This window comes from Dromiciops gliroides, chromosome 1, assembly GCF_019393635.1.
Source record: "Dromiciops gliroides isolate mDroGli1 chromosome 1, mDroGli1.pri, whole genome shotgun sequence".
Classification (NCBI taxonomy): Eukaryota; Metazoa; Chordata; class Mammalia; order Microbiotheria; family Microbiotheriidae; genus Dromiciops; species Dromiciops gliroides.
The window spans coordinates 479,434,220-479,506,308 of NC_057861.1; the positions used below are offsets into that span (position 1 = coordinate 479,434,220).

Genomic DNA, 72,089 nt, shown 5'->3' on the forward strand with positions numbered 1-72,089 from the left:
AAATAGCAAAAGAAAGGCTCCTACCAAACTCCTTCCAGGATACAAAAACATTCTTGATACCTAAAGCAGAGAATGAAAACAATAGACCAATATTCCCAATGAATACAATATTAGCAAAGAGTCAATAGCAACATATAAAGATAATACATGATCACGGTGGGATTTATAACAGGAATGAAGAGTTGGTTCCCTATTAGGAGATTTATAAATAAAAAAGACCACATTAATAACAAAAATAATAAAAATCAAAAATGTTTTTCAACAAAATATGACTTCCATTTCTCTTAAAAACACTAAAAAGCATAGGAATAACAGGATTTTTACTTAATACAATAAATAGTATTGATCTAAAATGAAGGTGAAAGATTATATTCACTAAAGAAATGCTTAGAAGCCTTTCCAGTGTAACCAGGGATAAAGCATTATCACCACTATTATTTGATATGTTGCTTTTAAAAATGCTAGCTATAGCAATAAGATGAGTAAAAGTAAATTGCAGGATTAAGCATAGGCAAATAAGAAGCAAAATTATCATTTTTAATGGTTTACCTAGAGAATTCTAGAGATTCAACTAAAAGTAATTGAAACAGTAACTTTAACAAAGTTGCAGTATTGAAAATAAAACCAGAGAAAATCATAAAACCCTTCTGTATTTTACTAACAAAATCTAGCAAGAAGACATAGAGAAAATTCTATTCAAAATAACTACAGAATATACAAAATACTTGGAAGTCCTCCAAACCATGAGCAACGAATATATATACAATTTTTGTCTATTTTTATTTTTGTAAATAGTGTTTCACAATAGTGCTCATTTAATTACTGTTGTTGGGCCAATACAATATAATAAAAATGATATATCATTATTACATAAACACATTTAAAGTTTCATTAGCATACTACTAAACCTACCAAAAAGTTATTTTACAGAGCTAGGGAAAAAATGCTATCAAAACTTATCTGCAGAAACAAAAGATTAAGACTCTCAAGAAAAATCATGAAGTAAAAAAAAAAAAAGTGGCAAAGAAGGCGACTCAGCACCAACTAATATATAAACACCAACTAAAGGAGGATTCAAACTCAGGTCTCATGCCTGAGCTGAGCTGACAAGCTCAGCACGCTATCTACTTGGTCATGCTCTTCCCCCTCCCCCAAAACTGATGTAAAGCATTAATATTCTCTTGGCAATCACTGAATATTCACAAAACCAAGGAAGGGCTTCCAGTGCACTGGAGGAGACCCTCTATGACATATTTACAGAAATCCCTGACTATTCCTAATTCCAGTTGCTAGTGCACTCACCCTTTCTCAAATTATCTTGTGTTATACTCACCTGTGTCCCTTCAGAATATAACCCCCTTGAAGGAAGATACTGTTTTGTTTTGTTTTGTTTTTTCTTTGTTATCTCTCCCAGCAACTAGTTCAGGGCCCCATGTGTAGTAGGTATTTGACAAATGTGCTGAACTGAAGACCAAAATAAAAAACATCAGATAAAAATGCAAGGAGATGGGGGTGGCTAGGTGATGCAGTGGATAAACACTGGCCTTGGATTCAGGAGAACATGAGTTCAAATCCGGCCTCAGACACTTGACAATTACTAGCTGTGTGACCCTGGGCAAGGAGATGTTGTATTCTGCATTAATGGAAGGCTTACCCACACCAAAGAGATCACGTATGTATCAAGGTAACCTTTAAAGTTAACACTAACAGTTTATCCTTCTAGTCCAATGAAATATACTTTCTTTGAAGGTATGTTGTTCACATACAGACATCTACACAGACCTAGCAAGACCAAATATATTGGTATCTCCAGAGATCTAAAGAAGTTTCCCCATTGCTCCAGCCCCAGCCAGTTGCTTCAAAGGACTGCTTGATGTAAAAGCTCCACAGTGCAAAGCCCCAGAAAATTCTTAAGAGACACTGCTAATTACCATTGCCAAATGCATAACCTTGTTTTGGGAACAAATTCTGCAGATGAGGTACACAGCAAAAAGATTCCATTGCATAACTCTAATGTCTCAAGTCTGAAATATGACAAAGTCACAAGAAAAGCAGCAATGAAACAAACTACAGAAACCTGTTTGGACTGGCTATTTGCCCATCGAATTATGTCAAGGTCTATAATAAGCCCTTGAAAAAGACAAGAAAATTCCTATTTGCTGAAACCAATTGAACATATTCAAGAGGCTTCTGAATAAGGCTTATCAAAAAATTCTTACATCTAGGAAAAAAACTTTATCAGCTAAATTCGTGTTTAAATTTAAACTGGTGATATCAAGTATATATCAAAGTCTACTATGTTAAAGTGGACACATTGGGAAGAATCTATAGGGAATAAAAATTATACTGTATTGATATGGAATAAAGGCCACTTCCAATATAGGATAAGTATATATTTGTATACACACATATATATGTATATGTGATATTTTTTAAAAGGAATAAAAAATATATAGGTATACACTAAAATTGAAACACTCAGGTTTCCTACAAGACTGTCTTGGGGAAAAATTGCAGGATATGTTTGGACTATTATAATAGTAGTTTAAATTATTAATAAGGCATGAGGTAGGAGTCTCTTACCCACACAGGAAGAAATTGAACTTGAGGTTCTGATATTTCATTCAAAACAATTAAGTCAAAAGTTAACCAAGATCTCTTAACATAATAGGTGTTTATTTGTATATCTGTAATGTATATTTGGTGCCCTTCATACACAACTTAAGAGGGAGGAAACAAGAAAACACACATTAGAGTGGTAGTGGGGGGGTTAAAACCACTAAACCCCAAATTATTATCATTTGGGTAAAAAAAATCAAAATTGTTATAAGATATATTGGAAGCATAATCACCTACATTTACTGAAAGGTCAAAAAACTTTAGATAACTCAAGTTTATCTTTATTTGTGGCAGGTAATCATCTTTCCCTTCCAAAAGAACAAGAGTGGGCCACCTAAAAGAAATGAGTAATTAGTTTGATTAGTTGATTTTTTAAACCTAAGTGTTGGATGTACTGATCCCACTTTTTCAATGCATTAATCAGTTTTACTGAATTTTTTTCTTCTCCTTTTTCTTTTCTTTATTTCTTTTTAATTTTTTTCTATGGGATGATTCTCTGGAGAGGGGAGAGGGTCAGGGATATGAAGAAAATTATGATTATATAACATAATTTTCATCATAGCAGACATAAGGTGTAGACAGAGGCCAGAACTGAAGGTCTAGACAACCTAGAAGTCAACGTTCTCTAAGTCAATAAGCCACAGAACAAAATGGATATTAAACTATATTTGCAAAGCTCACAAATACTGGTCTTGGGAGCCTCTAGGGCACAGAATACCCTAGAATAAAAGGATAGAAATTTAAAAGCAAAATATTGGGATCCAATCAATGCCTGTTTTATGTTGTAAAATTGCCATAAATATTTTTAATATAATTCCATATTTAAAAGTTTGGAAGGCAAGCATGCCCTGAATTTAAATCCAAGCATGGCCACCAACTATGTGACATTGAACAAATCTGAGACACAAAGTTCTTACACCTAGACCTGCATGGATCCTAGATATCATCTCCTTCAATTCCCTCATTTTACACGTGAGGAAACTGAAATTTAGCGAGGCTAAGTGACTTGTTCAATATCGTCCAGGCAGTAAGGAAGCTGATGCAGGTAAACTTTGGCCCAAGTCCTTTGGCTCCACATGTAACAAACATCCTTTTCACTGCACCAAGAAGCAGCCTACTTTCAATTCATTTACCCTCTCTAAGCCTCAGTTTTTTCAGCTTTAGTGTTGCACTGCTTCCATCACAAAGCTGAGAGGAAAGCAATTTGTAAATGTAAAATATTATCTGTTGCAGTATAGAATTATGACATTGTAGTCTTTTATCAAGTTAGCTCAGAGGGTTATTAGAGATAGCAATGGCCCCTAAAACATTACTTTTGTGTACATTACCCACATTAACCAGGATCTCTAAACCTAAAGCAATAAATCACTTGATGAAGTGCTTTAAAACCTTGCTAAAGCTATAGGCCAGAGTACACAGAGAGCTCTGCTCTGCATAGGAAAAGTACAAAATCTAATGGTGAGAAACCTAGAGCAAAGAAAACAAACCCTGCAAACCTTCTCTTCTCCTTATACCATCTCTTTAATTTATTTTGAAATTAATAAAAGACAAAGAAGTTTTTTCTGAAATATTTGCTTAGTGGACCCAACATATCTGGCTATTACTGAATGGTTCCTTAAGTTGACCACCTAGTACCAAAAATCTTTACTACTGTACACCAAAAGGTAATCTCCTATATCCAAGAATAGGAAAGAAATCTATCTGGTTTAGGTACCAGAATTGATAGAATGGCCTCCCAGTACAAACTTCTCCACTCCCATGACTGAAATCTTTACTCAATCTTACCACTGAAACTGTTCTCTCCAAAGTTATCAACCATCTCTTAATTGCTAAGTCCAATGGTCATTTCTTAATCTTCATTCTACCTAACATACTCGCATTTTTAAACAATATTAACCACTTGTTTTTTATTAAAATGAATTGAGAATTTTCTAGCCTTTGAATGATCATTTTTAAGTCCTCTTTGAAAATAGCTATACGTTTAATCTATTCTAGCTTCTATTCCTGCTGATAAATGGAAATTCATTTTTCTGAGTGGTTCCAATTCAAAGAAGCCTTCATTTTCAAACACTATCAATCAATCAATTAATAGCACTCATTAATCAAGATACTTATTACATATCTGTTCTGTGCCAGGTACCACACTAGGTGCTAGAGATAGAAAGACAAAAATGCCCTGATGGAGTTTACATTCTATTGAAGAGGATAATATGCACAAAAATAAACATATAAAATATATCTTTCACAATATTTGTATTCCCTTTTCTTGGCCTTTCATATCATTACCATGACTGCTAAGGGTGTTTGTTTTATAATTTTTCCATTCCAAGATACAATTTCTAAATTCCTAAAGTCACATAAAAATTTCAAATATGCCCACCATCTTTTGTTTTCTTTTTTGCAGGGCAATGGGGGTTAAGTGACTTGCCCAGGGTCAAACAGATAGTAAGTGTCAAGTGTCTGAGGCCGGATTTGGACTCAGGTCCTCTTGAATCCAGGGCCGATGCTTTATCCACTGTGCCACCTAGCTACCCCAACTTACTATCTTTTCTGAATTCAAAAGTGGAGGAAACACCTTTTGGATCCTATTTCCTTAATCTTATTTATAGTGTGACTTGATATTGTTTGTATCTGTTTCTCTCTAGTACATCTTTAGACTAAATAGTATGCAGACTGATCAGGTGTGGCATAAAATAGAGACATGATGGCCAAATCATGCATCCTATTATGATGGAGATATAGCACAAGAGTCCAAGTTAAAGAGAGTCCTTATAGATGGTGAAGCACTCCAGATGCTCCTGACTATGAATGACACCATTCCAGTTGCATCAAACCCTAGAACACTGCAGAGCCGACTGGACAAGATCAAAAACCACTCAAGATCATCCATACGAGAAGAAAAACCAAGTGGATGACAATTACTGATTATCCAGATATATACCCACCAACAGAAGAAAAAAAGGAGAGGGGGGAGGAGGAGGAGAGACAGTGGTGGCAGAGGGAGAGGAGGGGAAGTTTCATAGCTAGGCGGCACAATGGATAGGCCAGTGCCAGGCCTGGGGTCAGGAAGATCTGAGTTCAAATGCAGCCTCAGGTACTTTCTAGTTGTGTGACTCTGAGCAAGTCATTTAACCTTTGTCTTTCTCAGTTTCCTCATATATAAAATGGGGATAATAACATCACCTCCTTCCCAGTGTGGTTGTAAGGACAAAATAGGAGATTTGTAAAGCACTTTGTAAACCTTAGAGCTATATATGTGCTAACCATTAATACTACTAAACAACCAACCTTGGGGCAGCTAGGTGGCACAGTGGAAAAGCAACAACCCTGGATTCAGGAGTACCTGAGTTCAAATCCAACCTCAAACACTTGACACTTACTAGCTGTGTGACCCTGGGCAGGTCACTTAACCCTCTTTGCCCTGCAAAACAAAACAAAACAAAACAGAACAAAACAACCAACCTTCACTTCATAAATCCAATTAGTCACCAAGACTTGATTCTACCTTAACAACTCTCAGATACCCTCCCCATCTCTCCACTCACATGGCTGTCAAACCAGTTCAGACTCTCCTCACCACATACCTGCTCCACCACAATAGCTTCTGAATTCTTATCCCCGACTACAAACTTTCCTCCCCAATCCATTCTCCACCTAGTTGTGAAATTTATATTCCTAAAGCATAGGTCTGCCTGTGTCACTCATCTGTTTCCTCAACACCAGATCATGCTTGACCTTCATATCCCACCCAGCCTCCATCCACACAAATCACATCCCATCTGCTTGCTACCTTGTCGATATTCTACCTGCCCCACTTTTTAACATTCCTTCCCTGGCCACCACTCCTTGACGTTATATGTTGTCTTCCCCTATAAGAACATAAGTGCCTGATATCACCAGCACTTGGCAGAGTGCCTGGAATATAGTATAAATAATGTCTTTCATGAATGAAAGAATGAGGTCCAGAGCTCAATATAAGGAGAACAGACTAGGTTGCTTTGGAAAATGGCAAAGCTCCTTTAATGACTGCATGGATGTGTTACGGTCTGTATCACTGGAAGAAATGACAACAACCAAGAGACCACAGATCTATATGAGTATTTGGGGATGCAAAGACAAGCAACATAAGATGGAAAAGAAAGGAGAGAAAGAGGGAGTGGGTGGGAGGTCATTTGTCCTGCTTTAATCTGAGAATATAAAATGGCATTTGAATGTTGTCTGTGAATACAAAGCTCTAATCCAAACTTTTTAGTTTGACCAGTTTTATATTCCTTATGCTAAGATCATGGACCACAAAAACAAATTTAAACAAAACGTTGAAAATATACCAATGCTAAAGAGAACAAAACTACAGAGAAAATAAGACTCACAAGTATGAGAAAGTGACAGAAATCTAATTATTCCAATTTTTAGCTCTAAAGGGCAAAACATTTCCCTCAATACAATTCTTCAATTATCTGAAGGGAATTTTTTTTCAAACAATACAAGTTTACTTTATCTACAAGTTATACACCATGTAAAAAAATTCCTTTTCCTGACATCCCAATAAATGTCAGAAAAAAGATTTAAAGTATAGCTCTTCCTAATATGTATATAAAATATTTGTAATATATATACATATATGTGTGTAATATACATGTATATAAATATATAAGCATACATATACAAGGTGGGCCAAAAGTCATGAATATTTAATAACTCCTTTATTTTTTGTTTTTAATTTACAATATCATAGCATCATAGACAGTATATATAGGAAATGAATTTGTTACTTGTGAAAAATCAAATTTTATAAATGGTGAAAAATAAAAAAATAATTTTCAAAAAATTATTAAAACATCAGACCTCTGTGACTTTAGGCCCACTCTGTGTGTATGCGTATGTGTGTGTGTGTGTGTGTATAGGTGTAAAGAAATCCTCACAATTAACCCCTTTTCCCCATGAATCACCAGTTTAAGTTCTGATTTTTCTTCATGTGACTGAAGTCTTGCAGCTTTTCTATATAGCTCTTTGCTATATACATCACAGTGAGTCCCATCACAGAAACAAGTAGGGACTGACATAATGTCTGAACGATGTTGATTTGCCCTTCCTTCTACCAATATCATTGTATTAATCCTCTCCAAGTTCAATCCTTTTGTTAAGCCTGGGGTCATCTCCCTCTTCTTTAGCCAAGTTTCCTAGCTGGCTGCTTTCAAGAATTGGAGAAAGCAGAGTTTGAAGTGACCTCAGAGGCCATAGAGAACAACTCATAGGCCACATTACCTAGGTACATAATCCTAAAATTAAGAGCTACTTTAGAGATTTTTAACATTATAATAAAATATGCACTACTGACAGAGCCAGGAAAAACTCAACATGATTTGACTGATTATGTTTAAATTTATGATTTTAATATATCTTAACTATTTCAAAAAGTGTACTAAGGTATTGAGACCACTTAAAAGTAATTATTTAATTTCTCCCAATTACATAATAAAAAATTTTTAATATTTTTGAAAAATTTTGATTTTGAAATTCTGTCCCTCCCTCCCCTTTCCCCTCCTGAAATGATAAGCAATCTGATAAGTTATATATGTGTAATCATACAAAATATTTCCATAATATTTCCATATTATTCATTTTGTACAAGATGGAAGGAAGGAAGGAAGGAAGGAAGGAAGGAAGGAAGGAAGGAAGGAAGGAAGGAAGGAAGGAAGGAAGGAAGGAAGGAAGGAAGGAAGGAAGGAAGGAAGGAAGGAAGAGAATGAGAAAGAGAGCGAGAGAGCAAGCAAGCTTCAGTCTGTATTCAGACTATCAGTTCTTTCTCTGGAGGCAGATAGCACATTTCATCATGAGTCCTTCGGGATTGCCTTGGATCATTGTATTGCTGAGAATAGCTAAGTCATTCAGATTTCCTTGTCATGCAATATTGCTGTTATTGTGTACAAAATTCTGGTTCTGCTCACTTCATTTTTCATCAGTTCATGTAAGTCTTTCCAGGTTTTTTCTGAAATCATCCTGCTTGTTATTTCTTATAGTACAATAATATTCCATCACAATCATATACCACAACTTGTTCAGCCATTCTCCAAAAGATGGGCATCCCCTTGATTTCCAATTCTTAACTACCACAAAAAGAGCTGCTATAAATATTTTTGTGTAAGTAGATTGAGGCCAATTTTTAAAATTTTAACCCAATGTCATCTTGATGTTTAAATTTACATATTGGTTCAAGGTGTGCAGAATTTTGAAATATTTTAATATTTCATCTAATCTCACTGTTAGGTGTTATTATTATCCCCATTTGCAGATGAGGAAACTGAGTTAAAGAAGTTAAGTGACTTGTCCACAGCTAGCTTGGGTCTGAGAAAGGACTGGAACTCAGGTCTTCTTGACAAGTCCAGCACACTCTATCCCCAGACCACCTAGCTTTCTATAGTAAGTTGGGCAGGATATGATCACAAGGAAAATAAGCTTGCCACCTCTCTTTAGATTTCACACAGAGTACCTATTATTTAACTTTCATTTCCCTCATCTACAACAACCATTTCTTCCCCTAAAGTCCTGTAACATTTACTTTCCTAGCAACATTCATATACTATTACATATTATTGTTTATCTTTTAATATACACTCCTTATCATAATTATTTTTGTAAGCTCTTTAAAGACAGGGAATGTGTCATGTATGTTTGTATACTTACTTAGTACTTAAAATAATGCCTTAGACTGATTAAACTCTCAATAACCTTTGATAAGGAGGCTTCTGGCATAACTGATTAACCCTGTATTTGCCACTTGAATACAAGAAGATTGTATGACTGCCTACTACTATCACTTTTTGTTTGTTTTTCGTGGGGCTATGGGGGTTAAGTGACTTGCCCAGGGTCACACAGCTAGTAGGTATCAAGTATTCCTGAATCCAGGGCCAGTGCTTTATCCACTGCGCCACCTAGCTGCCCCCACTACTATCACTTTTAAAGCTGTCTCACAGCTAAACCTGGCATTGGCACAAATTTTTCATGCCATTTTTTTTTAGTGAGGCAATTGGGGTTAAGTGACTTGCCCAGGGTCACACAGCTAGTAAGTGTTAAGTGTCTGAAGCCGGATTTGAACTCAGGTACTCCTGACTCCAGGGCCGGTGCTCTATCCACTATGCCACCTAGCTGCCCCCATGCCATATTTTAATTGCTTGCAGTTCAACTGATCTAACACACCAAAAATCCAACTTAGACCTATTCAGATAAGCAAACTTTAGAGTTTCTTTATCTTCTTTTTATAAGGCTGCCCAAAAATTGACTGGTCCACCTCAGGAAGCAACAAGTTCCTCTAAGGAAGATCTTCCAAGGCTGGACTTATCCATATGATGTAGGGAGTGCACATTTACGTAGCACTTACCATGTGCCAAGAACTGTGCTAGATGTTTTACAAATATTATCTCATTTGAGCCTCACAACAACCTGTGAGGCAAATATAGAGTTGGACTGGATGACCTCTGAGCCTTCTTGCAACTAAGTTTCTATGATTTCCTTATTGAAGGACAAGACCAGTTAAGTGGACTCAAAGCCTTCCCCCAAAATGTTCCCATGTGCAAGTTTTTCATTAAAGCTTGGCGCAGGGTTCTCTTACTAGTAAATCAGGTCCAAAGTCAGAATCATTGATGCAACTTCTGTTTTTTTCCCCTCATTGGCACTCTGAAGTTATCCTATCACTCAGCTCTAACTTAAAACACCAGATTGCTGCTAACATTTCTATAAAGGCAACTGTATCAAAGGCCTTTCTTCCAGAAAAAATACTGATAGCTTGAAATTCTTCCCTTGATTTTCTGAGTTCCTTTTAGTTACAGTAGTTGCTGCTGATCTTCTGATTCATTAGTTTCCTTTTCAAATATACAAGTTTTATTCTATGTGCTCCATGATCAAATGAACTTCAAAGTTAATCTTAGAGTCAGGTGGGCCAAAGGTCAGGAGATCGGGTTTAAGGCTTTTCTTCTGAAAGCATTAAATTATACTTCACTGTCATTTGCCCATTTGCCCATTAAACATGCATTTAATGTCTGGTATCTATCCAGGACAGAGAAACATCCTAGGATCTCCTACCACTCGATTACAAATGAAGTCCAATCTCCTTTGACAATTTTTTCCTGGGAAGTTTTCTAGTTGGAACAAAAATTCTTTATTTTTTCTCTATTAAAAGAACATTAGGGTGGCGCAGTAGATAAAGCACCGGCCCTGGATTCAGGAGGACCTGAGTTCAAATCAGGCCTCAGACACTTGACACTTACTAGCTGTGTGACCCTGGGCAAGTCACTTAACCCTCATTGCCCCACAAAAGGAAAAAAAAAAAAGAACATTAGATATAAAACTTCAGAGCTTCATTAGGTGTTGACAACCTCCAGTTCTGCCTTTATGATTAAGTATATTACATTTCTCAAACACTATTCATCATTGATTTTTTTTTGTCAATGTCAACTTGTTTTCTTTGAAAAATGTTTTACTTAATACTTCTTCTGCTCATCTATACTATAGGAACTATAAGCAATATACATCCCTACCTTTTCTGCATAGCAACCAATTTACATAGTAGCATTATATTTTTATATTTTCCCCATTATAGCCTCATGTGTCATCTGAAGACATATCACTTTGGTCACATGGGCATTTCTCCCCACCTTGAAATCTCCCTTAACAAGTCTTAACACTGGTCATATTATAATAAAAGCTTTGTAAGATATCAAATCTATTATACATATGATTTACTTATGAGTTAGAAAATATGCATGTGAATTATTTCTCTTCTCAAGATCCCAAGAAATATCCTTTCTTTAATAGGCCAACTTTTATGTAAAGGTTAACTTGTTTTCTACAAAGTTCCCAGGAGCACTCAAATTAAAACTCCAACCAGCTGCCCCAGTATCCACATGTTTGGAAATGGCTCAAAATATTAAAATCTAGCAGAGGCATCTCAGACAGGATGACATTGTGAAAACAACAATGGGTTTGGAGCAAGTGTAAATCTTGTCTCTCCTACTTGCTCATACAATCTTTTGCAGATCACTTACCCTCTCTTGACCTCTGTTTCACCTATAAGAGTGATTTGGACTAGATGAGGTAACTTCCAACCTTAAATCCTATAAGAAAGGCCAGGAATGTAAGTTTAGCTAATGAGGAACAGCCCTCTAGTTAATACAGATCTATAGAAACAAAAAGGCCAGCTAACTCAAGGAAGAAAGATCAGGCAATTATCACAAATCTAGGGAGATAGGGTTTAGAATCCAGGAGGTCAGAGTCAGTAAGTAAAAGACCAGAGAACATGGCCAAAACCTGATCCTTGGCTTTTTGTCTTCTGTTCTATTTTATGTTATCTTCTGATCATGTGCAGCCCTGGATGTGCAGGGTTTGACAGCAGCCTGGGGAGCAGAAGTCAAGAGATGAAATATGTTCCTAATTGGGGCAAGGGAAGAGATGCCCTAATTATCTCTGGCACATTCTTCCACGATATTCCACAATGTTCAGGACGATATCATAGAGATAGGTAATGTGATAGGGTCTGCATCTATAACTTCATTGGCATAAGGAATTCCCATGTGAGGAAACTCCACCTGCCAGTTGTAATTTATGATATGAAAGAACGGTTTAAGAAACCAAGAGATTAAGTAACTTGACCTAACATTATATAGCAGTCTTCCTGGCTTCCAAGATAGCTCAAGATTCACTTGAGACCAATGAAAAGGATGACTGGGTCAAAAAATAAAAATAAAAGCAATGGGGAAAAAATTAAAGGAAACATAACAGTAAGAAAAAGAGAAAGTTGGGAGATAGTTATGTTACTCTTAAAAAATGAAGGGTGATTTAATTGACTAGCTCAGAATTTCTAATTCTGTTTTTATAAACCAAAAGTAGAATTTCTAGATCAGATAATATGGTATGTATAACATTTCCTATACTACTACCTTTTTTTGGTTTTTCCCCTGAACTTTCAAATATAGACCTCTAAAGAGCATTACAAAATGTAAAATGGATTATTTTGATTACATTAAATTAAAAAGGGTCTGCACAAACAGAACCAGTACAACAAGAATTAGAAGGAAAGCAGAAAACTGGAGGAAAAATTTTGCAGCAAGCATCTCTGACAAAGGCCTCATTACTAAACTATTTAAAGAACTGAGTCAAATTTCAAGAATACAAGTCATTCCTCCATTGATAAATGATCAAGAGATATAAAGAGGCAGTTTTCAGACAAAGTAATCAAAGCTATCCATAATCATATTTTAAAATGCTCTTAATCACTATTGATTAGAGAAATACAAATTAAAACAATTTTGAGGTACCACTTTATACCTATCAGATAGGCTAATATGATAAAAAATGACATTGATAAATGTTGGCGGGGATGAGGGAAAACTAGGACACTAATATATTGTTGGTAGTTATAAACTGATCCAACCATTGTGGACAACAATATGGAAATGTACCCAAAGGGCCATAAAACTGTGTATACCCTTTGATTCATCAATACCACTACTAGGTGTATATTCCAGAGAAATTTTTAAAAAGGGGGGGGGGGGTGGGAAGAAACTATTTATACAAAAAAAACCCAAAACTTTACCAGCTCTTTTTGTGGTAGCTAAGAATTGGAAATTGAAGGGGATACCCATCACTTAGGGAATGGCTGGACAAGTTGTGGTTATATGATTGTAATGGAATATTATTGTGCTTTAAGAAATGATAAAGCAGGTTGACTTCAGAAAAACCTTGAAAGACTTACATGAACTGATGCAAAGTGAAGTGAGCAGAATCAGGAGAACATTGTACACAGTAACATTAATATTGTACAATGAAGAATTGTGAATGACTTCACTATTCTCAGCAATACAATGATCTAAGACAATCCCAAACAACTCATGATGGAAAATGCTATCCACATCCAGAGAAACTAATGTTGTCTGAGTACTTACTGAAGCATCTCTCTCTGTCTCTCTCTCTCTCTCCCTCCCTCAAGTCTTATTGTACAAAATCACCAATATGGAAATGTTTTACATGTATAACCTACATGAAATTGCATATCATCTCAGGGAGGGTGGATAGTAGGGAGAGATAGAATTTAGAATTCAAACCTTAAAAGAATAAAAATGTTAAAAATTGTTTTTATGTTTACCTAGGTAAATTTTTTTAATTATTAAAAATAAAGGGGGCAGCTAGGTGGCACAGTTGGATAGAGCACTGTCCCTGGATTCAGGAGGACCTGAGTTCAAATCCGGCCTCAGACACTTAACACTTACTAGCTGTGTGACCCTGGGCAAGTCATTTAACCCCAATTGCCTCACCAAAAATAAATAAATAAAATAAAATAAAATAAAGGTCTCTAGAATTCAAGGCCAAAAGGAATTTATTTTGTTATTCAAGTTGTTTTATCCTTTGATTATGCTAACTTTTTGTGTGTACAGTTATAATTCTGTTGTAGAGTAGTTCTCAAACTTTTGGCTCTCAGGACACTTTTACATTCTTAAAAATTACTGACGACTCACTAAAGAGTTTTGTTTATATGGGTTATATCTACTGATATTAACTGCATTAGAAAATAAAACATCTTAGTATTACTATAACAGTACTTTTGACCTTGAAGATCCCTTTCCCAAAACGTCTTGGGGACCACATTTTAAGTAACAATGGGGGCAGCTAGATGGTGCAGTAGATAAAGTACCAGTCCTGGATTCAGGAATACCTGAGTTCAAATCCAGCCTCAGACACTTGACACTTACTAGCTGTGTGACCCTAGGCAAGTCACTTAATCCCCATTGTCCCGCCAAAAAAAAAAGAAAGAAAGAAAGAAAAAAGAAACAATGGTAGAGAGAATTTTTGGTAAGTAAACTACATACCTCTCAGTACAATGGCAGCAATATTTCAGAGTGTTGTCTGGGACTCTGAGAAGTTAAATGACCTTCTTGAGGTTACAAAACTAGCATGTGCCAAAAGTAGTACTAGAACCTAGATCCCCCTGACTACAAGACTCATGCTCTATCCGCTGTGTCCCAATGCCTTTGCCTTCCAGGAAAGGTCCCCATTATCATTATTATTCATTATATATAACTATAAGGAATACATTAAAACATCTGGAAAGTATCACAAGAATACTAACTACACAGGCATAGAGATTCTGATTTTAGGTTTAGAAGAAATCAGACAAACATGTAATTCAGGGAACTCAGCAATTTGTGGACATCATGATACACACACACACATACCAAATTATATACATATATGTATATGTGCATATATATATTTAGTAAAATATAATTATAGATTGTAATAAGGCAAATAGGGGGAAGTGTAGGTACCAATAGGCTTAACAGCAATGAGGATTTGTTTTGTAATAGGTGTAATGTATATTGAAAATATAACAGGTATCAATTTTTTTAAACAGGCATCAAAAATGAGAATTTCTTTGTGATATAATCTCTATTTCTGACAACCCACATTTAAAATACTACACAACAATGCATATATTTGCATCATCCCTTTATTTCATAACCAGAAACAATACAGTTCCATAGGGTAAGTCATCAATAAATAATGGTTGTTTAATCATTAAACATAAAACCCCACCTCTCTTTGGCATCTGACAGTATTCTATTTCTTGTCAAACTAATGACTGTATAGATATATAGTTTATCTTGGAGATTATTCTTTAATGCAGTAAGTTTAAAAAGGTGCAATTTACTTGAAAATGTACAAAAGCTGAAAAATATTTCCAGCAAAACAACTGATCAAATCAGCAGGATGTAGGCAAACTATTCCAAGGCTCTTTACTGTAGCTTACTACAGTGGAGGTATAATAAAAATGAGTGAAAAACATTCCTAATGTTTTTTATCACATGCTCGGGCTCCCGAGCTTTCTATCCAGTCTGGTTAAAGAACAGCTGCAATTTGCACCAGGAATGGCCAATTCATCAATTAAAAGATGTCCCTATTTCATAAATAAGGTTCCTAACCCTGAAATCATTCACTAGCCTTCCAAAATAAAATATTAAATGCTGCCAGAAATGCCACTTCAGTGATAAATTGCACCTTTAAGAGACTGCCCCCCCAAAAAAGAAACAGGAACTTTTACAAAAAGGTTAAGTTACATACATTTTCAAAATATATTCAAGCCCAGTTCGAATAGTATTCGTTATTAATGTTTGGACATTATTTCTTCAGCCACAAATTGAACCAGTGCATTTGACATAAATTGTTAGCTAATCCAGGATTAACCCATTAAGACTGCAGAAGCATTTTATGCCTTCAAACTAATCTTAGAAGCTAGGTTTTCAATAAAAATGTTCTGTGCTATGCACAGCTAAAACTGAAATGATTTAATGCCATGCTGAAAGATATCACTTCAATATTAATTTAAATATTCAGTAATAGAAATTATGACTTCATTTCTAAAAGTTTCACTCACTGAAGATTCAGATGCAGTCAGTATTATAACTATAATCCACAATCAAAAACAAAAAAACCCAAACCAGATTCTCATGATGTTTCAGGTGAATTTCAATTCAGAATTTTTAAGTTAAAAGAACTATTCAACTTATGAAACCTCATACCGTAAACTTCCTGGAGAAGTCTACCCTCATAAATGGTAAAATAAATATTTTGTATCTCAAATTTAATTTTATTAAGATATACTTTAAAGAAATATTTTACAACAGTAGGGAAGATCAATAAATTTCCAAGAGGAAATTTTAAAAAATTGTTCAATAACATTACTGAATCAAGTGAACAGAGATTTTCTTGTCCATCTGAAATGTTATTTTTTTCCAGTGCAAAATCAGTTATAAAACATTTAAACTGAATTTTTAAAAATAAAAAGTGGTCCAATACAGCAATATTCAGTTCTCAAATTTCAAAAACATATCATTACCATACATATATATCTATATATCATAGTAAAATACAGAAAGAAATTAACAAGTAATTGAGTACTTATCTGATATAAATTTCCAGTATGTCATACCAAGTCAGCAACAACTAGGCAGATCCCATTTCCAAGCTGCATGTCAAATCATCATAAAGACTTTATATTTATCTATTGAAGTCTCTTTTTGCTACCTAAATAGTTATCCAAAGTAACGCCTACCAATTAAAGTCACTCTGATTTTCCTGGAGATCGTTTATTCTGAATAACTCTTCCCCAAAATACCTGTAATTTTGCTTCCATATTGAACATTTTATTCAAATTTTGTTGTTATCATTGTTGTCGTTCCAAGAACACTTAGCTGATATGACCTCCTATGATGTTGGAGATTCATTTCTACAGTACAAGAATGGATTTTTGCAGCCAAGTGAAACCAACCCAGAATTGGTTTACCCTCCCCCTAAGACTTGTAATTCATGTGTTGTTCCTAGCAAACATACGGTCCCCTCGGAGGGTCAGATGTTGAAGTTGATACTGCAGCACTTCAGTGTCAGCAGGTTCCTTGATGTTCATTTTATCTAGATTGAGGTAGTCCAGTGATTTTGAATGAGCCCTTTTACCTTTGAGAAGACAGAGAGGTAAAGGACCATGAAGAGCCTTGTAAGGTTCATAAGGTATAGCCTTAGTGCACTTATCTCCTGAGCTGGGCATTCGTCTTCGCCTCCTTCCATTAACAGCAGGGATTTCATATGGCTGGTAGTACCTACTCCTGGTTTTGTATAAACGAGAAGAACGTGCGAGTCCTGTTTCAAGCTGTTTGGAGCGCAAGGTAGGCACGGATTCCCCCTTATTCTCTTCACCTCCTGAGCACTTTTGGGCTAACTTTAAGAGCTCCTCACCAGTTGTGAAGCCAACCAAGTAGTTAGAATCCATATGAAGGATCTGATAACCTGAAACGGTCCGTCTCATTGGTGAGCAGGGAGTGCTAGAGCAGCGAGGCTTTTCTGTTTCGGCTCTTCCTGGGGAACTCACTTCTGACACAGGTAAAGGAAGGGTAGATAGGGTAGTTCTGGAGTCTCCATTAATGTCTACTTCCATTTTAAGTACCAGCCTGCACACCCCTATAAATAAAACAGACACAGATTAGAAAAATAGAGCATGTGAAATTTTTAGCTAAGCTGGATCATTCTGGGAGGCTTAGGAAGCCTGAAATAACACTCAACAGAAATGGTCAATATTCTTCTGACAGATTCCATCTTTCATTTCATAAAACATCTCAAAGCAGCTATAAAATTGCTACTACATTTCTGCCTTCAAGAACTTATCAGTCAAGTGAAACTAAGGTCTGAAATGCTTCCAAAATATTTAGTTCTGAAGCACAACAAAAAAGGAAATATGCCTCTTTAAGAATTCACAGAAGCAGAGTTCTCAGTGTAGCATTCAACATTCAGCAAATTATTAGCAATAATAGCTAACATTTATCTAGCACTTACTACTACTACTACTAGCTAACATTTATATAAAACTATGTGCCAGGGCAGCTAGGTGGCGCAGTAGATAAAGCACTGGCCCTGGATTCAGGAGGACCTAAGTTCAAATCCATCCCCAGACACTTGACACAAACTAGCTGTGTGACCCTAGGGACGTCACTAAACCCTCACTGCCCCACAGAAACAACAACAACAACAACAAAAAACTTATGTGCCAGACACTGTGCTAAATGCTTTTGATCCTCACAACAACCTTAAGAAGTAGGTGCTATTATTATCCTCATTTTACAGATGAGCATACTGAGGCAAACAGAGGTGATGTGATTTGTCCAGGATCACATAGCTTGTAAGTGGGGTTGAATTTGAACTCTGGTCTTCCACACTCTAGGCCTGATGCTCTATTCACTGCAACACCTAACTGCTCTAAATTAAAACGTAACAAAACAAAATTTCAGTAAGGTATCAAACTGTATTCCTTGAAAACATATCATTTTATATTCTGAAGAACCTTATTTTTTAAAAAATATTTTATGGGTGCCTTGTCCTAGCATTACAGTCATTTCTGGAGGTAAAAATCTCTCTCTCTCTCTCTTTCTCTAAACAACACCACCACATCCTACAACATATACAACATTCTGCCCAAAAAGTGACCCCCTCTGCTTTGTAAAGAATTCATTGTTATTTGAGGTTTTTATGGCCCCATCTTTTGGCTAGAATTAAAAAAAAACCTCAGCACAGGCACAAGCCTGGGGCTCCACAAACTGCACAGTGCTCCACCCACTGGTTGTAGCCATTGCCATGGCGCTGGCACCTCACAACATCACCACTCACCGACACCTGCATGGGCCTGGCAAAATTACAATGATTGGAAGTCTAGTGAGGGCAGTCATGTGACTGTCAGAGCGGCCAGCCTGGGGTCTGCTGGGAAGAAGGGAGGTTTTCTGCCATTCTAGCTTGAAGCTGGAAGGCGACAGGACACTGCTGTGTATTCTCAGCCGATTCCTGGGCGGTAGTGTTGTTCAGGTCATATAATTTCCCTTTTCCCCATTTTATTTCCTTTCCCTTGATCCTACTGATCCTGTATGTGTTTTTTTTAAGTTCGTTCTTGTTAAATAAATCTGCTCTGTTTTGAGGGAGACTGCCGGTCTCCTTCCTTGCCCCAATATTGCGGCGAGCTGCCTAGATAACATTCCCCAATTAAAAATTGGTCCCTACAGTTTTGTCATAAGGAGAAAGCAATGTTATTTGATTACGTTCTCCTAAACCATCACTGGATTTTTAATTACTTAGAATTTATTTTTCTTTTTATGCATCTGTTTAAAATACAGATCCAGCTATTGACATCAACCATCATTTCCAGTTAATTATTTATTTGGCAAGAATAACCCATCCGTGTCCAAAAAGGATCTGAGGCAGATAATTTCTAGCTGTGCTTTTAAGGAGAAAAATAATTACCATCAATTTACTCTTTAAATTTAGTTCTACAACACTTAACTCCTTTCCCAAACCACAGACATACATAAATCTACAAAAGCCCTTTTTCTATATAACCAATGATTTATGCAAATAAAACCAGTATTTATCTTGCAGCTTTTTGCAAGGAACTGATTGTCACTACACATAATAAATGTGTTCTTGAAAGGCTTAAGTTCCATTTAGTCCAGGGCTTCTCAAACTTTTTCCTTTCAAGACCCTGTTGTGCCTGAGAAATTTTCATGTGACCCCCAAGTTTATATGTATATAAAAGAGGTATTCATGTTTTACTGTTGCCAAACTTTTCGCGACCCCCCTACATTTAGCCACATGACTCCATATGGGGTCACAACCCACAGTTTAAGAAGCTTTGATATAGAAGATGGTGCTTGAGCTATGAGATGGAAATAAGAAGGGAGGGGATTACAGGCATATGGGAAGGCTAATGTTTTCATTTTCATTTTCATTTTGCACAGGAATCAGAAATCAAGTGTGTGGGATAGAGAAGGTCAGTTTGCTTGGTTCAAAGAGTGCTGAAGGGGGAGTGATATCCAATGTGCCTAGAAAGACATAGACCTTTAAAAGGTAAACAGGAACTTATATTTTATCCTAGAGGAGTTTGCTGAGTAGGGAAAGCACAGGGTCAGATCTAAGCTTAAGGAAAATTTCTTAAGCATCCTTAAGTGTAGTATGGACTGGAGCAATGAGATACCTGAGGCAGGGTGAAAATTAGGGGACTGTTACAATAATCTACATAAGAGATGATAAAGACCTGAACCAAAGTGGTAGCTCTGTGAGTGGAGAGGGAAAAGTCAAATGTGAGGAATGAAGCAAATATAAAAATAGCAAGATCAGGCAACGGACTGGATATGTGGGAGTGAGGGAAAAGAGTTCAGGTTATTGCTAAGATTACAAATTTGAGACCAGAGAGACTACAGTATCTTCAACAGAAATAGGGAGGCTTTGAAGAGGAAGGTTTATATATGTTGAATTCAAGATGGAACTTGAAATGGGTAATAAGCAACTGGTGATGTAAGCTCAGAGGGGAGAATGGGCCTGAAGACAGACAGACAAACAGAAATGGGAGTCATCTGTGGAAAGATTATAGTTAAACTCATTATGGCTGATGGGATTACCAAGGAAAAGATTATATAGAGAGAAGAGGGTCCAGTACAAACCTTGGGAAACACTCAAACAATTTGCAGTGTGAGATGGATGAACCAGCAAATGAGACCAAGAAGGAACAACCAGACAAGTAGAAGAACCACCAAAAAAAAAAAAAAAACAGAAAAGAAAGAATATCCTGGGGAGTTTTAGTACAAGTATAAGTCAACAGAGCAACATGACATCCCCGCCCCCACCCAAAAAAGCAAATGCAATTAATTCTCCATTAAAATAAGTAGCATGCCCACAATGGGAAAGGTCATTATCCCACTCCATAAGCCTTAGTCAGAATTCATAGGGAGTGTTAGGTTCAACTGGGTACCACGTTTTAAGAACATGGATGTGATCCAGAAGATGAGAACTGAGATGGAGTCTGAGGGAGCTAAGAGACCATGCCATATAAAGACTGGTTGGGGAATGAAGACTGCTTAACTGGAGAAGAGAAGCTTTAGAGGGAACACGGGAGGTATCTTCAACTATTTGAAAGTGTCACATGGAAGGTGGATTAGGTTTATCACACTTGGCACCAGACCAACAATGGGTAGAAGCTGCAGAAACAAGGATTCTGATTTAATAAAAGGAATCTTCAAAACAATGCTTAAAAACAAAACAGGTTGCTAGGAAAGTTATGGTCCCTACTCACCCCACCTCCCCAAGGAGTTTTTAAGTTAATATTGAATGACAGTCCTATTCAAGTATGAGTTTGACTATAAAGACAATCTGTTCAGGGCTAAATAGCCCCAATCGGTAAGCTTCTATTGTAGAACCAAGAACTTACAAGCAAAGAAGGCAAGTCAGGCCACAAGACTTACAGGGCATTAAATGACAGTTCTTATGTGACAAGTAATTCAGAGTCCAACTGATTAAGATACATTCCCTTAAAATTAAATCTAGTTTTAACCTTTCAAAACTTCCTCAAATAACTTTTTTAAGAACTGGGGCATAGACATAAAATAAAAGCAAATTTTAACTCAACTAGACATTTTTCATACCCATAACCAAATCTCAAGTTGAACTATTTTACCATATTATTTATATACTTGCATATTTTAGTATCCATTTTTAAAGTTCTAAATGAGACTGAGAAGAAAAGTAAAATTTCAAAATGAGTAGTTTTTGAGTAATGGCTCCTGAGTTAGGTGGTGAGAGATAATGAAGTATAAAATATAGTTTGTGCTTTGAAGGAAGTAAAAATCTAGTTGAGGAAACAAAACAAATACATGAGAAGTTAAATGAAAATAGAAAACTTAAATAACAGTTCGTAACAACAATAGATGTCACAAAGCAGTATACGATTAACTGCAAATTGAATGGTATAAACAATGAGTGTTTGGGAGCTCAGAGGAGGAAGAGATCATTTCAGGATGATGTGGGAGTTTATGGAGAAAAGCATTATGGAGGAAAAGATTTTAAACTGGATCTTTAAGAATGATGACTTATATCAGCTAGGTGTAAAGCGGAGAGAGCACTTGGGGCAAAGGCACTGCAAAAATACAGAAGTAGAAAAACAAGGAATATTGGGGGAAAATGAGTCAAATAGTTTGACTGAAATGTAGGAAGAGTAAAAGGAAATTATATTGAAAAGCTAAGCCAGGACATGAATATGAAGACCCTTGAATGCCAGGTTAAGGAATCCAGCCTTTATCTTACTGTCATGGGGAACCCCTAAGGGTTTTATGGACAGGAAAGAGACCTGATAAGAGTATTTTAAAATTAGAGAAAGTTTAACCTGATTGGAATATACAGTCTAGATTTGTGGAAAAGATAATATAAGCAGGGAACCCAATTAAGAAGCTACTAGAATTATCCTAATAGCACAGTACCCACTGTAATTATAGAGGAAGTAGAAAAAGCACAAAAGAGAAAACAGGAAAAGCAGTCAGAGTGAGGAACTGGTATACAAGATAACTGAAGAAGAAAAAGCTATCAAAGGTTTGGGGAGAAATAAGGTACTTATGGTCGAGAACAGAAAAAAAAATTCTATAGGACTTGGTAACTGAAATGAGAGAAGAGAGAAAAAGTCAAAGATGACTCCATTGTTTTGAGTCAATTACACCTAAGGACATTCAAATGGAAATACCCAGCTGGCACTGACTTGTTTGTGCCTCTCTCCAAGGGAGAAGAATAGATGTCACACAATGGATCTGAGACATGATGCATGAAGTCAGAATCCTTGTGCTTGCTTTCTCTCCAATAGTTTCTCTGTGAAACCAATTGACACCACTGTACTTACTCTGGTGCAGTATGGTAGGCAATTGCCAACAGGCTTGGCTTCCAAACTTCTCAATGACACAAATACTCATCTACTTAATACCAATGTATTTCTGATGATGGTATGTAGCTACATGTTAGAGAGCACAACAGATTCTGAAGAATTAGAAATGAGTGCTACCATGAGGAAATCATCTGATTAGCTTTTTTTTTTTTTGTGAGGCAATTGGGGTTAAGTGACTTGCCCAGGGTCACACAGCTAAGTGTCATGTGTCTGAGGCTGGATTTGAACTCAGGTCCTCCTGATTCCACGGCCGGTGTTCTATGCACTGCGCCACCTAGCTGCCCCCTGATTAGCTTTTAAAGCACCTCCTAACCTAGATACAACCTATATTTTGAGCTTCACAGGACATGACTTCCCTCCAGCACCTTGCATGCGATCCAACCAAACTGTTCTTCACTCTGTTGTTCCTCATACACTGTGCCTTTTGCACTAGTTATTCCTCATGACTGGAATATACCCCTTCCTGAAGCTCAAATATCACCTTCTACATGAAGACTTTTCTGCTCCCTGAAGTGTCCTCCACTTTATATTTATTCTGTATATAATCAGATATGCCCTTATTGTCTTGCCCGTTAGAATAGGGGGTTCCTTGGGAGTGATGCTTGCTCTAATAGTTTGGTGTTGTGATTGTTCACAAAACAGCTGATTTGGGGATCTTGAAGGCTCTGCCAGGATGGCACAAGCTATAGGCAAGTTCCACCATACCAGAAAGGCTTTGAGTGTGGTCTCAGAAACAGACCAAGTCTATTTTCCAATGATCAACTTAGCTAACTAAAGAAAGGTACATCCCTCCCCACTAGGCTGGACAGATTATGAATTTTTTTGGCCAAAGCAACCATAAAACAAAGACAAACTTTATATGGGCTTCAATCCTGCATGCCCCACCCCCCTTCCACTTCTTCAAGAGCAAGAAAGGAAACAGAAGGCACTAAGAATCACACTTTTAGATCATCAATAAACTTCAATTTAATTACTTGCATTTTGAATGTGAGATCCTTGTCCACTAACCAATGAATGAACATATGGCTTGAGAGAGCTAAAATCGCATCAATCTTGTCAACCTATAGCAATTCCCGCTATAAATGTAAGAAGATAAAAGGAAATTGCAGTTAAATGGAAAGATGATCGTGAAGAGGCAAAGAAAAGAGCTGATGGAATGGATTTTATCATATACCCAAAGGTAACAAAAAACAAGTAGTAGGGAGAGACTTGGTCATCACATATAGTAATAAGAAAGAAGGGTGTTTGCAAAAAAACCAAAACCAAAACCAAAAAAACCCCACAAAAAAAAACAGAAAAACACCAGGAAAATAATTGCAGCTCACGCATCTACATTAGTTGCAAAAGATGATGTAGTGGAAAAAGTCACAAAGAACTTGATGAGACTCTCCAAACTGAATCAACACTGATACTTAGTGACTGATGCAAAAGTAAGGAAAAGGTAATGATAGGGAGAAACATATGGGAAAGCATGGTTCAGGAAAAAAGGCAAAAAAGAGGCCAAAGTCTTATAGATTACACAGAATACTCACACCTTTCATATTAGCATGAACACTTTCTTCAAAAAAAGAATTAATAGTTTCTAGATATGATCATCAAATTTAACAGACAGAAAAAGACATGCTATTGGTACAGGAGTTATATCGTTACTGGTCTCTGCATAGTCAGAATACTGACTTATCAGACCTAACATAAGAAGTAGTAAGATACAAAAATGAATAATAACAATAAAAATATGATGTATAAAACAACTTAACCCTGAACTATTTAAACAAGTAATTGACATTCAAAAATGATAAATGGACAACAGAATGAAATGACATCAACAATGACTGTAATAATTTTATACAGATATTTAGCCAGTGTAAATAAATTGCTACAGCAGAGACGAAAACAGGTGAGAAAGAACATTAGTCAGCAAACATCAGACATACTTGCCAAAACAAGAGAGGCAGCTGCCAATGGCAACACTAGGTTACAATATAAACTTATTTGTATAATCTTACAGAAAAATGATGGACATTTATAAGCAGAATTGTTTTGTAAATCAGAAAGAAGCAAAGGAGAATGAGATTAATTTAAAGAAGTCTTGGCAAGATATCTAAAGGGCACTTAAGGATAAAAATGGAGACAGGGCAACACACAAGAAAAACAGAAAAGAACTGTAAAGATTGTTGTAACTGCTTTCTCCATCAAGAGCAGTGAAAGCACCACACTGGAACTCTAATAGCACAATACTCACTGTATTTATAGAGGAAGTAGAAAAAGCACAAAAGAGAAAACAGGAAAAGCAGTCAGAGTGAGGAACTGATATACAAGATAACTAGAGAAGGGAAAGCTATCAAAGGTTTGGGGAGAAAAAAATCTCACACCTTATTAATACAGAAGAAAGGTGACCAAGGGAACATCAATAACTACCAACCTATATGCCTACAAACCCATCCATACAAAATCTTTATATGAATCATTTACAGCAGTTGAGAATAGTCTTTAAAGTTGGCTTTCATAATTTTCAACAATGGATCACATCTTTACCATCTCACAATTAATTGAAAGATAATCATTCAAGATTCCTTGAAAGAGATAACAAAAATAACCCTTTTTTACAACCCTTGGATCGAAATCAGACAAGGCATATATCAGGGAGAGGTATGCTCATCAAAGAAACTAAAGAGGGATTCCCTTTTGATGCTGAAGTCTTACAGAGGATCCAGTCTGTGGATAACATTGTGCCAAGTGCAGCAAATCCCAGACCACTGCCTGGCCTCTTGGAAGTAATCTTTAATCCATCAAGGAATTCATCATCTACAAAGGAAAGATCTAGTAGATGAGGAATATCGATTTCCCAGATTACAATATGCATTTCTATGTACAACCCAGAAGAGTGGATTCATCGGTATCATGTGCATGGAAAATACAGTAAAATTATATAACAAGATGGTATAAGGGTTGAACAAAAAGAGGAAAGCAAGCTATACTAACCTTCAAGAAGGTCCTTTAATTATTCTAGTTTTCCCATGAAAGCAAGTATACACAAATGCTTTATTTTTGCATGATTTTAGACAGGAAAAAAAAAAGCCTTCTGTTAAAACAAAGAATCTGTCTCCCTCTTTATGCTCTTTTTTTTTTTTTTGTATGTACCAACAATGGCTCCTGATTCATCACTGACCTTAAATTCCTATGTCTGATCTGATCTGTGTCCATCTCCACGATTTTGACACAAAGTCATAAGTTCATGAAGCACCACGCTAAAAGTCCTCCTACCACCAGCCTGAGCCTGGACTAATAAGGAAGGTCCTTTGGTAGATCCAGAGTCAATGACCGCTAATTTTGATCTCTAACCTCAGGAACCTCAGGAAATTCTCTCCTACATATAAGATCAAAGACTCATCTTTAGACTACTAGCTGCTGTGAATTTTGGAGATGTAAGTCCCAACTATTAAGTAGAACAGTAGGGATCAATAATAGGTACTAAGCCAGAGATACCTAGAAGAACAGGAGTGAATGTGACCTAAAGTGGAAGTGCTCTAAGGTCTCTTAGTAGCTGTGCTCCTGACCATTTAAGACCAAGATAATTTTAATGCACCCTAAAATTTCGTCCAAATAAATATGCTTTAATAACATATAATTTATGTTTGAGTTTTCATATAGCAAGTAGGTAGTACAGTGGATAATTTATAGTCAGGAAGACCTGAATTCACATCTTGTCTCAGATACTTACTAGCTGTCAGTTTGTGTTTCTCCACCTGTAAAATGTGGATTATATTAACACCCACCTCGGTGAGATAATATATGTAAAGTTCTTTGCAAACCTTAAAATTCTATATAAATGCTAGTTGTCGTTGTCATCTTCATCATCATCACTTAGCTTTCTTGTGTGGCCATCAACTTACTACAAAAGTCGTCTAATAATAGAATATCTGCCACTAAGAAGATAAGAAGATTAATAATAAGCTCTACTTGTAGATACCAACTCAAAGACTTGCCTAAAGCTTTAACTACAATATTTTGAGTGTTATTAAAAATGGGGTACTACCAGGATCTAGGAAAAGCACTCTACATCTCATTAATTTATATCAAATAAAGATAAAAACTCAAGCTGGTGACAAGACAAAGAAAAAGAGCTCCTTATCCATTTTTTCAAGCCCTAAATTCTGCTGTCATTTCTAGATGTAAGTGTGATACATTATTCTTGAAGAATTTAATACATTAAATTATTAGAGCATAACCCTACCATCACCCCACCTCCTCACCTCCACAAAACAGGAGAGAGTCTATCTAAACTGGAAAAGTGAATTCCATTTTTCAACAGATTTTAATATAGTTTCATCCAAAAAAGCAAATTTCATGTCTGACCCATATTTAAAAAGTCAAGGCAGAGGAACATTGGGAGAAATTAAAGCTATGATAAACAAAATAATTTTTAAAATGTATAGTCCCATGGAGTCTGAATGCAGCTTGAAACATACTACTTTCACTTTTGTTGTTACTTTTTTGTTACTGTTCTTGTTTATCCTTTCTTGCTTTTTGCCCTTTTTTTGATTCTTCTCTTACAACATGACTAATGTGGAAATATGTTTAACATGATTGTAATGTATAACCTATATCAAATTGCTTGCTGTCCTTGGGAAGGGAGAGGGAAGGGAGGGTGGGAGAAAAATCTGGAACTCAAAAATTATCTTTACATGTAAATGGAAAAATAATAAAGACAAACAAATAAATAAATGAAAAATTTAAGGTACCTCTAATTCATTTACTCCAGACTTTCTCTATAAGGATCAAGACACTGCTTCTTCCTGGAAGTTCACTCCAGCTCTGGAGTTCACATTGGAACTACCCTCCACCAGTTATATAATATACTCTGTGTGTGTATGTGTGTGCGCGCATGCGCACACAAAATGGCTCTCTGATGATGCTTTACAAATATCTAAGGAAAGAAGGAAAGAAAAAGGTAAAGGAGAAACTGAAGGAAAACTGAGAGATGCAGAATCTATGCTTTCAAATTGTGGTGCTAGAAAAGACTTTTGAGAATCCCTTGGACAGTGGAGATCAAATCAATCAACACTTATCAATTCAGCCTCTTCACTGGAAGGTCAAATACTGAAGCTGATGCTTAAATGCTTTGGCCACATAATGAGAAGATGGGAATCATTGGAAAAAACCCTAATACTGGGAAAGACCGAAGGCAAAAGAAAAAGGGAATGGCAGATGGATAGATGGTGTCATGGAAACAATAAACATGAACTTGGAGAAACTTTGAGAGATAGAAAAGGACAGAAAGGCCTGGCGTGCTGTGGGTCACAAAGAGTCAGACACAAATGAATGACTCAACAACTCTCTCTCTCTCTCTCTCTCTCTCTATATATATATACATACACACACATATGTGTGTATTCATACACATACATATACACACATATATAAAGACATGTGTGTATACATACACACATATGTATATGTATATGATTAGATGGCTCCTCCTAGAACCTCCATTTAAGGAAGGCACCCCAGGGGCCAGGTGAGTCTCATTTCTCTCCAGACCTGACTCTGCACTTTCTCTAAGATGCCCTGCACCAGGTACCTAGTCTCCATCACCACCCTTGCCACAGTTTCAACTTTCCCTCCATCAGGAGGGCAAAAAGAAGAGTCTCAATAGACGAAGCTTCACACAAGGCCTGGCACATAATAACCCCTTTATAAAGACTTGTTGATGGGTTGACTGAGCATGCAAATAAACATTTTCATTCAGATTATGGCATCTCTACTTAAATCGACTTAAATTGTTCCAACTGAAGCAAATGTTTTGTAGAACCTTATCTGTTAGGCCCAAGCACAATCAAGAGGCAATGATCAGGATGCATGAGGAATGTATACAGCTCAGTACACAGTCACAGATGCTCATGCTTCCTATGTTTGTGACACAAACAGCCATGCTTTGAAAATAAATCCTGCGTGAAAACTCTAGCTGCTTTAACCAGATCTGAAAATCATCAATATGTTTTACACCTATTGCAAGATATTTTTTGATAGGAACAATAATCCCCATTTTTCTATCATACATGTTAATGAATTTACCCCCCAGAATTTTTTTTAATTGTTTCATGTGCTTGGATATATTCTTCTTCTTTTGCCCCGAAAGTAAAAAATGTATCTCAAGTAGGCAGAACTTAAAGAGCATGGTGCAGGTGTATATTGACTTTTAGCCCAAAATACTAGATTCAAGAAAAACAAAGAGCAGATCACTAAGATGTCATCAAAAGCCCTTTCAAATAAAATTTATTTAATATTTTGAATGACTTCATAGGTATAATGGTTGTCAATCATATTTCTTCCCTTCTTGGTTGGGGAGAGGCAATAGAAAAAAGATTCAAAATTGAAAATTAAATTTAAAAAATAAAATAAATCTATTGTAAGGTAGCACCTAGCTGAGAATCAATTGAGTGCTCAGGCCCACGGGCTCTCAGGAGTGAATGGACAGACTGGAAAGAGCTTTAAGGGATAATCAAGCCCAAAGAAGGTACAATGATTTATTCAAGGTCACCTAGCTAGCTAGTTATAGAAACAGAAATACAATTCAGACTTGCTAACTCCTGGGCAGCTAAGACGTCACACTGGATGGAGTGCCATTCCTGGAATCAAGAAGATTCATCTTCCTGAGTCCAAATCTGACCTTAGACACTTCTTAGTTGTGTGGCCCTAATCAAGTCATTTAACCCCATTTGCCTCAGTTTCCTCATCTGTGAAGTGAGAGAGGAGGAAATGGCAAACCACTCCAGTATCTTTGCTAAGAAAACCCCAAAATGTGGTCATATAGAGTTGGCCATAATTGGAAATGATTAAAGATTTACTAACTCTTAGACCTAAGATTTTTCAACACCACAAAGCTCCTTTTGGTAGCTTGTCCTTCAGAATACAATTAAAACTTGATCCCTTCAAAAATTTTAACATTTTTTAAATTTTAAGCATTTATAGAAATGTTTCTAAAATGTATCATAGGGACAACTAGGTGGTGTAGTGGATAGAGTACTAGCCCTGGAGTCAGGAGGACCTGAGTTCAAATCTGTCCTCAAACACTTGACACTTACTAGCTGTGTGACCCTAGGCAAGTCACTTAACCCTAATTGCCTCACACAAAAATTTTTTTAAAAAAATAAAATGTATCACCTACCTCCCTACCTTCTTAAACAGAGCATAATGGACAAGCTAACATTTTACCGACCTGATGTCATCCTTCTAAGAATATCATTTCCAATACTGTTTCAAATGCAGTAATGTTTTCATGGCTAAGATGCACAAAGGTGTTATACTTTCTCAGTTTGTCTGTTTATTCTTATACATTTCCTTATTCTACCTCTGCATATAACAAGCAGCATCATGCTAGAATATGGATGCTGAAGATGGATATAAAGACAAGAAATTAAATAATCCCTACTTCCAAGAGCCTTGTATCCTAACAGAGGAGGCACATATAAATACAGAAATACACACGGAGCAAATTTACAAGATAATTGGGGGGGGGGGGGGAGATGGCACTAGCAGTTGGGGATATCAGGACTCCTGTAGAAGGTTATGCTGGAGCTATACCTTAAAGGAAGAAAAAGACTCTGAGGAAGAGGAGAGGAGCTGCCTTCCAAGCATGAAGGATGATCTATGCAAATGAATGGAGATGAGACATGCAGTGACCCATGAAAACATGGGAGAGAAGGTAAGTTTGGCTACACTGTAGAGTGCAGAAAGAGAGGAAGTAGAAATACAGGCTAAGTCCCAGTGGTGAAAAGCTTTAAAAACCATACAAAGTTCATGATCCAAAAGCATTTGTGCAATGGGAAAGTAATGGATTTGGAGTCAGAAGACTTACATTTGAATCTTGGTTGCACTACTAAGTACCTTTGTGACTTTCAGCAACAACCTCTTTTCCAGTTTCTCAAATGACAGGTTGTACTAGATGACCACTGGGGTTCTTCCAATTCTAAATCTATGACCCTATGATCCTATTTGATCTTAGAGGCAACTGGGAGCCATTGAAATTTACTGAATAGGCAAGTGACCTAGTCAGACATGCACCTAAGAAAAATACTTTGGCAGCAATAGCACAAAGGATGAATTGTGGCAGAAACACCAATTAGGAGGCCACTGCAATGATGAGGAATGAAATGATGAGGAGAGGTAGCATGTGAGAAGAACTGACAACTGACTGGCTATGTAAGGAGAGGAGTTAAGGATAACATTGATTTATGAGCCTGGTAGAACAGAAGAATGGTAGATGCTCTGACAGAAATAAGGCAGTTGGGAAGAGGACAGAGTTTGGGGGGGGGGGGGAAGATGAGTTCCATCTTTTAGAGTTTGTGAGGTTTTCAGGATATTCCATTTGAAATGTCCAATGGGCAGCTGGTACTATGGTCGTAGGGTTAAGGAGAGAAAATGGGGCTGGATCTATAGATCTTAGGAAGACAGGTGCAGAGAAAAATCCAACTAGATCAGCAAACAAGTGTACAGAGAGATTCATAAGATCAGAGGTTTGGAGCTAGAAAAAACCTTAAAAGTCATCAAGTCCAAGTCCTGCATTTTAAAAATTTTTTCATTTATGGAATAAAACAAGCATTTCCATAATACAGTATAATAAAAAATGATGATTGCACACAAAACTGCAAATCTGTTGTAATATGTAATAAATGTAATAAAGTTACCATGTAAATTTCTTTTTTTCCTTTTTTCTTCCCTCCCCCCTCCAAGGCGGCTACCATAAGACACAAATAGGTGTATGTGTATATATATACACATGTATATACATATACATATATATATATAAATGTGTGTATGTAAAATTATTCTACACATACTTCCATTTATCAGTTCTTTCTCTAGATGCAGAGACAGCATCTCTTTTCATTTGTCCTTTATAGTTAATTTGGGTATTTTTAATAGTCAAAATGACTTACTTGCTCAAAGTCATTCTTAAAACAGTATTGCTATGACTGTACACAATGTTCTCTTGGTTCTTCTCATTTAACTACATTATTTTGGGAAAGTCTTTCCATGTTTTTCTAAGATCATTGAGCTCATCATTTCTTATAGCACAACAGTATTCCATCACAATCACAGAACACAACATATTCATCCATTCTCCAATTGATGGGTAATCCTGCAATTTCCAGTTTTTTGCCACCACAAAGAGAGCTGCTATAAAAATTTTAGAACACATAGGTTCTTTTCCTTTTTCCCTAATCACCTTTGGAAACAGACCTGGTGGTGGTGTTGCTGAATCAAAGGGTACAGGCAGTTTAATAATTCTTTGGGCATAATTCTAGATTGTTCTCCAAAATAGTTGGATCAGTTCACAATTCTGTCAAAAACGAATTAATGCCCCAATTTTTCCACATCTCCAACATTGTCACTTTCTTCTTCAATCAGTTTAGCCTATCTGGTATGTGTAAAATGTTATGACATGGTTGTTTTAATTTGCATTTCTCTAATCAATAATGATTTAGAGCATTTTTTATATGACTATAAATTATTTTGATTTCTTCATTGGAAAACTGCATGCTCATCTTTTGACCATTGGGAAATGACTCATATTCTTCATAAATTTGACAAATTTCTTTATATATTTGAGATGAGACCTTTATCTGAGAAACTATCTATAAAAATGTTTTCCCCAATTTTCTGCTTTCCTCCTGAATTTGGATCCTAATTGCTACCCCTCCCTTTTTTGCATCAGCTAAAGCATAATAAATTCTGCTCTAACTGTCCATTTTAATTGTGTGCATCTCTCATTCTTAAATGTGTTCCTTATAAATAACATATTGTTGGATTCTGATTTTTAATCCATTCTGCTATCTGTTTTATGGGTGAGTTCATGCCATTAACATTCAAAGTTATAATTACTATTTGTGAATTTCCCTCCATTTAATTTTTACTATTTTCCTTTTCAGCTTCTCTTTTTACCCTATCCCTGTTACTTTATCTTTTCCAGTTACCTTCCAATTCCTTATAATATCTATTCCTCTAAGAGTCCCTCCCTCATCTTCTCCCCACCCTCCTATTCTTAATCTACATACCATTCCAAAATCCCTCCCTTATCCTCTCTCCTACTCTCCCATATCTTAATCTATTCATCTTTCTGAAAGTCATTCCCCCACCTTATCCCTGTTTTCTCACCTCTCTACAAGTTCAAAATACTTCTCTTTTAGATGCACACATTTTTTCCTCTTCAATCCATTTGAAAGTAAGTTCCCAACATTACCAGCTTTCCACCTTTACCTGCTTCCTCTGTAGTAGTTCTTACATTTCATGCCCCATTTTTATGCTAATAGTTCCTTTTTACCTTTTCCTATCCAATTTTGTTTTTTAGAATCACTCCATCATACACAACTCAGCCCCAACCTTTCTTTCAAACTACCTTAGTAAAGATGACAGTTTTAAGAATACTGATAACATATTCATATATAATAAGTAAACAGTTTGACTTAATGAGTGTCTTATAATTAGTCTTTAATGTTTTCCTTATATTTTACAAATGGGGAAAATGAGTTCCAAGGAGGGATTTTCCCAGGTTCTCCACACAGTACTTGAGGCAAGATTTGCACTCAGGTCTTCCTGACCCTAAGTCCAATGCTCTATTGACTACACCACCTTAAAGAGAAGAGAGCCCGCCAGGACAGTGCCTTGGGGAATACCCATATTTTCAGGGTGGGATATGGATGATGAACCAGCAAAGGAAACTGAAAAAGAATGTTCAGTCAGGTAGGAGGAAGTAGCGTCACAAAAACCCAGAGAGAAGAGAGTATCCAGAAGGAGAGGATAGTCAACCTCAGCAGATAGATGAAGAAAGCCAAGGACTCCAAAACCTCTATTTAAGGAAGGCGCTCAGCAACGACACCACCTTATTTCCCTCTAACCACACTACTTTGAGACTTCTTGGACTACTCCCCAGCTTGCTCTTCTGCTTCTTTTTGTGTTGTCTTGCCCTATTTGATTATAAATTCCTTGTGGGCAGGGACTGTTGGGGGTTTTTTTAAAGCAGTCCTATTCCCAGCACTCACTACAGTCCTGGGCACATAGCAGGTATGTAACAAATGGTGATTAACTGTAAGGGTTGAAAAAAGTCCATCAGATTTGGCAGTTAAAAGACTGTTGGGGGGGGCAGCTAGGTGGCACAGTGGATAGAGCACAGGCCCTGGATTCAGGAGGACCTGAGTTCAAATCCGGCTTCAGACACTTGACACTTACTAGCTGTGTTACCCTGGGCAAGTCACTTAACCCCAACTGCCTCACCAAAAAAAAAAAAAAAAAAAAGATTGAGGGAGAGTTAACATAAAATAAAAAAGATTGATGGTAACTTTGGAAAAAAACCATTTCAGTTGATTGATGAAGTAGGAAGACAAAATGCAAAGGGTTGAAAAGTAACAGGAAAGGGAAATGAAGGCAATAAATGTAGAAAACTCACATGTTACTTACTCCCTTGACCTCACCCCACCCTACCCCACTACCAGCAAATTCCAATCCTCTTTTGGGCTAAGAAATAAAATGTTCTGGAACTGCTGATGAAGTAAGAGAAAGGCTCGAGGAGTTTCTCCTACAAAACAAATAAAAAGGCTTTACAGCAACTACTTAGGTTACTCAAAAACTTTTTCCACTTCTTTATTTATAGGATCACTAGATTTAGACCCGCAAGGCATCTTCCACACCAACCAGTGTCTATCCCTTCTCTTTATAGATGATAAAGGTGAAACCCAGTGAGGAGAAATAATCCAAGGCCCAGGAAAGGAACCCAGGTTCCCTGGGTCCTTGCTGAGTTTTGGTCTATGTCTTAGGGCATCACTGCCCCTGTTACTGATTGGTATATGTGTAAATCAAACCTCAGCTCAACACGATAACAAGCTTCTTCCTACCTAGCCATTCCACCAGGACACCGAGGCCTAGTGAGCACAGCCACCCTGCCCTCTGCTCTGCTATCCATCTCTCACCTCCAGAAGTGGAGAAGCTTGGGTCCCTCCAGAAATTCTACACACACATCACCACCCCCGCCTGGTGGGAAATGAATTCACTAAGCTCTGGGTCTTGCAAGGGGCAGAGCTATCCTAGCTTGATTGGAGAGTAAGTCACTTCAATCTCAAATAGAGCCTTATTTTTTCAACACAATGAGGCCAGGCAGGAAGGACATCTTGCCAGTCCTGTCCCCTCCCTTCTCTCCCCACCCCTCCTCCCCACACAAACACACAAAATCGCACTTTCTATTTCTTGCTCAAAAAACAGTAAGATAAAATTTGCCATTACTGCCCAAAAGGATATGATAGGGGGCAGCTAGGTGGCACCATGGATAAAGCACCGGCCCTGGATTCAGGAAGACCTGAGTTCAAATCCAGCCTCAGACACTTGACACTTACTAGCTTTGTGACCCTGGGCAAGTCATTTAACCCTGACTGCCCCGAAAAAAAAAAAAAAAGGGGGGGGGGTGGAGAGAAAGGATATGATAATCTACTGCCCTGGGGCTCCACTCTAAACCTTGATTCTAAACTGCAAGCTTCTGAAACAAGTTCTCAGTAACATTCCACATTCCCTCATCTATGACCGCCCCAAACCCCTCCCCCCCCATCCCAGGCTCCTAACCAATTAAATTCTCAACTTCTATTTTTCCTATGGAACCTTCATTCTATTTTTTTGTTTGTTTGTTTGTTTTTGGTGAGGCAATTGGGCCTGGAAGTATTGCCATTCCCCCTCTCCTGTCAGGGGTTATGAGAGAAAGTACACCTACTTCAGAAGAGGGAACCAGGACTGTGGAACCAAGAAGCCAGGATTGCTAGGAGATAGAAGGAGTATGACAGGAAGAGGTCTAATGTGTTGGTTAAAAATAGAATGAAGGTAGGGCAGCTAGGTGGCGCAGTGGATAAAGCACGGGCCCTGGATTCAGGAGGACCTGAGTTCAAATCCGGCCTCAGAAACTTGACACTTACTAGCTGTGTTACCCTGGGCAAGTCACTTAACCCCCATTGCTCCACCAAAAAACCAAAAATTTTTTTAAAAATAGAATGGGGGGCAGCTAGGTGGTGCAGTGGATAGAGCACCAGCCCTGGATTCAGGAGGACCTGAGTTCAAATCTGGCTTTCAGACACTTGACTAGCTGTGTGACACTGGGCAAGTCATTTAACCCTCATTGCCCTGCACAAAAATTTAAAAAAAAAAAAATGCTTGCTGACTGAGTGACAATCTGCCCTTACATTACACTTAATGGACTTCAATTTGTTATCAACTTAGAATCCTCACAAATAGTTTTGCTCTCCAGGTCCCTCGACACCTATGATCTGCAGCAGTATTTGACACTATTTACTTCACTTCCATCTCAGCTACACACAAAGGTGGATAAACCCTTATCTCGTCATCACCCATAAGCCAAAATTCTGAAATCTCTCCATCCAATCAATTTCTTTCCTTCCAGCTCTCACACCATTGAAATCTTGACCTTTTAAGAAATCAGTTCGACTTCCCATTTTTCTTGACCTTTGAATCCTTTGACCCATTATCCCATCACTGCCCAAGCCTTTCCAAACCCAGTCTTACACTATTACCACCACCGACCTTATCTTCCCTATTCAAATGCTGCTAAATCCTTCTGGGGAATCACACCACGATTTTAATCTGAGCCCTCAATGCTGCATGCTAATCCACTGATGCTTCAATGATGGATACCCCAAGACATTCTCCACAGTAGCTGTTCTAAACCTTCTCTTCTCAACTACAAATATTACCACCTCCAAAAGGATCTCACCTCAGACTTTACTAAAATAAGTTTAGGCCATACATTTTAAGCTCACTCTCCTCTCCAATTCCATACTTCAAATCACGTGTTTCATCTTCCAGACCTTTCCATCTTTACTCCAATCTCAGAAGATGAAGTTGTTTTTCTCTTCAACAATACCAACCCTTTTAATGGTACCCTTGCTCCCTTCCCCATTCATCTCCTTTAGCAAACTTCCCTCCTTCAACCATCCTTTCTCCCCAATTTTCTACCTTCCCTTATCCACTGGTTGCTTCTCTGCTACCTTCAAACTTGCCCAGATCTCCCTTAAAGAACCTTCACTTGGGGCAGCTAGGTGGTGCAGTGGATAGAGCACAGGCCTTGGAGTCAGGAGGACCCGAGTTCAAATCTGGCCTCAGACACTTTACACTTACTAGATGTGTGACCCTAGGCAAGTCACTTAACCCCAATTGCCTCACCAAAAAAAAAAAAAAAAAAAGAGCCTTCACTTGATGCAAGCATTTCATCAACCTATCATCTTCTATCTCTCCTGCCTTTCATAGCCAAACTCCTAGAAAATGTCCTCAATATTCTTTGCTTCTGCTTTCCTACCTCCTACTCACTTTTCAACCCCTTGGAATATGGCTTCTATTTCCACCACTTGATTTATATTACTGTCTCCCAAGGTCACCTATGATCTCTTTACTGCTAAAAATATGGGGCTTTTCTAAGTTTTCATCATCCTATAACACTTAACACCATTAACCAGTCTTTCCCCTTTGGGATTCTCTCTTCCCTCTAGGTTTTAATGAAACTTAATGAAACTGCACTGTCACGGTTCTTTCTCCCTACAGGATCATAATTCATCTCTCATTCTTTTGTGTACCCAAGAGCTCTGTCCTGGACACTCCTCCTTCTACATACTCTCTCTTGGTGATCTTATCAGTTCCCATGGATTCAATTATTTTCCCCACACAGATGGCACCCAAAACTATATATCTAGTCCTTATCTCCCTTCTAAAGTCCAGATCCCCAGCTTGCTAGACATATCTACCCAGATACTCCATAGGTATATCAAAGTCAACATTTACAAAGTAAAACTCAACTTTCCCACTACTCCTCTTTTTTTTTCCCCCAGGGCAATGAGGGTTAAGTGACTTGCCCAGGGTCACACAGCTAGTAAGTGTCAAGTGTCTGAGGTCCCATTTGAACTCAGGTCCTCCTGAATCCAGGGCTGGTGCTTTTATCCACTGTGCCACCTAGCTGCCCCCCCCCCACTACTCCTCATAACTTGCATCAAGGGCTCCACCATCCTTCCAGTCACCCAGGGTCATAACCTAGGAGTCTTCCTTGATTCTTCATTCTCACTCATCCTTCATATCCATTCAGTTTCCAAATTTTGTCAATTACAGCTCTTCAACAATTCTTGCACCCATGCCATTCTCTGTATTCCTACAACATCTACCCATTTCAGACTCTCACCACTTTTCATCTAAACTATAATGGCTTAATTGGTCTCCCTCTAACCAGTGACTCCCACACCACTGCCAAATTGATATCCCTAAAGCAAATAAATAGCCAACTATGTGTCACTCTCCTGATCATTTCAGTGGCTCCCTATTGTTTTTAAGATAAAACATAAACTCCTCCATCTGGCATTTAAAACCCATTACAATAAGGCTCCAAGTTATCTTTCCAGATTAACTGTACATTGTTCCCTTCATAAATACATTTTTTCCAACCAAAGTGGTCTTATTATTCCCCATACATTGCTTTCCATCTCTTGCCTATATGCCTTTGTATGGGTCTCACCTTGACTCCTAATGTTTCCCTGCTCATTTCTGCTTCTTGGAACCCCAGCTTCCTTCCAGCCACAGCCCCAAGCCTCCTTTAGGAGGCCTGAGGTTATTAGAAATACCCCTTCCCATTCTTAGTGCCCTCCCAAAAAAAGACGATATTACAGTGTATATACCTCGGATTTACTTCTCTGTGATATTGTTGTGTCATTCCCGTTATATATGTAAGCTACTTTAGCACAGCAGAGACTAACTTTTGTACCTGTATCCCCCCCCAAACCTAACGTAGTATCTGGTATACAGTAGGCACTCAATAAACATGTGTTGATGCTTGTTGTTGAGTTTCAGATGCCTGACATTTTCTGGGATTGGATGGAGGGGGAGGTAGGTGTTCCAGTACAATGCCAATTCACATACCAAGTCACAAACACCAAATGCAATCACACAAGATCCAATAAGAGTGTTTTCCATTTCCAATTGCTTTCTTGTCTTTTTTTAAATGAAATTTTATTCCTTTATCTTCAATGCTTTATGAAAAATTATGTTATGCTATACAGGCCTTTCAAAGGAATTTCAAAGTAGCTTTTATATCTTGTTCTTCTTTAACATTCTGCTGCTAACTAATTGGGTGATGGCTTATTATTAAGCTGCTCTGCTCAAGGATTATGACAATACCTCTAAGTGGTTCTAAGCAATGACCTGCAAAGACTCAGGTCAAGTGGAAAGCTGAAATAAACAGTCTGATATAATGTCAAGAAACTAACACTTCTGCAAAAGTTCTCTTTAGTTATGTTGGTACAGACACACTAACGTGATGGAAAGGGTACAGGGGTATACTATATTTTTAATGTGTTATGTCATGATGACTTTACAATGCCAATATATGTATAAAGGGCTAAGAATGATGACCCTTTTAATCATCTATTTACCCTGAGATTTTACTTACCCTTTTGGCATATCATTATATAAAACCAGTATTTCACACAAAATTATTTCACAAAACTTTGGCTTGGAAGAGCAAGGGATAATATTTTTACTAAAATACCACCTAAATTAATCCCCCTTAAAAAATGTTAAGCTTAAGAATAGTCACGGTATCACTAACTGCTGTTTTCTGAAATATTGTTCCATAAGACACTATCCTAATTTAAAAAGCAAACATATTACACATCAAAAGAAAAAGAAAGATCAGAGTGAAAAAAATTAAAGCAAACTAATTACAATGTTGAATGTTAAAAAAACAGCAATCCCAAGCATTCAATTCATTAAAAACTACAGAGTAGTGTATGTATGACAACTTTGCAATAATACCTAGTATTTTACTTTTATTTGCGTTATCACAAAATATAAGGTATGTTTTTGTTCAAGCACTTAACAAAGTAAAAGGTAAAAATGTGGCTCACCAGATTAAATCCCAGCAGATGTCACAGTACAGTTTCCAGCGAGTCCCAAGGGAGCACAGGCATACTAATTTTCTTGGTATTCTCCAGATCCTAAACATGAAATATAAAAATAAACCTTTAATTTAAACCTCCCCCCAAAATTCTAAGTTACAATTTGCAAAGTAATACATAATTTGTAAATGCAAAAGAAAATAACAGGACTATAACAAATCAACAGAGGATACAAATTATAAAGGATTTAGCATTTGAGTCATTCAATTACAATAGTTTTGATTTTGTTGAACTAAAGGAAAACACAAAAAGTTTTAAACTGCTAGTTCTTCTTTTTCCTGCTCTATTATAAAAAATCCTTGTGGATATTCAGAAAGGCTGACTAGTCTAAATAAAAAGATAAGAGTTCAAATTTGGAGATTAAATGCTGGCTCTAACATGCTGATCCTTCTGTGGACTCATACAATTATCTTTTCTGTGTCTCTCCCCCTTACCAGTAAAATGTAGGCAATTATAATCCCCTATAGGAGATTATTGTCACGAGTAAACAATGACTGTCAAGCACTTGGGAAATAAGAAAGTTATAGTTTTTTAAAGCATAAGAGCACTGGCTAAGTTTTCCACCATCTCTATGTATATTACACACGTGTGTGTGAGTGTGTATGTGTGTGTGTAGGAAGGCGTAGATAAATAGATAAGTATCTATCTCCTCCTAGTAGTTTAAGACACATCCCAAACTACGCAAAGTACTTTTCTAACCACAAATGACTTTGTTGTTGTTGTGTTATAAAGCCAACAGTGAAAAGAAAAAAAAAAGTTATATGTTGGGACTTCGAAAAGAAGTGGGGGGGGGGGGGGAGGTGGAGAAGAATGGGGAAAAAGAGGAACCAAGGATGACTCTAAGTTTAGGAGCCAGTGTGGTTGAAAGAATGGTGATACTTTCAATAAAAATAGGAAAGCATGGAGGATGGGTTTATGGGAAAGGTAATAAGTTGTTTGGACATGCCGAGTTTGAGGTGTTTCTGGGGCATTCTGGGGGAAATTTAATTTTAACACAATCATACACACCATCTATTTATTCATCCCTGACTCCAGTCTCCAATATCAAATGGATATACTGTAGACATCTCAAACGCAACAACTCCAAAACAGGAACTCATTATTATAATTAATACACATACCCTCCCTTTTTTCTAACTTTCATATTACAAGAGAGACCACAATCTTCACAGTCACACAGGCTCAGAACATGGTGTCATCCTTGACTCCACGCTTGTACTGTACTTTGCCAAGTCCTACTGATTTTATAAGGGCAGTTAAGGAGCAATCATCCTCATGAGTTCAAATCAGACTTCAGATACTCACTAGCTGGGTAACAGTGGGCAAATCACTTAACCCTGTTTGCCTCAGTTCCTCAATTGTAAAAATTAGTTAGAGAGGGACAGCTAGGTGGCACAGTGGATAGAGCACCAGCCCTGGATTCAGGAGGACCTGAGTTCAAATCCGGCCTTAGACACTTAATACGTACTAGCTGTGTGGCCCTGGGCAAGTCACTTAACCCCAATTGCCTCAAACAAAAACAAAAACAAAAAAATGAGCTAGAGAAAAAAATGGCAAACCACTCCAGTATCTTTGCCAAGAAAACCTCAAATGTCACAAAGAGTCAGACATGACTAAAAATTATTCAATAAAACAAAACAAAACCAAATTTGATTCTATCTTCACGACATTAATCACTTATGTTCCCTTCTCTCTACTCACACTGCCACCACCCTGCACCAGGCCCTCATTGCCTCATACCTGGACTGCTGTAGTCTCCTCCCGATTCATTTCCCTGCCTCAATTCTCTCCTCCACTCAGCTGCCAAAGTGAACTTTAAAGCACAGGTCTGATCATGTCACCCCCTGCTCAGTAAACTCCAAGATTAAATATAAAATCCTCTGTTAGGTTTTTAAACTTTACTCCTTCTTACTTCTCCAGTCTTTTTACACTTGAAACCTTTCCATTTATTCTAGCATCCAGTGATACTGGTCTTGTTCTTCACAGAACACTCCATCTCTCAACTCTGAGCCTTTCCCTATGCCTGGAATGTTCTCTCTCCTTGTCTTTGCCTCCATCAATACACAGCTCAAATCTCCCTTTGTTCAAGCAGCCTTTTCCACTCTCCCCCTTTCCCCTTTCTAGTTCCTTCCCTCTGAGATGACCTCCCAAATAAACTGTACATATCTTCTATTTACATACACACACACATATATATATAACAATGGGAATACAGATCATCTTATTTGTTTCCTGAGGAACTTGGATTGGGCCAAGAAGCAGCAGTTAGAACCAAACATGGAACAACTGACTGGTTTAAGATTTCAAAAGAAGTACTATTGTCACCTTATACATTTCACTTTTATACAGAGTACATCATGTGAAATGCCAAAGCTAGAATTAAGGTTGATGGGAGAAATTATCAACAATCTCAGATATGCAGAGGATACCAGTCTAATGGCAGAAAGTAAAGAGGAATTAAGAAGCCTCTTGATGCAAGTGAAAGAGGAAAGGAAAAGCTGGCTTTAAACTTAACATCAAGGGGCAGCTAGGTGTTGCAGCGGATAAAGCACCGGCCCTGGATTCAGGAGGACCTGAGTTCAAATCTGCCCTCAGACACTTGACACTAGCTCTGTGTGACCCTGGGCAACTTAACCCTCATTGCCCAGCAAAAAGAAAAAAGAAAAAACAACTTAACATCAAAAAAACTAAGAGCTTAGCAACTGATCTCATCACTTCCTGGCAAATAGAGGGAGAATACAAAACAGGGTCAGATTTTAGATTATTAGGTTCAAAGATCACTGCAGATGGCAACTGCAAGCCATGAAATTAAGACACTTGCTCCTTGGAAGGAAAGCTATGGCAAATCAGGACAGCATACTAAAAAGCAGAGATATCATCTTGCTGACAAAGGTCTGTACAGTCAAAGCTGTTTTTTCCAGTAGCAATGTATGGCTATGAGAGTTAATTGTACTATAAGTAAAAGTGAGAGCCTCAGAATCAACACTTTAGAATTGTTGGTGTCGGAGAAGATTTTCAAAGTCCCATGGACAGCGAGGAAATCAAATCAGACAACATTTAAAAGAAAATAATTCAGGCTATTCACTGGAAGGTCAAATACCAAAGCTGAAGCTTAAATATTTGGCCACATAATGAGAAGATGGGACTCAATGGAAAAGACCTTGACACTGGAGAAGATTGAAGACAAAAGGGGAAGGAGATGGCAGAGGATAAGACGGATAGGTAGGTATCGTGGAAACAACAAACATGAGCTTGGACAGAATTAGAGAGATAGTGGAGGATAGAAGGGCCTGGCATGCTATGGTCGATGAAGGCACAAAGTGTTGCATGTGACTAAACAACAATAATAAAAAAAGTACTTCAACAATATAAAAAGAAATATCATTCTATCTAGTTGGGAGAAAAGAAGGGTCCATGAAGGTTTTGTGAAGGGGATAATATTTAAATGGATCCTGAAGGATGAGCTGGGCTTAGGTAAGTGGAGATGGTAGCCAAGAATACTCACGGCAGAGCAAAGCCACAGGGGCAAAACAGGGTAAGGTATGCTTGATGAGTGGCATTTTGTCTGCAGTATGTGCATGGAGTAAAGTCCACTGTACATTCTATTAGCACCCTGGAGGTAGTAGCTACAAGAAAAAAACAGCTTTCTGACTCCATACAGAGCTCAAATCTTGTCTCTGATGTTTACTCTCTATGTAATCTAGGGCAAGCCCCTAGGCCTCAGTTTCCTCCTATGTAAAGTCAAAGTGGTTGCACCAGTTACCCCCCGAATTTCTTTCCAGCTCCTCACTTATGGCCTTTTGATACTATACAATGACTTTGGCACTCTCGCTACTGATCATATAAGATCAGAAAATTGTCTTTGCCTCCTGGCTTCCTTCAACACTCAGCTCAAATCCTCCTTCTTCAAGAGGCTTTTCCAATCCCCTCTCTCCCCTTTCATGACCTCCCAACTAAATGGTACAGCGTATGGAGCCTTTTATGCCAGGCCCTCCATACTCTAGGGCCAACCTACCTCTCCAACCTCATCTCACCCTGTCTCCCCTCTTGTACTTTATGGGTCACCAAGACTTATACTTAGAAGGCTCTCCCTCACCACAATTTTCAATCACTAAAATCTTTTGCATTCTTGAATGCTCAGCTCTTCCCTGTAGTTGCCACTAAGCTAATTCCCTGCCCAACCAGCTGTGAGGTTGGCCTTTTCAGAACCCGAATAACGTTTTGTGCCTCTACTGAAATTCTAATTAGTACTGCAGTTATTTGTGAAAACATTTATCTTCTCTACTAGATTATAATAAGCTCCTTGAGGGCAACAAGAATAAGGTCTTATCCATCTTAATATCCTCCCTATCTAACCTAGTGGCATATAGATAAAAGTTGCACAATAAGAACTGAATGACTTTCTTAATCTGGTTACAAGAAAAATTGGTCTGTATTGAATCACAAATACTCATTAATGGAGAGATCATGAGTCCTTTGACTAGATATAGAAAGATAAATAGATTATACACACACACACACACACACACACACACAAACACACATATATACACATACAAGTATGCCTTGTTTTGGGCAATATTTGGTTGTTTTTATTGCGTTGGGTTTTTTTTAAACAAAACACTGCATTCAAGGAGCTCTTTTTTTTAATTTGGGGGGTCAGGGCAATGAAGGTTAAGTGACTTGCCCAGGGTCACACAGCTAGTAAGTGTCAAGTGTCTGAGGTCGGATTTTAACTCAGATCCTCCTGAATCCAGTGCCAGTGTTTTATCCACTGAGCCACCTAGCTGCCCCAGGAGCTCTATCTTTTGAAAGTTCTCAGTTTTTTCTTCTAGGTATTGAAGTGGACAGAATACTAGCCGTAAGTCAGGAAAACCTAAATTCAAATCTTCCCTCAGATACTTATCTGCTATGGTGGTAAATCACTAAACCCCCTGTCTGCCTCAGTTTCTCCATCTGTAAAATGAGGATAATAATGGCACCTAGTTCACAAGGTTGTTGTGAGGATCAAATGAGATAATATTTGTAAAGCATTTTGCAAACCTTAAAACACTATGTAATTGCTAGCTATTATTAGCATTCTATATGGGGTTTTACCTACATAAAATCTAAGGTTCCTTCTAGCTCTAAAACAAATGGCCTATTATTCAAAAACCTTTTATAAAGTGAATAAACATTCTGAAATGGTCAAATGAAAAAGCATTTGCTAAGAATTGCTATATTCCAGGAACTATGCTAAGTACCTGAGATCAAATACAAAGAGCAAAATCTATTCCCTGCCCTCAAAAAATTTACATTCCTAGTAGAGGAAGACAATGTGTAAGAGCACCTTGGTATAATAAACCACTAATGACTTTTTTTCTAGTATTTAAATTTAAGTAACAATCATAAAATTGAATGACTGCTTGTTGAACTAAGATTTCCAAATATAAGGTCATCTTATCATTGGGCGCAACTGAGTTATTTACATCATGGCATTATATCAACTGATAACAAACAAGTAGTTATTAATGGCTCTCATGCTACCTTAGTATACACCTTGCAGATTTCTGTTGATTACAAATTCCTGGAAGGAAGGGAGTTTGTCATAAGCATGTTTTTATATAGCCTAATACATTGCCCCAAATTATAATACAAATCAAAGACAAAACTAGAAAAATGAACAAACAAAAGACCCTAACCACTACTGCTCTAGAAGTTCCATGTCATCCTTAGCCTAATTCCCTGGTTTCAGCCTTATAAGTATGATCTCTTGAGTGCATCCAGGATTAGAATTTTAAATAGTGATTCCAAAATATATTACAAAGTTGTATCTTTTACTACCAAACTTATTCATTTTGAATTCTCATTCAGAGACTTATTTTATCAGACTTATCAAGAACAGTATTTAAAATGCTTATGAAGAATATTATAAAAGTGTTTAAACTTCAAATCATTTCTTGACCTTTTATTAGAATTTGAGGAAGGAAAGAAGACGAATCAGAGAGGACCCTATTAACTAAGGACAGATGGCAACAGAGGGAATGGTCAGTAATTTCATGGTAAATAAACCATAGTAACTATGATTATACCTATCACTCACTCACCCAGCTAAAAATAGAATGCAGCATCAACGAGAACACAACAAGGTGAAACCAAGAGAGCACTGTATACTTTGTCACCATTTTATTCGTTTATGACATGACTCATTATTTTTGTGTAACTGAATGCTGAGCAATATGTCATTACACAAGCTATTTTAAAAAGATCACATTTCACATTACTGAAAATACCACAGGAGAGTACAAGAATGAACATTCTCCAAGAGTGACTTTCTAAAAGTAGGTAAAGGTAAGTAGGTAAAGGTACACCATAAAGTCACAGGAATTCTTAATCTCTGATCAGAGGTGGTACAGTGGATAGATGAGTTAGGAAAACCCAAGTTCAAATCCAGGCTTAGACACTAACTAGTTGTGTGACCCTGGGCAAGTCACTTAACCCATGTCAGCCTCACAATCTAAACTATAAAATGGTGATGATAATAATAGCACCTGCCTCCCAAGGTTGTTGTGTGGATCAAATAAGGAAATATTTCTAAAGCATCTGGCACAGAATAAGCACTTTATAAATACTGGTTTACTCCCTTCCCTTTATTAACTACTGAAAAGTAAACTTGTGTTATAAAAGCCCCATTGACAAGTAAGGAACATCTGACAGTATCAGAAAGGAGAGAAAATTTCATGATCATAAGATAACATACAGAACTGGAAGGGAACTCAGAGGTCACCTAGTTCAGGGCTTCTTAAACTTTTTCCACTCATGACCCTTTTCCCCAGAGAAATTTTTACACGACCCCTGGGATAGAGGTATATAAAATAGATATACATAACCTTTTACTGTTGCCAAATTTTTTGTGACCTTCCACATTCCGTTACATGACCCCATATGGGGTCATGACCCACAGTTTAAGAAGCTTTGATCTCCTTCAATCTTGTTTTATAGATGAAGAAACTGAGGCCCAATAAAGCTATTGTGACTTGACCAAGAGAACAGAGGCAGTCAAGATTTGAACCTAGGCACTCTGACCCTAAATCCAACACCCTTTCTTTCCACTAATTCACATTTCAAAGGCTATTAAAAAATAAAGCTTTTTTACTAACTACTTTGAACTTTAGAAATTAACATCTATGACCCCATCATAGATACAAAGACAACATTGGGGGAGAAAACAGAGCACCTTTAAGCAATAGGCAAAATACTGAACAGAAGAAGAAAAAAAAGCAAAGCTAGAAAGACAGATAAGATTTAATGCCCAGAACTACAAGAAATCATGCATAAACCATGTGGAAGCAGGCATAAAACACTGTGACATTATCCTGGAAACTGCTAAGAATGGAAAAGTCTAAAGATGGTAAAAAGCAACCAGACTCCTGAAAAAGGAATTCATCAACAACAGCACAGAAGGCAAAGGGGGTGGAACTGAAAAGGCAAACAAAGCCCATTAGGAAACTGGGGGGAAATCTGCTAAGATATAGACCTGGAACTAGCCAAGGTATAAACTCCCTAAGAAGAAGATGCTATAGATGCTACACTCAAGACAGGCTGCATAAATGCAGGTGAAGAAGTAAAAGATGACAAAGGAATGACATCCATCCCTCCAAGATCAATGGGTGAAAAAAATAACCTACTTGCCAAGGGCTTCCTAAGACCCAGGAAGCTCTTACCCAGGGCGCTAAATTATATTTTAAGACAGAGAAGTTTAGAACCTCCTCCTTGTACCCCCCCAAAAAGAGTTAAGTATGTATCTGCTTAAAAATACAAACAGGAGAAAAAAGTAAAAAGCATTCACTAAGAAATCAATAGGGATACATTAACAGAAAAGAGTACTCAAAATAGGCAAGTACCTAACACACCACACATACCCTCAAAAGGATAAGCTAATGAATTCTGTTACTATTTAAAGATTTATAAAAAGACAGAGTTTTTAAGTACAGAAGCTGTGAGGCTAAGCCATAAATTATAATTTAAGATGCAAAAACAACTTTTATTTCTTTTCATGAAAATTGATATTAGTATTTGTGAAGACTCAAAAGGGCTGTGAAGATTAGTCATTAAAAATCTTTAAAGGTGAATTCTAAAATAAATTCTAACGTTCTCAGTATGTTCTAAGTTCTAAAAGAGTTCTAAGATTAGTTCAGACTAATGAGAAATTTTGTTAACTTGGAAGCAAGTGAAAAGGAGATCAAAACATCAACTGAGGTAATAATGCTGACATTTGATTTAAAAAAAAATGTCTTCATATATACATGGTTGTTATTTTCAAACCACTCTGCTCTATCAAATATAGCATTTTTCTAAGCCCTAAGTATGTTAGACTTTAAAAGTAAGTTTCTAGCTTAATTAGGATAAAATTTTTCTGCAAATAATTTTGCCCTTCTAAAAAGTTAACTTCAAAACTACCACTGGAAAATCTATATCTGAAGAGGCAATGCACAATTTATTATACTAATACTAGTTATTTGAATATCTATTAGAAAAAAAGCACTTTCAATAATCTTCAGGAGTCTTGCGTTCAATCATTTTGATATTTTGAACAAATACTTCTATATCAAACTAAGTAACTATTTTGAAATATCAAGCTCCTTAAAATTATTTAAAGTGCAGCACTGTTTCATTCACTATCTGCTAAAAATGCTGTTAAAAACTACAAACTAGGTTTCCAATGTTGCCTTTAGTATTGATGAAATCATCCTTGTTTTAGAACAAGAAACTTGCAAACATGACTGACAATAACTGGAAATACAGGTCTGTCTGAAGTCTTTTTGGTTAACAAATAAATCTCTTCTGAAGTACAACCAAAACGTTATATTGATTATCAAACAAAAAGAGCAGAAAGTGCTACACTTTAAAAAGATCTGTTCAAGATTTTCCTCACTGCTGTTTTGTTGTTTTATAAAATATATTTATATAAATCAGAATATATATAAATCAGAAAGGAAAAAAAATAACTTCAAATTGTGTATCTAAAAGAGCTCACTTGTGTAGCCACACGAAAAATAAGTCCCAAACTAGCATGCCTAAAAATACTAAATAAAAAACACTGATTTTCATTTAAGACAACAAATAACCTACATATTTTTACTCTTGGGTTTTTATCCCTGAACAATATTTTGCCCACCTAACCTTAAGAAATTACAACTACCTCGGCTCACATTTAATTTTGTTCTTCTTTCAAATAATATATTTATTAATATAGTTTCATAAAATACTGTGAACCCTGATATATGCTACAATTCAGTCTAGTTTAAGAACTACAATCCCAAAATTAATCCAGAGTCATAAGGTTTTGGGGTTTTTTGCTAACGATACTTAAATTTGTAAACAAACAAAACAATGGTAATAAACTTCTGGAAGAGAAGCGTCCTCTTTACTTTCTGTCTCTGAGCTCTATGGGCAAAAAATTAAAAAACAACAACACACCAGCAACAAACCCCACAGCATGTTGGGGGGGGGGGGGGACTTAGGCTTGTTGAAGTGCCACGAATGCTTTGCACGAAAGCTGTCTTTTCAGCTCAGGTAAAACAGCTTCATTGGATGCTGCTATAAATGCCACCTCAAGGATTCTTCCTTCTCCCTCTCAAATGACTGAAAAGTTACCAGCCCTTGTCCTTCTTTACTTAACCACCCCTCACATGGCACATTAAAAAGAAGGGTGAGAAAAAAAAGCATTGAATCACTGAGGCTGAAAGAGATCAACTGGGGCCGCGAGCAAGCTGGGGTGGGAAAGGAAGAGAGAGGTCCTTGAGAATGCTGGGCTGAGGAGAGGACAGGGAGAGCATCAGAAGGGGGATTCCCTGACCAACCTGCTACTCTCAGTCTCTTTCTCCATCCTGGCGGTGATATTTAGGCTCTACCACTACAGAGAGTTTGGCAGTCTTGACAATGGGGACGGCAGCACAAGGCGGTCTGTGTCCCCTTAGCCTCCCACTGCTTCTTCCTCCCAAGCCCTTTCTCACCTTCCGAGGTAACCCGAAGTCCAGAAGGGGCAGGAAGACCTGCGAGCCCCACCAGCCACTCTCCCGCACTTTCGCTTCTGGCCCGCGCGCGCTCCCACCCACAATCACCCTCCAAGGCAGGCAGAGCCTAAGGAAGCAGGTCTCGGCCCATTCCGCCCTCCTCCCCGTGCCCAGGCAGGGCAAAGGGCAGGGCAATGGAAACTCCTTCCCAATTACACCCAGATTTGCCGTGGGAGGACGACGGCGAGGAGAGAAGAGCAGGAGAGGGGAGGGGCAGGGCAAGATAAGGACAGGGAGACACCCACGCACAAGTCACAGTCACCCTCCCCCTCCCCCTGACTCTCCGGGGCTGGGACCAAGTGCAACCCGGGTGTAGCTGGGAAACGAAGCAGGCGGCAGAGCGGTCCCCCGGAAATACACCCTGCACACCCGGACACACCGGCGTGTATGCGTGACCGTAAAAAGTGTGGATGCATGCATTTGCACGGCCCAAAGGCGTAGACAAACGCAAACACATAGATCTCAAACGAGGGAAAGCCCAGGGCTGGTAAGATTCAAAAAGCACCATTCCACACTCCCAGGGTACACACCCGGTAGTGTGTGTACATATACACACACACACACACACACACACACACACACACACGTGCGCGCGCGCGCGCACACACATACACATCTCCAGCCCCACCCCAGGGCCACTGACACAGTAATCTCCCTCTTACTAAGTACCCCCTAACCCCATCCCCGCAGGACCAGGTCCCTATCCCCCGCGCGCCCTCCCTGGGGCTGGAACAGGCCCCTTGGCCCCACCCCCAAGACACTCACGCGCGCCGGAGCCGGAGCCGGTTCGAAGCCTCCCCGCGGGAGCGGGGCCGGCAGCGGCCCGGGATCCCTCCAAGCAGCAGCGAACAGTCCCCGGGAGGCCGGGGCCGAGCCAGCCGCCGCCCAGGAGCTGGGGTCTACGCTTGCGGGAGGGGACGCGTTGGAGTCGCGGGGGCGCGTAGGGCACCCGCACCTAAGCGTACCGCCTTCTCTGCAGTACAAAAGGCAGCTCCAAGCGCCACGGTCCCCGTGCCACCTACCTGGGTCCTGGAGCCCCAGCGCCAGCGGCACCCTCCTGGCAGGGCAGGGCAGGGTCTGGCCGGGGAAACGGGAAGACGGGAGCTCCGAGATCCAAGCAGCGTGGCGGAGAACAGCCACCCCCCGCCCCCAAGAGGAGCTGAGCCAAGCGGCAGCAGCAGCCGCGGCAGCGGCAGCAGTCCTGGGCTTGTCTCCGCCTCCTCCTCTGGCTGCGGAGGCGCTGCCCGTCAGCGCCCCGAGCTCCGCCTCCTCGTGCCCAAAACAGAAGCGGGGTGGGGCCACCTAGGAGGGAAAGAGCGGGAGCCCGGGGAAGGGAGGAGTGCGGAGGAAGGGTGGCAACCCTTGCCTAGTTCCAAACTGCAACTCTCCCCCTAGCTGCCCCAAAGATAAACACGTTCAGTGCTCATATCTCACCTTCCAGTGTTGCTCATTGTCAAGAATTTAAAGTTGGAAGGGATCTTGGTGGGTCATTTAATCCCAAACCCTCCTTCTACAGGCAACATGAGGAAACTGAGCTCAGAATGAAGTGATTTACCCAAGGTCACGTCGTCAAGCACTTATTAAACGCCTACTATGTGCCAGGCTTCGTGCTAAACGCTGGAAATGGGGGAGGGGGAAGGGGAGGACAGGCAAAAGATAGTGAGCTCCTAGAGAGCAGGGTTTATCTTTTGCCTGCAAAAAGCTATGTCCAAACAAGATATAGACGGGATTAACCAAGAGATAAGCAACAAAAGGAAAAATAGCATTAAGGGAGATAAAGATTTCTTGTAGAAGGTAGGATTTTAGCTGATACTTGAAGGAACCTAGGAAAGCCAGGAGGCAGAGATGAGGAGGGAGAGAATTCCAGAAATGGGAGGCTGGTCAGTAACTGACACATTGGAATGTGAGCTCCTTGAGGACAGGGACCAAGAAACCCATGGAGGAAGAAAAAAATAATAATGTCCCTTTTCATTGACAATGGTGAAATGACAGGATGGCCAAAAAGTGCTAAGAAGCAGAGTTTTTGTTATCAAGAAACATTAACCACTATGTAAACTTTTTCCATTGAACAATTTGTGGAAAAATATGCTCCTTCACAAGAAATCACTATTTGACAAAAATTGCCTGGAAAACTGGAAAGCAGTTTGGAAGAAATTAGGTAAAGTCCAACATCCCACACCATATACTGAGGTAAGGTCAAAATAGGTACATGATTTGTACATAAAGGGTATTATCATAAGCATGGAGTATTTTACCTGTCATATCTATGGATAAGAGAAGAATTTATGAACAAGCAAAAGAGATAGAGAGCATTGTTGTTGTTCAGTTGTGTAAAATTCTTTATGACCACCATTTGGGGTTTTCTTGGCAAAGATACTGGAGTAGTTTGCTATTTGCTTCTCCATATCTCTTTACAGATGAGGAAACTGATACAAAAAGGGATAAGTGACTTAGACACTTGCTAGCTGTGTGATCCGAGGCCAGATTTGAACTTAGGAAGATGAGTCTTCCTGACTCCAGGCCTGGCATTCTATCTCCCTACCCTGAAAGCATTTGCAGGATGTAAAATGGATTACATGAAATTTAAAAGGTTTTGCACAAAACAAAGCCAGTACAGCCAAGTTAGAAGGAAAACAAGAAGCTAAGGGAAAAGCCTCATTTCTCAAATATATAGAGAGATGAGTCAAATTTATAAGAATAGAAGTCATTCCAATTGATAAATGATCAAAGGATATAAACAGTTTTCAAAAGAAGAAATCAAAGCTGTCTATGATCATTTAAAAATGCTCTAAATCACTATTGATTATAGAAATGTAAACTAAAACAACTCTAAGGCATCAGTTTAGCTAATGTTATAGAATAATAATATGATAGAAAAGGAAAACGACAAGTGTTGGAGGGCATGTGGAAAAATTGGGACACTAAGGCACTGGTGGTAGAGTTACAGAACTCAGGTCCTCCTGAATCCAGGGCCAGTGCTTTATCCACTGCGCCATCTAGCTGCCCCTGAAGCAAACTTTTTAAACTTACTTTACTATTCTTGGTTTTTTGTTTTGATCTATCTTTGCAACATGGCTAATATTGAAATGTTTTGCATAACTGTACAGGTTAATCTATATCAAATTTCTTGCTTTCTCAAGGGGGAGGGAAGTTTGAGAGGGAGGGAAAGAATTTGGAACTCAAAATTTAAAAAAAAAGAATGTTGGAATACATGCAAATGAGAACAAATAAGATAAAAATAAATTTTAAAAAAGAATATGCCTTTAAAAATATGAAAAGTTGAATGTCATGGGGCAAAGACAGAGATAATGAAATCTAAATTGATCTTGCCCAAGGCACAGTGTCTTGATACTTTTGTCCCTAGATATTTATCTCAATGAGACCCAACAGAAATCTGAAAAATGTAACTTGATTGTTACCATTGATTAGGACCAGGTCTCTCCCTGAGATAACCCAGCTCTGAACCAGAAAAAATTGATACACAGAAGAGGGAGGCCTCCTACCTAGGAGATGACCAACCTCAGAACAGAGGTACCAAGAAAGCAAGATTGGAGAGACTTAGGCCAATCTTAGGCTAAAGGCTTCTGCCCTTTCTAAAAAAAGACACAGAAGCAGTCCAACTGTAATACCCAGTTAAAGAGCTCTAGAACACCCATCCCAGCCTACAGTTAGAAGTGATAGAGATTGGAGACTGCACTGACTCATCAATGAACAAGACAAGAAAGTCCAACAGATTAACCTGTCCAGCTGTGAGGACCAAAATTTTATATACGGAGCGTTATTAGGGTGACTCACCTTAATATTGGGGTCCCAGAAATATGAGGGACTCTTTTAGGTTTAATCTCCCCTTTGAACTTTCCTTTTTATATATTCCTCCCAGGCCAATAAGAAAAGGAGCCTCTGAGCTTTAGTTCATAAAGGATCAGGTTTTGTTACTTGGGAATTAATTAAACCACAAAGGTGAAACCAATTAAGGAAATAAGGAAGTAGAAATACAGATAGATAGTCTTAACTCTAAACTTAGCCTATGCAATCCCAGAGCATTCCCAATTAAGCTAGTTCAAAGGAATTTAGGATTTTCCTTCATAAAACTCACCAAACCCTGGTCAGTCTACAGTTACTCAGCAGTCGCCCAAAACAGAGTAAAACATGTGCCTCTGCCAGATCCCCAAACACCACCAGACTGAGGACCAGGCTAAAAAAGTGCGAACTTTTGAACACACCCTTCCTACCAGAAGTTCCATCCCTTCCAGTTGCATCCAGTTTCCACCCCCCAAAAGGGGAGGTCCTTCAAAAGCTGCTCAGTAGCATGCTCAATCTCAGGGTGGGCCAGGTGTGGCCCCTCCCAAATGATTCAGCTAAAACTTTCTATATTAATCTTTACCACAAATAATTTTTACCACACAGCAGACCTGCAGTACTCTGAATAGCCAGCCCAGCCCAACTGCTGAGCTACCTGCCATACTATCGCCCAATAGCAGATCAACTCATCCAGCTGAGATACCCTACTCTGTGGAAAGATGGCTGTCTTTTCTACTTAGAGTAGTTGGTACATCACCAGCACCAATACCTCACACCATAGTGATCCTGGGAATTCTCTAGAGAAAGGACATTTGAGGCCCTCTTTCCGAGTTCAGAGGTTGTATACCTTGCCCATGTCTACTATTATACTTTTCATCTTTGCCCATTTGCTTCTCCCTCCTCCCACCCTCGACCTTTATGAGAAAGTGTGCCCCAGGTTTGAAGGAGAAATGCTTTGTAATCTCTGTTCTTACTCTACCATTTGAGTAAATGTCTTTTCTAAGAGTTAATCAAGTCTATTCATTGATGATTAATGGAAATTGAACTAGTGGCAGAAGGGGTAATTGAGCTAAAATATTAGGAGGAGTCACCCACATAGTTACCCCCAGTACTTCCAAGGTAGCTGTCATCTCTCTGGGGATCCAACCTGCCAGGGAAGTGGGAGTTGGGGAAGTGAGACCAAAGAGGGCAGTAACCTTAACACACCTGGAAAAACTGGACCACATCAATATTGATATTCTCACAATGAAGTAATCAGATGATAAGGTATCCTACTATCTCCTCAATCTTTCCATCCTGTTCTTTCCTCCCTTTCACAACCAAACTCTTATCAACCAAGTCAATAAGCATTTACTATGTGCCAGTAACTGTTAAGTGCTGAGGAAACAAAAGCAAAAGTAGTCAGTTTTCTCAAGAAGTTCATATTCCAGTAGGGAAGAAAATAAACAAACAACTATGCATATACAAGATAAATCACAGGGTGATCTCAGAGCAAAGGCACCAGAACTGAAGGAGATGGAGAAAATCTTTTCCAGAAGATTGGATTTGAGTTGACCCTTGAAGCTGGGGAGGCCAGGAGGCAAAAAGACAAGGAAGGAGCACATAGGAGATAGCTAATGAAAAGGTACAGTCAGAATGTGGAGTGATGAGTTCAAGGTACAGTAAGGAAGCCAGTATTGCTGGGTAATAAAAACCAGAGAGAAATAAAATATAAGACTAGAAGGGTAGGAAGGAGTCAGATTGTGAAGGGATTTAAAAGCTAAACTGTGATAATTAAAAAGGTTTGAGAGAGATAGTTTCTGGGTAATTTAATAATTTTATTAATAAGGCCAGCAGATTATTAATAAAAGGATAGTCATTTGGCTGTCTCTGTTAGACCAAAGACAATCATGGTGATGGGCTCACAGTTTGCATACCCTTTAAAGAGTAGGTGTTCAATGAAGGACTGCAATCAATCTTTTTTTTTTTTTTTTGAAGTGAGGCAATTGGGGTTAAGTGACTTGCCCAGGGTCACACAGCTAGTAAGTGTTAAGTGTCTGAGGCCGGATTTGAACTCAGGTACTCCTGACTCCAGGGCCGTTGCTCTATCCACTGTGCCACCTAGCTGCCCCAATAAAGAAGCCTTTGGTTTTTTTTTCTTTTTTTTTCTTTTTAGTGAGGCAATTGGGGTTAAGTGACTTACCCAAGGTCACACAGCTAGTAAGTGTTAAGTGTCTGAGGCCAGATTTGAACTCAGGTACTCCTGACTTCAGGGCCGGTGCTTTATCCATTGCGCCACCTAGCCACCCTGCAATCAATCTTATTGGACAACACAATGGAGGTGAGCTATATTAAAAATGAAGAGCTGAGAGTGACATATCACCCTTGGACAGAGAAACTATCTCTATACCAAACCCACCCAATCTTACAAGGAATTTAATCTAAGGTGGGGAAGCCCATTAAGTTGAGTATAACAATCTTAGCATTGTTTGCCATCCTGTAATTTCACCATTGCTAATGGAAAGGGACATTATCAGTAATGTCCTTCAAGAGACTGAACTTTTTAATACCAGGAATTTGGACAAAGAACAGGAGAGTTCTAATTTTCCCCAAGATATTGGCTATAATAATCATTTCTCATAAAACAGAGGACTTTATATTTTATCTTGGAGATAATAGGAAGTCACTGGAATCTATTAAGGGCAGGGGAGAAATGACATGATTAAACGTAAACTTTATAGAATTCGATTTTGGCTACTGAGAAGAGGATTGCCTGGAGTAGGAAGAAACTAGTGATAGGGAGGCCAATCAACAAAATATTGCAATAATCCTAGTGTAAGGTTATGAAAGCCTGGATTAATGTGATGACTATGTTAGAGGATAGAAAGGGAAATATATGAGAGATGTTTTTAAGGTAGAATCAATAGAACTTGGCAACAGATTGGATATGGGGAGTTAGTGTAAATGAAGAGTAAAGGTTAGGTTTTGAGATTTGACTGGGAAGATGATGGACTTTCAATAGGAATAGTCAGATTTGAAAGAGGAGAGCATTTGGGGGAAAGATAATAAGTTCAGTTTTTGACTTGTTAATTTTCAGATGTACACAGGACATCTAGTTCAAGATATAAAATAAGCAATTGGAACTGCAAGACTAAAGATCAAAAGAGAAGTTTACTCTCTTGTCTACTATCCTTACTCTTTACTCACTTCTCATTCCTTTGCAATTTGACTTCAGACCTCACCACTCAAAATGAAACTGCCTTCTGCAAAGTTACCAATAATATTTAAATTGCCAGATCTGATAGCTTTTCCCAGTTTTCACCCTCTGCAGCATTTGACATTGTTGACTAACCTCTCTGTATGTTTTTTTCTCTAGATTTTCATGACACTGATGTTTTGATTCTGTTCCTGTCTCCCTGTTCATTCTTGGTCTTCCTTACTATCATTCAGTCAACTAGCATTTATTAAGCGCCTACTATATGCCAGGTACTCTGCTGAACTTGGAGGGTACAAAGAAAGACAAAAAATTGGATCATCAATTAATGGACCATCATTAATCATTCAATAAACATTTATTAAGGACTCACTCTGTGCCAGGAACTGTACAGAAATACAGAATCCCATGACTATAGACATACTCCAAGACTCTGATAGGCTCTATTGTATTCTCTTTCTACACTCCTTTACTTGGTGACCTTCTCAACTCCCAAAGATTTAATTATTCACTGAGGTTCACCCTAGAGTGCTTACTCTCCTTCAACCCACATATCCAATCATTTTCCAAGTCTTACTCATTCTACCTTAACAACATCCTCACATCTGTCTTCTTTTCCAACAGGCCCTCATCATCTCTTGCATGAACTTTTTCAAAAGCCTTGTAATTGGTCTTGTACCCTTGTCTCTCTACTCTCCTTCATCCCTCATATTGCTGACAAAGTGCCCATCACTCTCCTATTCAACTTTAATATTTATTTAACTCCCTATTACCTCAAGGATCAAACTCCTCTGTTTGACATTTAAAGTTCGTTATAACCTAATCCCAATCTATCTAAACTCATCATACATTGCTCCTACTCCTAAACTCTATAGTCTATGCAAATTGGTCTTCTATTCTCCGTACACAATGCTCCATCTCCTCTCTCCATGTGTCTACACTGGCTGTCCTCCATGCCTGGAATCTCCCTTTGGCTGTTTTAGAACTCAGCTCAAGGACCACCTTCTACATGAAGCCTTTCTTGTATTCTGGTAGCAACTCACCCTAGAAAAGTTACCTTCTATTTATCTAGCAATAGTGGTGGCAGCTTCTAATGTTATGTAGGGTAGGTGAAAAGTTGGTGAGCAGAACAAGTTACTTCCTCTTGGTTGGCCCTCACCCCCCTGTAAGCAGTGCATTTTCTTCCCAGCTCTCCCTCAGGACTATGACTTTTGATTTAGTCAGTTCCCTTTTAAATCTACCAAAAAAAGAAACAGAAGAAAACCAGAAATGTCAGAGTCTACTATCTCAAAAATGCATCTCCCACTCATTTGCAACACCTTTCCCCACAGGGATTTCTAGCTCCCATTTTTTGTGTAAGTATTGTCCCAATTCATGATTTCATTCTACTTTTGGTGAGCCATAAAACATATGTATCAATAAAACCTCTTTTATTGCTTCAAGCCCCCAACTGTAAAAATCCTTACAATGGAATATTCTCTCTTGATAGATAGATAGATAGATAGATAGATAGATAGATAGATAGATAGATAGATAGTTCCATCTAGAGCTAGGGCTAGATATAGGTATAGGTATACACATACATATATGTATGTATAATCTACAACTTCTCCTGTGTGATTTACCATCCATCTCCCACCTCTGAGCAGCATTTAACCTCCAAGGACACACACAGAAATCAGTACTGCAGTGAATTATCAAGATTATCTTGGCAAAACTAATACCTTTCAAAACAAATGGCAAAACAGAAAACCAACCAACTTTTAAAGAAAACAGGCTCAGACCTCTCTTAGAACAGTACAAGAGTCAGAATGATGCAAGGGATAGAAGAGTTGGACATCACCAGTTCCCTTATTAGCAACTGGAATGTCTCCAGATACTCTGCGTCTAACTCTTTATGGCTTCTGCATAGCTCAGCTATAATCTTTATCTTAGCATTTTTGGCATTCCCTCTCCTGCCAGTTTTGCTTATGGTCTCAGAGCCTGCCTTGGCTGCCTATCTTGGCAGCAGCTCCAGCTCCAGCTTACTGTGGCACTGGCAAAGTAGAGTGACCTATTCTTATCTTCACACCCCATCTCTTGTTGACTACTACACCATATGATGTAGCTGCCTCTCCAGAGAATTCTGTCCTCCTCCCTGTTGTCCCTTGGGAATGAAAGGGGCTAAGCTATCAATTAGAATTTCAAAACTCTATAGAGATTTAAGAAAATAAACACTAGGAATTTCTGTCTGCCGGGGGATACAAATAACATACTGCTACATTTGTTATATGTGTATGTATATGTATGTATGTGTTTATATGTATTCATGTCATATACATATATATATATTATAAACATGATACATGTACATCTCCATCATAGAATATGGGCCTCTAAAGTGCAAGGTTTGTTTCATTTTTGTCTTTGCACCCCTAGCACCCAGCACAGGATCTGGCACATAATAGGCATTTACTGAATTTTTTGATGATTGAGCAGTTTTATAAGATAATTCATGGAGGGTAAGATATCATAAGAATGGGGGGGGGGACTCACAGTTGTTATTACTCCAAAAAAATGAATAAGGAAAAAAATCAATAAATGCCAACCCATATGCCTACTTTCTCAGTTTTATAAAATACTTTGGAGAGAGATCTATAGATGTATCCAGAGTATCTTTTACATAAGACAGAATTAGATAAAATCCAACTGGAAAGGAAATATCTTTCTCAAAACTCAAAGACATCGGGGGCAGCTAGGTGGAGCAGTGGATAAAGCACCGGCCCTGGATTCAGGAGTACCTGAGTTCAAATCCGGCCTCAGACACTTGACACTTACTAGCTGTGTGACCCTGGGCAAGTCACTTAACCCCCATTGCCCCACAAAAAAAAAACAAAACAAAACTCAAAGACATCACCAAAAAATTTTCCAGGACTATGGTCCCCTATATGATACCCATGTCAAAAGAAAAACAACAAAACAAAATAAAATCTTTTATTGGAGCCCCCACATGTGACTGTGGCATAGAGTATATATATCCCATATTGCATTTGAGGAAATGAAATAGCTCAAGTAGCCTATAATGGTTCATGTGTCAACTTTCTTAAGCCTACAGGAAAGTTTATTGACCACCAAGGGAGTGTAATAGTTTGCCTACCAGGTAGGCAAACAATTATAGCCAAGTCACTAGGCCAAAAGGGCAGCATTTTATAGTTGAGAGAGTACTGGTCTTGGAGTCAAGAAAACCTGTATTCAAATCTGTCCTCACATACTTATTAGCTGTTTGACCTTGGAAACAGCACTTAACCTTCTCCAGGCCTTGAGGTCATCATCTGTAAAATGACATGGTTTGACTTGACTTCTAAAGTCCTTTCTAAGCTCTAAAATGTATGATCTTATGATATAGTGGCCTTATCAAGGTTTCCCTGATGAATTCACAGGAGACCCTTTCTAGTGAGCCTCCCATAAGTCCCACCCCATAAGTACCATGACTTCAAATGATGGGAGAAGAAAGAAACTTTTGCTTTCTGGTTTTTAACTTCTACTTTAGAGTAGATATAAAAGATTGCTCAGAATTTGGAATTATTCAATTCAATAAATTCAATAAAGATTTATTAAGTGTCTACTATGTGTAGGCACTGTGCTAATTTTGCTAAGGAAGTGACTAAAATGCCCATATTCATTCACCCAAAACTTCCACTGCTTGATATATATGCCATGGAGGTCAAAGAAAGACAGAAACACACACTTGTGTATGCATGTATTATGTATATGTGTATGTATGTGTATGTGCATATATAACAATATAGTCATAATAACTTTTTTGTAGTAGTAGTAGTAGCAAAGGAGTAGAACTAAAATAAGGGTATGGAGGAAAAGTAGGAAATAAGTATTTATGTAGCACTTATAGTGCCAGGTATTATGAGCCTTTTTTTTTTTTTGGTGAGGCAATTGGGGTTAAGTGACTTGCCCAGGGTCACACAGCTAGTAAGTGTTAAGTGTCTGAGGCCGGATTTGAACTCAGGTCCTCCTGAATCCAGGGCCCGTGCTCTATCCACTGCATTACCTAGCTGCCCCACTATGAGCCCTTTTAACAGATATTATCTTAATTGAGCCTCACAATAACCCTGAGAGGAAGGTGCTATTATTATCTCTATTTTAAAATTGAGGAAACTGAGGCAAACAGAGTTTAAGTGACTTGCCCAGAATGATACAGTAAGTATCTGAGGACAGTTTTGAGCTCAGCTCTTTCTGACTCAAGGACTAGTTCTATATCCATTGCCCCACCAAATGCCTATTGATGGATGAAGACAAAAACTAAAGTTATTTTTTTAATAAAATTTTTCCTTAAATAATTAAAATTTTTAAAAATCTATAGATTGATGCGCCTTATTCCCTGTTCTCCCACTACTACAGCTATGTTCTTTATTTATATTACACAAGTAAACAACTTTTGTAGTTACATAGTGAATTTAACATAGTAAAGTGACAAGGAAAAAAGACTGTGCTAATACACGGGTGTTCCACCCATGGTCCCATTGAAGTTTCCTAAAGCTGCCTATCTTGGCCACCCAGGCTGAACTTGACTTTCTTCCTTCCTTGCTTAAATAGCTACTTTTCAAGCCCAGATCATTTCCCACTATGTTTCCCTCTCCAGTTGTCAGTCCAGTCTTAGCTCTAAAAGTCTCAGTTATAAGGGCCAAAGGCAGGGGTAGCTAGGTGGCGCAGTGGATAAAGCACCAGCCTTGGATTCAGGAGGACCTGAGTTCAAATCTGACCTCAGATACTTGACACTTACTAGCTGTGTGACCCTGGGCAAGTCACTTAAGCCCCATTACCCTGCCAAAAAACAAAAAAAAAACCCAAAACCCAAATAAGGGCCAAAGGCCCAAATCTGTAACACTTTTCTCTGGAATGTCTGACAATATCCCTCTCCATGGCAAAGTAAATGAAAAAGGAGCTCTCCTTCCCTTCCTCCTAACCCATGGCTTTTTCTGGGAGTGTCTCCAATATAGTCCAGACATTTTTCCAGTGAGGAAGGGAAGAAAAGCATGGTGATAATCATCAATGTTCTATTATTCCTTCTTCTTTTGCTAAAACTACCATCTCCTTGGGTCCTGGGGCAAGTAATAATTTAGGGTAGATAAGAGGGTATAACATGAGCACTAGTTATGTGTAAAATGGAGATAATTATATCTGCCTTGCTTCACACGGCTGTTGTGAGGGAAGAGCTTTATAAACCCTAAAGTGCTATATAAATGTAACTATTTTCATCTCCCATGGATACCACCCTCTCCCCACACTGACACTGCCTTTTCTGTATACTCCACACCCAAATCTGGCAGCCCTATATTAGTGTATACTTGGCAGGCTTAGAATGTTTGTATTGCTACCTTTTGCTAAAAAGATATATTGTAATGCCGAATGTAAAAATTATGTTGTAATGGAAAGAGCACTGCATTTGGAGTCAAGAAGCTTGAGTTCAAGTTTCCCTCTTTTAATTACTAGATGTGTGTGACCTTGGCCAAACACTTCACCATTCTGATCCTGTGCTTCTCCATTTGTAAAATGAGGGGGTTGGACTGGATCCTTTCCAAATGTAAAAGGAGACTGTTGCAGTGTGTTAACCATAAAGAGATAAAAGACCTGGATTTTGCCAGGAGAAATGGGAAGCAAAAAGGAATTTTGAGACATAATGGAGGAGGAACTGAATTGACAAGACTTTGTAACTGCCTGTATGTGGTGAGAGAGAAGGAAAGAAATTAAAAATAGCTGCCTAAATTGGACGTTAGGCATGTGACATTGAGGATTCTGGGGAAGTTTAGAAAGGAAACTAACTTGAAAGGGTGGGGTCACATTACAATAGCTTCTGTTTTTAACATATCAAAATGTAGATGTAGACGAGATCCTAGGAGTAAAATTGAATCAGATTCTATTTATTGCAGACCCAGATGGATTTTATTTCTTTGGGATTATAAGAAACATTATTGCTTAGTAGATAGAGTTCTGGATTTAGAGTCAGAAAGACCTGGAGTAAGCCTCTAAAATGGGCAAGTTACTTGATCTGAGTATCAGTTTCCTCATCTATAAAATGGGAATAATTCTACCCATAGAACCAACCTCACAGGATTGTTGTAAATCTCAAATGAGATTTAAATAAAGATATAATATCTTTGCAGTTACAGTTCTCATCTTTTGCAATAGAATTCAGATAGAAACAGTTTTGGGACAATGTGCTTCCTACTGTTATTCCTTTATATTGATTGTTTTAGATTATTCCACTAATAGAAGAAATAACTGATTTCTGTAGCTGAATAAAACTACTAGCATATAAGATGATTTTCTTATGAACTCACTGAAAAAAAAAACATTTACAGTCAGTGGCAGACAGGATGACAGAGACATGTTTTCTTTTCTGGGTTTTTTGTCTTTATCCCCAGTGCCTAACACTGTGCCTGCCACATAATAGATGCTTAATAAATACCTATTGATTAAGGATTGATTGATCTAATACTTTCATGATTTTAATTTCTTATTCTATTTCTCTATATTTTGAAAGCAGTTCCACATAGCTTAGAAATTATGAGTATTTGGGGCAGCTAGGTGGCACAGTGGATAGATCACTGGCCCTGGATTCAGAAGGACCTGAGTTCAAATCCGGCCTCAGACACTTAATACGTACTAGCTGTGTGACCTTGGGCAAGTCACTTAACCCCAATTGCCTTACCAAAAAAAAAAGAAATTATGAGTATTTAATGTTGAAAAATCTTTTAAAAATGTAGTCTTTAAGTATTTATGTATGAGTACTTTTATCAGGGTGATTGTGAGCAATAAATAGTTTAGTCTATGACAATCCTATTCCGGTATAGTTTATTGATTGAGTTATGCAGTATATTTTTAAGTATAGGGATTTGTAACATCAGCTCATAAAAGATAGAAAACTTTTAACATATTCCAGCCTTCAGGTCATATTTTGCTTGGTAGTTAGCAGGTGCTCAATTTTTGGCTCTTGAGGTGAAATGTTGCAATTTTTACCATTTCTTTTCATAATATGCACTGGACACTAAGTCTGGACTCCTTATGAATTCTCCTTTTTAATTTCCAATGGGAACCACTCAGTTCTGAATTGCCATCACAAATAATTCCTTCTATTTCCATAAACAAATTTACACCACTCAATTATTGTTTGATGTTTATTTGTGGTTGTAGCCTTCACTGAATTCATGAGGATGTTGCCATTGAAGGTCCTTTTGATTCTACTCTTCGTACTTAGCTATGTTATAGATTTCATCCAAAGGTAAACAACTTTTGCTTACACTTGACAAAACCAGTGACAACTACCAGTTATAAGTTTTTGTTATGTTCAATGAAATGGTGCCTATTTGTTCCTAAAGTGTATCTCTATGCTTCTGATCTGTTTAATCATATGTTCTAAGAATTCCTATTACTCTTCTTCCTCATTTTTATCAAAGTAGTAATCTTTCTATAGTTGTCTTAGAGTAATGGAAACTATGTTTCATTAATATTGTACAGGTTTTTGTTATGCCCCTTATGTCTCTTGACATTATTGTTTGGTGGTACATTATAAGGAGAAAATAGTTTTCTATCTCTATCTCAAATATAATAGTACAGTGATCTCAAAACTTGGTTTTGATTGCATACCCTTATCAGTAAAAAGTGTTTGAGCACGGCAAAAATATATACCTGTTCTACTACTATTCTACTGATTATGTACATTATGAAACTTACAAAAAATATAAATTTTAAACTGATGAGATAAAGATGGAATATTTCATTCTAGAGTTAATAAGAAGTGTCTAGAGTCACTAGTGTGTTACTAGAGTATGGGAAGGATATGGTCAGACCTATGCATTAGGAAAATTACCTTATCAGTTGCTTGGAAAATGAGTATGAATAAGGAGATCCTTTAAGTATCAAGATCAGTTAGGATGGGGGGCAGCTAGGTGGCGAAGTGGATAAAGCACCAGCCCTAGATTCAGGAGTACCTGAGTTCAAATCCAGCCTCAGACACTTGACACTTACTAGCTGTGTGACCCTGGGCAAGTCACTTAACCCCCATTGCCCCGCAAAAAAGAAACCAAAAAAAAACAAACAAAAAATCAGTTAGGATGCTACTGCAGCAGACCAAGTGAGAGGTGGTGGGGGTCTGAACTAGCATGGAGGCCTTATGATAGAGAGGATGAGAAATATGTGAAGAAGTATAGGGAGAACCTACAACATTTGGCAACTGATTGTATATATGGGTGTAGGTAAGGAAAAATAAGAATTCAGAGATAATGCTGAATTTGTAAAAAAAAAAAAAAAAGCAAAAAACAAAACAAAACAAAACCAACAACAACAACAAAAAACCTATGATTAAAAGGATGATCGTGTTGTCCTTAACAGTAATAGAGAAGTTTGGAAAATGGGTAATTTGTTTTGTGTCATGGTGGGAATGGGGAGCAGTGGTGGAAAGATAGTAATACTTGTGATCTAAATCACAATACATAGCCTATGATACTCACTCTGTCCCAAAGAAAATGAACAGAGGGGAAGAAAGGCTGGTACTCACTGGTTATAGCCCCTAAATACAAAAGTCCATTCATGTATGGGTACTGGCAATAGCTAAGACATGATTTAGGGGGTGGGAGGTGAGGTGATAGGGTCAGAATTTTCTCTATGACATCTGCTCAGCTTCTGTGGGAAGAAATTAAATTTAGATTATAATTTCCCTAAGGGAGAAATACTCAAATCAGAAGAAGAGAAGTTGGGAGTTTGCATAGCAGAAAGAGAGGGAAGAGTGGGGAAGTAAGAAAGGATAAGGCTAAGTATGCTTCCACAATTAGCTTCTGCAACTAGAATAATGTGTGGCCTGTCTTTCTATAGCCCAGATGGTTGCTAACATATCCTTTGGGGTTAGGCCACAGCACCCTGAATTTGACAACCCACTCCCAGTTTGGACACCACTACTAATGTTCTCACTATACTTGGGTCTGTTTTATAGATTTGCAATACATAAATAGTCATATGTATCTAACCGAGTCAAAGCTGTGTGATCATAAACAAAGGAAGTATAAATGTTATAATACTTTAGAGAGACTGGCCTGATAATTATCCAGTAATAATAAGTTGTTCTTTATAACTCTCCTTGGGCTTTGGGGACATACCCCTTTTTCTCCTTCGTCAATATACCATTTTAAGTATTTATAATTTATTTATTGGGTTGGGGTTTTTTTAGGTTTACAAGTTATGAATTCTTACTCTCCCTTCATCTCTACCTCTTAGAATCTTCTTTCAATAGTCAGTTAAAATGCCACTTCTTGCAGGAAGCCTTCTTGGGTCCCCAGAGTCATTTGAGTCTTCCCCTCCAAGGTTAACTTGCTTCTGTTCTGAATCTATCATCTAAAAACATATTCATTTATGTAACCTAGGAGAAAACCTGGGATATTTGCATTGAGTCTCCTCATTGGTAGAAAGATTGATGACTCCATGATTCATACCAGAACCAACCAACCTTCCTTCCTTCCTTCCTTCCTTCCTTCCTTCCTTCCTTCCTTCCTTCCTTCCTTCCTTCCTTCCTTCCAGCTTTCAAGAGAGGACACACAAAGCCATAGTCTTTTCACAACCAAATCCAGGGAGAGAAAGAAAGGATTTTTGGAAGGCATACAGGTAAATTTAACTCCTCAACATGTCTCTGACTTCTAGCTTGCTTCCCTTAAAGACTTCAGAAGGTAGCCCCTTAGAAGTAATCTGGCCTCTCTTTCTTGGTTAAGCTGAAATAGCACACTTCCAGTAGAAAACCATTCATTTTGTATATTATCTAATGTATTTTGATCTATATAACTTCTCTGATTTCTGTTTGTTATCTGTCTGAATGAATAGGTTACTTGCAATTCAATATTTGTGACATTCTTTTGTGTTAACTAAAATTTGGTGGGAAGCAGTCAACCCTTCAGATATGGGTAGCCCTTCCTCTTTGAAGGATAGATAAGGAAAGTGTCTTGAAACTAAGGAAAAAGGGCAGCTAGGTGGTGCAGTGGATAAAGTACCAGCCCTCAGACACTTGACACATACTAGCTGTGTGACCCCGGGCAAGTCACTTAACCCTCATTGCCCCACCAAAAAGAAAGAAAGAAAGAAACTAAGGGGAAAAAAAATCACTTCCCTAAGCTAGAAATATTTAAAGGGAGCAGATAAATAATCTTTTCTTTTAAACTCGTCTTTGTGATTTACCCTCCATGGCAACTATAGGCTACTTCTATAGACTGGTAGGTGGCATAGTGCAGAGTCCTGTCCTTGGAGTCAAGATATTCTGAGTTTAAATGTTGCGTTAGATACTTATTAACAAGTCACTTAACCTCTTTCAGACTCAGTGTCCTGAGGTATACTCTCAGGTATTTTATGCAGTCTATGATTATTTTAAATGGGGTATCTCTTACTATATGTTCTTACAGGGTTTTGTTAGTGATATATAGAAATGGTGATGGGTTTGTTTTATATCTGCCACTTTGCTAACATTATTGTTTCAACCAGGTTTTTAGTTGAATCTCTAGGATTTTCCAAATATATCATCATATCATTGCAAAAAAAGAGAGTTTATTACTTTATTGCCCATTCTGATTCCTTCAATGCTTTTTTCTTCTCTTATTTCTTTTGTTAGCATTTCTAATGTAATATTGAAAAATATCGATGATAATGGGCATCCTTATTTCACTCCTGATCTTTTTGGGAAGGCTACTAGTTTATTATCTCCATTATAAATAATGCTTACTAATGCCTTATTATTATTTTTTTTTTGCAGGGCGATGAGGGTTAAGTGACTTTCCCAGGGTCACACAGCTAGTAAGTATTAAGTGTCTGAGGCCTAATTTGAACTCAGATCCCCTGACTCCAGGGCCAGTGCTCTATCCACTACACCACCTAGCTGCCCCCTGATGCGTTATTTAAAAAAAAAATCCATTTATGCCCATACTTTCAAGTGTTTTTTTAATAGGAATGAGTGTTAAATTTTGTTAAAAGCCTTTTCTGCATCCATTGATATAATCATATGATTTTTTGTAATTGACATAATCAATTATGTTAATAGTTTTCCTCATGTTAAACCATCCCTACCTTTAATGTTTTCTTTTCTATTATAATGTAAATTCCTTGAGAGTAGAGACAGTCTTGGAGTCTTCTCATTTGTTTAGACTTGAGAAAATACTGGTAACAGAGATTAAATTTAAAGGTGTATGGGAATAGATTCCCTCACCCCTCATACCCATCCCAGTTGTGAAACATCGACTAGCATACCTCTGTATTGCTCCATAAGCATTCATTGAGCTCAGCAAGAACAGAGTAGAAGGCTCAGGAAATGAAGTCATCACCAGACTAGAGTCTCGGTGACTGCAAGAGGATGATGATGACAATGACAATGACTGGCATTTATATAGCATTTTAAGGTTTGTAAAGTGCTTTATATCCATTTTCTCATTAAAACCCCACCTAACGGGCAGTTAGATGGCACAGTGGATAAAGCACCGGCCCTGGATTCAGGAGGCCCCAAGTTCAAATCTGGCCTCAGACACTCGACACTTAGTAGCTGTGTGACCCTGGGCAAGTCACTTAACCCTCATTGCCCTGCAAAAACAAACAACAAACAAACAAACAAAAAAGTAAAACCCCACCTAACCTTTGGATGTTCCTGTGACATTGGATCAATAGGTAGCATAGCACAGTAACAAGAGCACCAGATCTGGAGTCAGAGAACAACTCAGATTTAAATCCAGCTCTGCTTATTTCTTTATTACCTGTGTGACCTTGTACAAATCACTTCTCTGAGACTTAGTTACCTCATATATACAAAGACAGGATTAGACTAGATAACCTCTTAAATTCCTCTGTTGCAAAATCTAGGATTCTATGAAAATAATTTTACCCAAAGTTTACGGGATTTGATGTAATAAATAATCTATGCCATAGTAAGCCTCAGTTGTGTTTTTATAGAGTGCAATAGTCATTTGAATAGGTGATTATGTTTTTTGCATATGTCAATTATTTCATCACATATCTCTCCATTAGTTCATTAAGGGGATTAATTTCATTCAGTAGTGACTTTATGACATCATCTGCTCAATTAATTTTTGTTTTCCTTATATTATTGTTTCCTTATATTATGTTATTATTTCCTTATATTATTTGAACTAACTGGTTTTTTTATGTTAGTCTTCTTTTCCATGGAGAGATTCTTATTTCCTTAACATATATGATGTGAAACTATTGATAGCTACATTATTGCAATTGCTAGATAGTAAATCATATGCTGTATGTATTCCAGATCTAATATTTTAGTTAGATTGGAAGTAAAATCTGCTTTACGTTGTTTTTAAGGATTAGCTCAGTTTCCCCAAGTGTAAAATAACTGGGTGATTTATATTACCCCTTCCACTTCTGTGATCAAAACCATAGTCATCTTCCGAGAGGTCTACTTTTAGAATCTTGTTTCATTGTATAAAGTCAAAATCCTTAAACTAGGTCACAGCAGTATTAAAATAGTTTTGTTTTGTAGTGCTTGTAGACTCTCATCCTTTTGGGGGAACAGCTACTGCTGGATCTTTAGATCTTCCTTTGTTCAACTTTCTTTATTATTCTGGGAATGTGCCTCCATTTTCTGCCCCAGGAACAGCAGGAATCTCTTTGTTTGTTGTTTTATCAAGACCTAATTCTTCAGCTACCTCATGTTTAATGGCATTAATTTCAGTTTCAGTAAAGCAGGTTTCTTTTCACATCAAGCCACCTCCAATCCAGAAGCATCTAGGAGTTACAGTGGATAGAATGCTAGTTCTTAAGTCAGGTAGACCTGAGTTCAAATCCAGCTTCGGACACTTGCTAGATGCATGACCCTGGATAATTTATTTAACATCTGTCCACCTCAGTTCCCTTATCTAAAAAATGAGGATAATACTACCACCCAAGGCTGTTGTGAAGATCAAATAAGATAATCTTCATAAGGTGCTTTGTTATATCAATGCTAACTATTATTATTATATCTACAAACTTTTTTTTTTGTTTAACCCTGTTGTCAATCTAGAATATCTGATGCTACAGTGATAATATATTTTTACTATGGTATAGCATGGGATCAGGAAAAATGTTTCAAATCTTGCCTTCCCAGACATTACCTAATTATTAAGAGGCAGCTAAGTGATGAAGTGGATAGAGTGCTGGACCTGGACTCAGAAAGACCTGAATTCCAATTTGATCATAGAAACATACTAGCTATGTAACACTAGGCAAATCACTTAACTTTTGTTTGCCTCAGTTTCCTCCACTATAAAATAGGAGTGATAAAAATACCTACCTTGAAGGGTTGTTGTGAGGATAAAATGAAATAAGATTTATAAAACACTTAGCACAGAGTGCCTGACATAGTAGGCACTAGATAAATGCCTATTCTTTTCCCCTCTATTAGCTGTATGACCCTGAGCAAATTACTCAGCTTTTTTTTTTCCCTCAAGTAACCCACTAGGCCTCAGATAACTAAATTATAGACAGACCAGAATTTCCTGACATTGATGAAATCATAATTGCTTTCTGTATATTTTTGCTGAGAGAATGTTATCTTGTTTTCTAATTGAAAGATGTAAGATATAATGGACTTTTGGTCAATGCCCCAAGGCCCCAAACAGAGGAGATTGATTTGGATTGATTGAATTGAGACTGAGTGACTCTGCTGATTAACTCACTTAAAGTTGACTCTATTAAAACCACACCTGGGGCAGCTAGGTGGCACAGTGGATAAAGCACTGGCCCTGGATTCAGGAGGACCTGAGTTCAAATCCAGCCTCAGATACTTGATACTATCTGTGTGACCCTGGGCAAGTCACTTAACCATCATTGCCCTGCAAAAACAAACAAACAAACAAACAAACAAAACCCCACACCTGCCTGACTCTCAAGAGGGAGTGTTCTCAGAGGCTGTGAACTATGACATCAACATGAGACCACCTTCAACCAATCAGTTTGAAGGATCACTCCCTTCCGAGGGAGGGAGATAGGAAGTAGGAAGTGAGGCTGGCTCCCTAGGTCGGCCTCTTTCATGCCAGAACCTCGAATTGGTGGCTGAAGAGAAGGAGAAGGAATCCAGTCTGAACCCTAGGGTAGATAGGCTTTGCTATCTTTCTGAACTCCACGTGTTCTCTTTACTAACCCCTAATATACTTTAATAAATGCTTAATGCCTAAACTGTTTCTGAAGTTTCTAATTTGTAAGTAAATCCCAGCTAGTTTCCCTCCCCCCCCCCCACGCTGGGGGCAGAAAAAGGCAACCACACATATTAGATTTTAAACTGTGATGTTTAAAATCTAAATGTGTGGTTGCCTTAAATTAGAAGCTTTAGCACCATTTTTTGGGCATTAAGCATTTATTAAAGCATACTAGGTATTAGTAAAAGGAGAACACGTGGAGTTCAGAAAGTTAGGAAAAGGCCTATCTAACCTAGAGTTCCAGCCTGGTCTGGTTCTTCCTCAAGTTCTGCACCATGAGCCTGCTTCAACCACAAACTGCTCCAGCAAACTGAGTGTGGAAGCTTTTTATAGTTCTGGATTTTATAGTTTTTATAGTCCTTGCACACTGCTTCAAGCTGATTGGTTACCTTTATCCAGATCCATTGATTCACTGGACTTCAGGGTGGTCTTGTGTTGATGTCATAGTCCACAGCCTCTGAGAACACTTCCTCTTGGGAGTCAGCCAGATGTGGCCTTAATTGAATTAACTTTAAGTAGGTTAATCAGTAAAGTCAATCACTCTCAATCAGTCTCACTTAATTCAATCAGTTCTAAATTAATCTCAGGTGGGGCCTTTGAGCATCTGCCAAATCCCAACGACTTCATTATCAGAACATATTGGATTCTTATTTGTCTTTTTTCATATACTTCCTGGATGGCCCCACTGTAGGGAGTGGTTCAATTAAGTTTAATTTCTATGTAGAACAATGGTGGGGAGGTAGGTAAGCAGGATTGTTCAATATCTCCTATTCAAACCATCTCCTTCCACCCCAACCCACCTAATAATCCCCACTACAAACTTGTTGCCTGAATTGGTTTCCCATCATCCATTTGTTCTCTTCTTTGAGAAGTCATAACAAAGGATTTATAATTTTCTGTTTTTTAGCTCTGACTCCTCCAGTCTCCTTTTCC

At 38.0% G+C, this 72,089-nt stretch overlaps 1 protein-coding gene across 4 annotated transcripts; it reads right to left on the reverse strand.

Moving 5' to 3' along the window:
• Window positions 1–15,100: 15,100 nt before the first annotated feature.
• On the reverse strand, window positions 15,101–51,180 carry MACIR (macrophage immunometabolism regulator). Of its 4 annotated transcripts, none has more exons than XM_043978744.1 (4): window positions 50,963–51,180; window positions 39,835–39,924; window positions 27,643–27,827; window positions 15,101–17,619 (listed from the first exon to the last, which is right to left on the reverse strand). In XM_043978744.1, exon 4 carries the CDS (start codon window positions 17,594–17,596, stop codon window positions 16,973–16,975), a length of 624 nt encoding a protein of 207 aa, XP_043834679.1. In that variant the 5' UTR covers window positions 17,597–17,619; window positions 27,643–27,827; window positions 39,835–39,924; window positions 50,963–51,180; the 3' UTR covers window positions 15,101–16,972. The 4 variants fall into 4 exon arrangements, with proteins under 4 accessions (XP_043834679.1, XP_043834681.1, XP_043834678.1 ...); XM_043978746.1 differs by lacking the exon at window positions 50,963–51,180 and adding an exon at window positions 49,881–50,242; XM_043978743.1 differs by lacking the exon at window positions 27,643–27,827.
• Between the last annotated feature and the right edge of the window lie 20,909 nt (window positions 51,181–72,089).

Bases quoted from the DNA above. Each gene is read 5' to 3' on its own strand.
- MACIR (XM_043978743.1), bottom strand. From the start codon at position 17,596: ATGGAAGTAGACATTAATGGAGACTCCAGAACTACCCTATCTACCCTT.